At 39.5% G+C, this 72,089-nt stretch overlaps 4 protein-coding genes across 4 annotated transcripts; all 4 read left to right on the top strand.

The window, feature by feature from the left end:
- Window positions 1–12,542: 12,542 nt before the first annotated feature.
- On the top strand, window positions 12,543–15,749 carry LOC139145462 (arenicin-1-like). Its single transcript, XM_070716660.1, has 5 exons — window positions 12,543–12,812; window positions 13,196–13,333; window positions 14,156–14,272; window positions 14,577–14,727; window positions 15,127–15,749. Exons 1-5 carry the CDS (start codon window positions 12,732–12,734, stop codon window positions 15,222–15,224), a joined length of 585 nt encoding a protein of 194 aa, XP_070572761.1. The 5' UTR covers window positions 12,543–12,731; the 3' UTR covers window positions 15,225–15,749.
- Window positions 15,750–21,069: 5,320 nt separating this feature from the next.
- On the top strand, window positions 21,070–23,957 carry LOC139145461 (arenicin-1-like). The gene is made up of 5 exons (XM_070716658.1): window positions 21,070–21,425; window positions 21,699–21,836; window positions 22,535–22,651; window positions 22,956–23,106; window positions 23,547–23,957. Exons 1-5 carry the CDS (start codon window positions 21,345–21,347, stop codon window positions 23,651–23,653), a joined length of 594 nt encoding a protein of 197 aa, XP_070572759.1. The 5' UTR covers window positions 21,070–21,344; the 3' UTR covers window positions 23,654–23,957.
- Window positions 23,958–30,149: 6,192 nt separating this feature from the next.
- Window positions 30,150–33,085, top strand: LOC139145460 (arenicin-1-like). Its single transcript, XM_070716657.1, has 5 exons — window positions 30,150–30,492; window positions 30,777–30,914; window positions 31,620–31,736; window positions 32,041–32,191; window positions 32,624–33,085. Exons 1-5 carry the CDS (start codon window positions 30,412–30,414, stop codon window positions 32,725–32,727), a joined length of 591 nt encoding a protein of 196 aa, XP_070572758.1. The 5' UTR covers window positions 30,150–30,411; the 3' UTR covers window positions 32,728–33,085.
- Window positions 33,086–65,125: 32,040 nt separating this feature from the next.
- LOC139145457 (arenicin-1-like) lies at window positions 65,126–69,646 on the top strand. The gene is made up of 5 exons (XM_070716655.1): window positions 65,126–66,955; window positions 67,271–67,408; window positions 68,176–68,292; window positions 68,601–68,751; window positions 69,185–69,646. Exons 1-5 carry the CDS (start codon window positions 66,875–66,877, stop codon window positions 69,286–69,288), a joined length of 591 nt encoding a protein of 196 aa, XP_070572756.1. The 5' UTR covers window positions 65,126–66,874; the 3' UTR covers window positions 69,289–69,646.
- Window positions 69,647–72,089: the final 2,443 nt, after the last annotated feature.

Genomic DNA, 72,089 nt, shown 5'->3' with positions numbered 1-72,089 from the left:
TAAAAATAAGCAGAGTTATACAAATGCCCAGAGAAAAAAAGTGTTATTCACTGATTTCATATTCCATTTTAGCATTATTATTGACCAAACATTAGTAGCACTATTAACCCGCTCAGTCAACCCTGTGGCGTGTAATGAAAGACCAAGTCTATGATGTCAGGAGATACAGAACTGATCGAAGTGCAGTATCTATGATAGATTGCCCCCCAAAATCAAAGTAGTAGCAAACTTTCATTCTTTCCTCAGTGTTACTTAAAAGATCAACCTAAGCAGTAAAATACCAATTAAAGGCTATAATGTCTCCCAAACTGACCTTCAAAGCTGAACCTATCACAGAGTATGCCCATACGTTGACTACGGCTAACATCTCCGCACCGTGCCTGCGTAGTCACAAGTGACCGTGTGCCCCGTTCGTCGCCGTCAAACCAATTTTATTTGTTGTGTATACAAAGCAGTCTGTTTTGCAGAAATAATGAAAAAACTATTTGCGTAATTTAGTTTAGATTATTAAATACGGAAACGATCCAAATAGATAATGTGATTTAAACTAGTCTTGTGACTTTGCACCACTATTCACATATTTCTAAACATCATAACGTTCAACGGTTACCTATATTGGCTTACTTGTCTTAAACGCGTACACCATGTGACCTCCTGAAAGAACTTCAAATAATGTTTATACTTTTTTCCGGGTTCATCACCTTCCTGTGACGCAAACGAATGACGTCATGAAGGAAGTGAAAGACGAAATAGAAATGAACTGATTCATAAGGAGTGAGCCGGCATGAATATTCAATGAAACACTACTGTCTCTGTCTATGGATCAGGGCAATTTATAAGCACAGCTGACATTCCTGAGTAGCCGCATGTAATCGTGCAACCAAGCGGAGCAGCCTCGGCCCTCTGCTCGGCAACTTGTTTTCTAAAGAAAAAAGTGCGGCACAAGCAAATGACACAATCGATGACTGTGAGCCTTAACATAAATTTGTTACTGGAGAAAAACGAAATTTTTGATTCAATGTCGATGCCCGACCTACATAGCCAACTTCTCGAATTTCAGAAAGTTAACTGCAATTAGTGTTGCTACACGATACGATACGTTATTTCGTTGGCTATAGAGACAATACATACACGTTTCCAGAAGGCTAGGTGACAAAACAAGCGTCAGTATTTCTTTACTATAAGTTCGCAGACTCAGCAGAATATTCATAATGAGTCAGCAATTCTCTGTGTCATGTGATGAAGTATAATGAGAATACGACTTTGCATGTATATTACCTTGAGATTCGATACAAGCGATGAAGGACAGTATTGCTGTCAAGCAAGAATTTCAATAAATGGCAAGATAAATTCAATGTAGACAACAATATAAGAGTTGAGAAGCAGCTAGGGCGGCTCTCCACTGTCATAAAAAAGCTATCAATTTAAATGCTCTTGGCGTGTTTGCCCGCGCCACCACCGGCTCGGTTCCTCCGTCACCAATGTGTTTATGAGGGAGCGTGCCTCTTCGGTAACAGAAGTATTGCAGTCCCTGTAGTAGCTAGAACGATTGCAGATCGGGCCGCTCCGGATGAGTACCCTTGGCAAGTTTGCTTACTCGTTCTTCGGGTTCACATAAGATACCCGCTGACAGAAATAATAAATGTCATGCAAGAGTTGAGAACAGGAGTAAGGTGCGGTCAAATCTTCGGAGAAATATGAGAGAGAAATATACTGTCAATTCGATTTCGTTGAAAACCAGGACTTGTCCAGCACCGAACAGGACCTACACTCAGTGGTCCGTAGAGCCGGTCGAAGCCACACAATTTAATCCAACCGATAATTATACAAATATTTATGCGGTTACAGCTCTTAAGTGCCTGCTCTATTTCTAAAGAAGAGTTTGAGACTAAGAGGTGTACCTCACACGCGATCGAGACTGTTGGTAACGTCACGGAAAATAGGGGAAAATATTAATGAATTACATGACATCCAAATACCATGGAGTGCCTACCACTCGTAGGGCAGTACATAAAGTTTTCAAGAACTTAGTTTTATGAAAATACATGTAGGCAATTTTATTTTCCCCCTTAGAGATGACACAAAAATGGTGGCAAATTTGAATTTCAAAAATTGATAAATATTGTGTTTTTTTTCTCTTGTAAGAACATTTTGCACAGTGACTTTTGATTTTTATATCTGATATTGACAGTGAAAATGTAAAGTTTGCTTGAGAAAAGTTTGAGCAAAAGTTTGAGTCCTTCATTTCAAAGCGCGAACTACCTTCAGGTTGTTAGGAGGGGACTTCAATATGACAGAAGAATTGAGAGATTCTCCTTACACCCTGCAGAGGTATTTGTGAATGTAGCGTTAAGTAAGGAGATACAGAACTGATCGAAGTGCAGTATCTGTGATAGATTGCCCCTCAAAATCAAAGTAGTAGCAAACTTTCTTTCTTTCCTAAGTGTTACTTAAAAGATCAACTTGAGCAGTAAAATACCATTTAAGGCTATAATGTCTCCCAAACTGACCTTCAAGGCTGAACCTATCACAGAGTGTGTCAATACATTAACTATGCCTAACATCTCTGCACCGTGACTGCGTAGTCATGAGTGACCGTGTGCCCCTTTCGTCACCGTCAAACCACTTTATTTGTTGCTTATACAAAGAAGTCTGTTTCGTAGATAATAATGGAAACATTATTTGCGTAATTTTAATGGTTAAGATTATTAAATACGGAAAAGATCCAAATAGAAATAGATAATGTGATTTAATCTAGTCTAGTGACTTCGCAACACAATTCACATATGTCCAGACATCACAACCTTCAATGGTTACCTATATTGGTTTTCTCGTCTCAAACACATAAACCACATGACTTCCTGAAAGAACTTCAAATGATGTTTATCCTAAGGCTTTATTCCGGGTTCATCACCTTCCTGTTATATAAAAATGACGGCATAAATAAAGTGAAAGACAAAATAGAAATGAGCTGATTCACAGGCAGTGAGGCAGTGGGTCGTCTTGAGCATTCAATGAAATAGATCCGTCTCTGTCAATGGATCAGTGCAATCATAGCACAGCTGGCATTTCTGTGTAGCAGCACCTCATAGTGCAACCAAGCGGATCAGCCTCAGCCCTCCGTCGGCATTTTGTTTTTTGTCCAAGTTTGATTTGATGTCGATGCCCGACCTACATAGCCATCTACTCGAATTTTAAGAAAGTTAACTGCAATGTGCTGCTGCACGATACGAAACGTTATTTCGACGCTGACAGAGACTTGATGTCAACGTTTACAGGAGGCTAGAGGAAGTAACAAAAGAAGCGTCAGTGATTCTTTTCTATAAGATCGCAGACTCAGCAGAATATTCATGATTAGTCAGCAATTCTCTGCGTCACGTGATGAAGTATAACGAGAATACAGAGCATATTTTACCTTGAGATTCAATACATGTGACGTAGATTGCTGTCAAGCAAGAATTTCAATAAATGGGAAGATAGATTCAACGTAGAGAACAACAGACAAATATCAGAGCTGAGTTGCAGCTAGGGCGGCGCGGCGCTCCACTCTCATTTAAAGCTTGTATCAACTTCAGTGCTGTCAGCGTGTTTGCCAAGCGCCTTCGGCTTGGTACCTCCGTCACCGATGTATTTATGAGGGAATGTGCCTTCGGTTACAGAAGTATTCCGGCCTCTGTAATACCTAGAGCGCCGCTCCAGATGAGTACCCTTAGCAAGTTTGCCAACTCGTTCAGCGGGTTCATCATCATAAGATACCCGCTGACAGAAAGAATAAATGTCAGGCAAGAGATTAGAACTGGAGTTCAGTAAGGTGTAGTCAAAGCCTGTGAGAATAATGATTGTCTGAGACAAGAATACATTGTCAATTCGATTTCGTTGAAAACCAGGACTTGTCCAGTACTTAACAGATTTTACACTCAGTGGTCCGCAGAGCCGGTCGAAGCACCAGTGTTATATATTATACCTCAAACGTGGGAGAATGTGCCCGAGGGTAGGTGACCATTTGCCCGACGTAAGGTGGGCAAATGGAGGCTGCAGCTCCAAGGGTACATAGTCCCTTGTTTGGGCTATATTGTTTTTATTACATGCCATTCTAACACAGTTTTCACTCGAAATATTTAGGTTTATTGGCAAATCATAATCAAATGCTTTATTTCCATCTTAGACAAAAATCCGTTAAAAGTGGAAAGATTTTCATCATCGAATGGTGCATGGTACTATATATTTAAACTACTGTAATGTGGTTTATCAATTTTTTTAGCAGAATTTTCCTAAAATCGGATTTCCTATGCAAAAGATGAAATTTCAACATTTTTATATTGAAAAGTTGACTGTTTGAAAATAGTTCCGGTTCACTTTCAGTCAAGTGATGACTATGCAGCCCGCGAAGTCATCGACATCCTATGGAGCGCGCGACGTTCGATATAACATGCATGTAATAATCGAAAATACTGACTGCCCGCCTGCCCGGGGCAGGTAAAAATGACGTCGAGCTGGTAAAAATTGAATCTTCCAGCCGGTGGGCAAACAAGTTTCTCGCACCTTCCGAATTGACGTCTGCGACGAGCATCAGACACTACAGGCGGTACAGCAACATGCGTGTCCCATTGTCTACGTTTAAGGGCGTCATGAGGTTGAAAATCGGCCAGGCTACCTGCCATTGTGGCGACTCCGGCGACCAGCCAAGCTAAACACTTCAGGATCTTGTCAGAAAAATCAATCAGTGGAATAAATTGATATTAAAAAGACAACATTCAATGTTTTTTGTCAGAATATATTGCTTTTGGTTTGACTTTTCACCGTATGCTTTTCTTTTCAAAGCTTGAACTCTCGTTCATCCGAAATGGTTAAAATTTGCCGTCTGACCAACATACTCAGGCAAAACATCGAGCTGCAGGTAGGCTGCGAGTTGTTGACAGGCAGCCGGTTGGGCCTCCTTTAAAACGCAAAGCAAAAATGATACATCCCGTGTGACCCGATAAAATCTGACAAAAAAAATCGTGACATCGAAGATCTCAAAACTAGAAAATTACCCGTAGAAACTTATGGCAGGCATTGTACCCGAAATGCGAAGGAAAGACAGAAACAAAATTGAGGCAGGCAAGTGTCACTATTACAAGGCCAAAGACAGCATACCTGAGACAGATAGCCCCAGTCAAGAAAGTAAGAATGGAAGCAGTTCCGATTCAGACGTAGCAAAATGTGAGTCTTTTTTTTAGAAGTAGAGCTTTAGACTAAGATTTGTATCTCACACGTGATCAGGACTGAAAGCAACTTCATGGAAAATAGGGAAAAGCATAAACATTAATGAAATGACATCCAAACACCATGCTTCGTATACATTGTGAATGTTACATCCAAAATGCAAAAGTTTTTGGCTGTTGAGGAAAGTCATCAAGTTTCTTTTTTCTGGGGATTAATGTTTTGTCTTTCAAAATTGGACATATTTTTCCTGTGCCAACCACCACCGCTGCAGACTGAAGACAATTTTATTGAGAGGGACAGACTTGACAAGCAGGGTACTTTAAGGGAGACGCGACTCGCGGAGGTATTCGGACTGTCAAACTTTTACAGTATTCTTATGGCCTACCACTTGGTAGGAGCTCATTTTGAACCGTATGGAGTAACAGAAGTCTTAACAGGCTTAGTTTTGCGAAAATCGGGAATTTTATTTTCCACCTTGATGAGATTAGACAGGGTTGTTGGCCGATTTGAACTTCAGTTATCGGTAATATTGGGTTATTTGTTTCTTCAGTACCAAAACTTGTAAGGTGACTCCATTTTTTTATTCTTGATCGTGAAAGTGAATGATGAAAATTTGCTTGAGAAAAGTGAGGTTCAAGGCCTTTACTTTCGAGGCGCGAAATACCTTCAGGGCGTTAGGGGTTATGTAAATATGAAAGAAAAATGGACAGATTCTCATCATACCCTGAAAAGGTCCTTGTGAACGCAGCCCTAAGTAATGAAAGAGTAAAAAAGTCAAGTGTTTCTCAGTCTGTGACATTTTGTTGAGAGTGCTTGATAAGCCCCCTTTTCAATAAATCGAATTTCATTCAGGTCTCAGACAATCATTCTTCTGGTTGGATTTGACCACACCTTACTCCCGTTCTCATCTCTTGCCTGAGTTTCTGTCAGCAGCTATCTTTTGATGAACCCTGTCGGACGAGTAAAACTTGCGAGCAGAATCATAAGGAGCGGTCCTCTGCAATTGTTGTAGGTACTACAGAGACTACGATACCTCTGTTACTGAAGGCACGCTCCCTCCATACACACACCGGTAACGGGGGAACCGAGCCGAAGGCGAACACTCAGATATCATTGAAGTTACTAGCTTTTTTTATGAGAGTGGTTCGCCGCCTAGCCTGAGCGGCGACTCAACTCTGATATCGCCTGCTCTCTGCATTGAATTGCTACCTCACCTGCATTGACCCTCAGGGTAATGAATGGATTGTATGCTAACGCTTCATCACGTGACACAGAGAATTGCTGGAATATTGTGCTGACTCTGCTAACTCATGGAAATTCACTGACGCTTCTTTGGTCACCTCCTAGAAACGTTGACATCAAGTCTCTATCGCCCTCGAAATAAAGTCTCTTAAGATGAAGTGGCAGTGATTACTGTTAATATTTTAAAAATAGGGTAGTTGGCAAAGTTGGACCTCAACTTTGAATGAAAAATGCCCTTTTTTCTCTCTTCGAAATTTATGTTTAGGCTTGTAATCATTGATCGTCCATGTTGCTTTGTCGCACTTTTCCCATAAAAACAAGATGTCGACCAGAGGGCTGAGGATGCTCTGCTTGGCTGCACGATCAGGTGTGGCTATTCAGAAATGCCAGCATATAAAGTACATCCATTCATTGACAGAGAGGAAAGTGTCCCATTGGAATGTTCATGCCGGTCGACTGCTTTTAGATCGGCCTTTTTTCATTTCGTCTTGGATAATAACTTAATTCAAGTCCTTATTAGTTTACTTAACAGGAAGGTGATGAACCCGGATAAGCTACATTATTGAAATACTTTCAGGAGATCACATGATTTACTTGTTTTGAGACAACAACAAGCCGATAAGGATAACCGTTGGACGTTGTCACGGTGATGCTTATGTGAATTGTGGTACAAAGACACTAAATTTAAACCAAATTATCTAAATTCTGTCCGTGGCTAATTATCTAAAATAAATTACAGTTTTTTTCTTTATCATCTTCTCTGCAGAACAGGCTACTTTGTATACGAAACAAACAAAATTGTTTGTCTGTGACGAAAGAGGCACACGGTTTCTTGACTGGGCAGTCACGGTGGATAAATGTTAGCTGTAGTCAATGCATGGACATACTTTGTGGTACTAGGTTCATGATCAAGTAGAAGAAATGGCATCTTTGGAGTCTGCACGAAGATACGACGGGACTATATTTTATCATTAGGAACTTGACATGCCCATATTTACACAGAATGGAACAAAACAGGCGAACGGGCACAGTCAATATTTTTTTAATATTTATTTTACCTAGTATCTATCACATTTCAATCGAAAAGAGAACTCAAAAGATAGCAAAACATGCCCGTATATGATCAGCCTATGATTTAATGACAGCACATTTTGCCCAGTTCTTCCGCTACCACCTGTCTAAGGGGAAGTGGTTAGACATGGTTTGTTATTGGTTCACTCTTACTACAATCCTATCAGCACTTTATCTTTTCACCCCGCATGTAACCTGAATTTTTCTTAAAGTGTTCCTCTATTCTCCTCCTCCAGAGGAATTTATACATAGTCCTGCTTTAGCATTTTTTGTACATTTTTCCGGGTTCACAGCCTTTATTCACCTGACGCTAGATTGAATGGGCATGCATAAATTAAAAAAAAAAGAATAAACAAAGAGGTGAAAAACAGGTGACCGATATATAATGGCTAGAATCATAGGCGACATAGTGTAACAATCTTTGAACCGTTGAAGCTTTTCAATAGTATCAATGATATATGGGTTCAGAACGGGACTGTAACTCTCCGAACACCAATCGAATTTCAATGGGCATCGTGGGGAATAAAGAATGGTTCCCTGGTTGGCATATTTGTGTAGGCTCGCGAGTTCATACTTAGAGACAGAAAATAAAGAATTTGGAACATAAAGTCAAAATAAAATAGTATTTCCCTGTTTAACTACATTTAAGCCACGCATAATCTACAAGATGCCTTCAAAAATGTCTTCTCAGATAATTAATATCATAGGCATGATTTTGATTCTTGATTTGTACTTACTGAGAGTTTGAGCAAAGGTTTAAGTCTCACTGTGTGACAATTTGGAAGCGCGTACTACGTCCTTGAGGTAGTATGCGCCTTGAAAGTGAAAAACATAAACTTTTGCTCAAAATTTCCTCCAGGAATACTTTAACCATTCTCTTTCAAAATAAAGAATAAAAATTTAGGGTCACCGTGCAATTTTCGGTCCTAGAGAAACAAATTACCCAAGATTTACCGATATTTGAAATTCAAAATGGCCGCCATTCATGTGTTAACTCCAAGGAGAAAATAAAATTTTAGATTTTCGAAAAACTAAGATGGAAGTTTTCTTACACCAAGAGCTGTAAAATAAACTCCAACAAGTGGTAGACCGAATACGCAAATGAGTTAAGGCAGGGGTCCAGCAGGGGTCCAGACTGAATTTCGAACTGAATTTTATTTCTCAAAAACTACTGGTCATATTTTGATGAAATTTGGTACACATACGTAGTTTTAATAGCTCTTTCAGTGTATGTCACTTAAATTTGCATAAAAGGTGTCACGTGATTTTTATATTGACATTTTGGCGCCAAAATCGCGTATATTATTTATCGGCATATTCCAACTTGTAAACCACATTTAAACTATGTTTTTTCGGCGTATGATAATAGAATGGGTTCAGAACAATCGATCAACATCCTTTACAAAGAAAAATTCCTGAGTTAATTGCCTCAAATTTGCGCCAAATACGTACGATTTGTAGGAAAAGTCAATTCTTGGTTAAGTTTCGGCGATTTTTTAAAGAAACGCTGCCAAATCATACATGTTTAAGGTATTGTTGTAAAGATATTTTAAGCCTTAGTTTGGGGATAGCAAAAGTTCAGGAAAAAATTGTGATCTACAAGTTGGAATTTTCGAAAGAAATCTGGTCGCTTTGTGCGCGATCGGGCCATCTCGCAAGTAATCCAAAAGGTCATGACCCCGTCGCCTGTTACTGAAACAATTTGTAATTTTAAGCTGAAAGTGGCTGCACACATCATCCCTCTTGTCTTGTTTGTGCTTTTATGTGTTTTCTGTCTGTATCGGGTAAGGTTGTTAGTGAGAAAATTAACAAATTGGTTGTTATAGCCAAGGTGAGACGTGGAAGTTTGTCTCAGACCATCGTGACCTTTTGACCCCCACGTTTCCTACCAGTTCGTTCCTTAGTGGCTTATGTAAACATAGAGGTACCAAATGTATCTCCATGACATAAGCACATCTCTTCCTGAATTTTATATTGTATATATGTTGTTGATCTCTGCATTCTTCTTGCAGCGAAGCAAGAATACTCATGTTTGGATAGTTTTGTGTCCGACTCTGTTCATTAACCCTTGTCACCTCGTTCCTCATGCCGTGGACTTTGGCCTCAGGATGGCTGATGTATGGATTTCGTTTCTACCCGATGATCGGCCTTTTCTATGTGTTCGAAGTTCCACACAGTGCTTATATGGACTATCTTTTGTTGTGAACACTAGTGTGTCCTTTGTCACTTCGTTGGCTCGATGATGTTCCAGTTAGGAACTTTGTTTGTGATGTGATTTTAGAGATTTTCTGTTGTTATCTCATGTGTGGGCAGTGTTGTTTTATTAATATTCATGAGCCCTAATGCATATTCATGATAACGTTTGACGCCCATGCCTTAACCTACTTGCGTAACGGAATGATAAAAGTTCGATAGTCCGAATATCTATCCCAAGCGCAATCTACCTTAACATTGAAATGACCAGCAGTTGGACTCCCTCGGGAAACCACAAGCGTAATAAATTCAGTTTCGGTAATACATGACAGGGCACAAGCAAACCGTAGCCATTCCGATATCGCATTCTGCAATCCATAGTCATTTCTACCAAATCAGTCACTACAAAAAATGGAGCAAAAGAAAGATAAAGAGAGTCATCTAGATTATTTTTGCTGTCGTCGGTCACACGGTTGACAAAAGAAGCTGTAATTCTTCGTGTCCTCCGAGAATTGACGAATAAACTAAGACTGATATTGTCATAACACATACTCTTCTCAGGTGTACAAGATTTAGTCTTTGTGTCTTTCTGTACATAGATTCAGGTGCCACGAATAATGCACTTTTAAAGGGGTCCTTATTATGATAAGATATTGTGCATGACGAGTAATATGAGCTGACTAATTTAAGTCCAGAGGGTAATTGATTAGCTGTTCACAATTTGCCCTCAAACTATAAATTTTTCGACTTCCCTCCTGCTCTCAAACTTCATTTTTACCCACTCCCCATATATTTTGCCTGTTGTCCCTCCCCATTGAAAATTTTTGAAACCCCCCTGCCCTGTGGCGAAAACGAACGTGTCGATTTCCCCTGCCCTTGAAAAAATTTCCCCTTAAAATTTTATCATTAACCTGCAGACATGAAGCCCCCCTGCCCATTGAAAGAGAAACCTGTCAATTTTCCCCCCGTCCCTATTTTACAAGTAACTTCCCCTCTCCTCGTTTTTCCTACATCCCGGTTCCCTGGCCAATCAACTAGGACTAAACCGATATCTGGTCTGCCCGACAAAAGAATATTGAAATCTACTCCCTGCAAGCTAAAAAATGTCCCCTGCCCAAGCAAAATTAAAATTTCCCCAGCCCTCAAAAAATTGCTCCCGGAATAGCTTTTTCGATAAATAAGCTTAGTTCCGTTGCTTGCACCTGTAGATTCACGAAGTCGGGGGGCAACTGCTAAACAGCACAACGCTTACACAAGCATATCGAGGACGATCGAGGACGATCCAAACTCATGGCAGAAAGCTGTATGGGGCCTGTAGCGACATACAAACCAAGAGGCAGGTGCCATGAACTAAACTTTTTGTGCAGAAAGGTGTTTTTCTGCGCAGATTTTCAGCGGGCGGGCAAATTTAAAACCTAATCAGCGAGTGGGGAGAAGGAAATAAATATTTACTTTGGGCGGGGAAGAAATATATACTGTTAGCTGCTCGTACGGTGTTGCGTTGATCTTGGTTGCAAGGGCAATGGAGAATTTCAGAAGTGGGGAGAGGGCAGTTGGGAGCTTGTATTGTTGGGGGAGTGGGGAACGGGCAGACCATAGGGTATTGGAGGGCAGTGGGCATCAAAATTTAGTGGGAGGGTACACTTTCATGGGCAGTAACGAACAGCTCCACTTTCCCCTCCAAGTTTTAGGTCAAGGTAAAAAATAAGTTAAATCGGTATATCAGATTTCAAGACATGCTCTGTGATGATTTTGCGAAATTGATGAAATCTTCCATTTGGCGGCACCTGAAGAGGTGATGTCTCCCCTCACCCAATTAATCAGGAGACGTATCAGGTCACTGTTTTGAGATGTTAACTTACATCATTAAAACAAGGGAGCTGCTATATATCATAAAATTAATCAAGGTGACAAAATGGTAAATTTTAATCCTGATGTTCCAACTTTGAGTAATTTTTCATTCCGAGGTGTATTAAATGCTCTGCACAGCTTTGTGTAAAAGGCTAGGGCAAAGACCCTGGTGTCTAACCTGTAGACTTCGAGAAATCATGATGAGAGATTCTTTTTCACAAAGTAACTACATGTAAATATAATTCTAGGGTACTTTGAACAGAAGTGAAACTTTCAAGGGAAATTTACGCTGGCAAACTGCTGACCCTTCCTGGTGCCTGTTGGCTTGTTTGCTTTTTCTTACAGTCTGTCCGTCGAGCAAATTACATGATTGTACAGTGTATGACTTCCGGGTCCACTGGTACGAGAAAAACCACTGTCAAGAAACTGTGTGAACGCCTTTTTTTCCACAAACAGCTGTATTCTCCAATTAATTTGGGACAGGTCCTAAAATAGCAAAATCGACTCACGATACCATTTTACCCAGGTTCTTTAGAACCGCATTACTCACTTCATCCTTGCAAGCACCGTCCGCGGTAAATCAAGTACCTCTGACAAGTCCAACATGTCCATACACAAATTTATATAGGCTGTTCTTCAGTGAAGAATAACAGTTTATTCAGGCTGTGTCTGTTGTTCAAATTTGGAGTCAATGGCGAAAACCTCATCTAAGTGAAGGTCACCCAAAAGGAGGGCATTGAAATGAGAAACACGCGCACTGGCCTCACTGAATGAAGGTAGGATGAGCCCATGTTACGACTGATTGATACGATAAATAAAGGCATGAAAGTAAATTGTATGCAAGTCCGGATCTCTGGTTATATTGATTGCTTTGGAAATCCAAGATTTATGGGAGAAACACCACATCAATAATGACATCTAGGTACTAAAAAACATCAGGGCGTGTTGTCACTGACCAAAACTAATTTTCTGAAACATTTGGCGAACTTCCAAGCAGGAAAAGTATTGTCTTTAAAGAAAAATATTGTTTCCCACCATACGAAATGCATATAAGGCACGGTGTTGAGGCATAAAGTCTTCAGAATCATTTGCGCTCAGCAAAGCCGTGCAGAGACCAACTCAACTCAAACTGAGGCACGTTAACAGAAGCTGCAGACATCGGAGACAGAATGAAGTCATTGGTGATCGTTGTTGCGTACCTGGCGATCAGTGCGGTCCAGTCTGCACCCGCTGATCCCGCCGACTCGAAGGTGAGACATTTCTCTGGAATATATCCGCTTCTTATATACGGTATACTTTCGAATTCTATTTACATAAATTATGGCCAAAGGAGAGAAAAAGAATCTTGTAATTATTTAACGGTTAGCAATATCTTGTGTTTCCACATCTGTGTCAAAGCGGTTGTGCTCCCTCCTCGCCGTCCATGCAAGGGGGAGGTTGAATCGCAGCGCTTGAAGCAGACCCCATATCGAAGACAACCAGCCGCCGACTCTTTCACATCATGAATTTTCTTTCACCGAATTATTACATCTGAGTTCTACATTGGTATAATATCAGATTCAGTAGAACAAGTTGATGTAGATGTGTATTTATTTATTCATCTATCTAAACATGTGTACACCTGATATTGCAGGGCAATACGTACTCTGTCACTATAAATGATGGTGCTAAGGAAAGAGAAGAAATTGTCGTCATTGATGAAGAGAAGAATGTGGAGATTTTCAAGAGTGTGAGCTCAGACGATGCTGATATCGTTGAAGATTTTAACACGGTGAGTAATTAATTGCATTCTGTTGTTTGGCTCCCCAGTCCAAGCGAACGGCCTGTACTTCTTTAATCGTCTTGTGAGGATACATATTCTCTTCTACAACAACCTGCCAGATGAAGACGGTTAGAAAAACTATTGAGGACAATCGAAAAACAATATAAGGAGGCGAATTTTATGTTAACTTTTAAAATAAGTTTTCTACGGTCATCCAACCCAAAATGTCATTATTTCTCACGCGGTTTGGAATTTCAGGTAAACTTTATGTGCTTTAAAATTTTTCGCGATGCGATCGTGGCAGATTGCTGACCTCCAATATTTAGCCGACACGATCAAACTCACGTTCACCAGCACGATAATAGCCGCTCAACTTTAACCCCGTGATAGCATGAATACAAACAAGTAAAGATGACAATGAGCCATATCATTGTCGTTCATCTTTCATTTGAACCGGCACTCGAACGCTTATAGATCAAACTAAAATGAGCGTCTGTCAGAATTAGTGAGACAAAGGCATGCAATCTGTCGAAACACCTTTTCTGCCTGGTCTTCCTCCTCCACTTGAAACTTTTAGGAGCTTCCTAAACCTGACCCAGGAAAGTTGCCAAATTATGTCTTTTCTCGGGATGCCTTGATTCCACCCGAGACAGATGTCGTCCGATTATTGAAAGTTGTGGGATATGCTTTCTCATTTAGCTATCGATAAGAGAATTGTGGTCTGTCTGGCGCTGAAATACCTTCTGAAAATTGCGTTTTGGGTTTTAAAATGCGTTTTAAATTACAGAAATTGTAATCTTTTACAACCAAGAATTTCAATCTCATCGACAGGGACTCGAAGCTGTCATTCCGAGAGACGGCGACTCGTGCTACGTCAAGCCAATGAACGACGAAGACAACACTTCACCGGCAGATTTGAAGGCAAACATCGAGAGTGGAGACTCCAAGGTAGGTCCTATAGGGCAACGCGGAGAGAACAAGTCGATGTAATGTTGACAACATAACAATATCGATGATGTATTAGAGAAAAGGCGAGGGAAAGTGTGACAACTTCGTATCTCCCAAAAAAGTGAACATTTTCCGAGAACTGCAGCATCATGAAAACGTGATATTACCAGAAAACGTAATTTTATAGCAAACTGTTACAGCTCGACACATATACATCAACATAAAATGTACTCTATATTTGAACAGAAACATAATTTTTTCCGTGGCCTGACAGCTGACAATTCTATTATTATCTCTCTTTCAGAGCACAAATCCAGACGACGATGAAAAAGACGAGTACTATACTCTGGCCGGTAAACCAATCATAAACCGATCCGTCGTGGGCGAAACCATCTCCGAAAAATGCGAAGGGAGGAACATCTATTGGTTGACTGCTCTGTCACACGGAGATCAAAGTAAGCGTTCTGTTAAAAACTAAATTGAAGATACGTTGAGTGTGTGTTTAAGGAAACGGTGTTGTTACTCCATCACACATATCAATTTTAAAATGCAACGTGTTTAGAGAGTTCCGACCGGGGTTATTTATCCAATTTTACAATCTGATCAGTATTTTGTCAACGATCAGCGAAGAAAAAAATGACAAGTCTATCTCAACACTCGATAAATATCACAGGGGCAACGCCCCTTGTATCGCCTTGTGCATACCCACTCGATTTGTTTAAGAGTTATAGCCGAATATAGTGTTAGCTTCACAGCAGTGGAGCAAGCTAGCTCAATGTTGTATGCCATTTTCATTCGTTTTGTCGATCAAGTTGAAAGTCAATAAGTACACAAATTCTTTCTTTTCACCGCAGATCGTGACAAACGTGCCTGCTACTGGTATTTGTATTGTAGATACTACATCAGTAATGGATACTGGTGGCGAAGATGTTGGTACATCATTCTTTGTTAGTACCCGTCGCATAGCAACGCTAATGCTGGCTAACGACGCATGTGCCAGCAACGTAACAGAGATCCCTCTCTGTCTTCTTTTAAAAGTTCTTTTTTGAAATGTATTTTAGTAATCGGGAACTATAATGTGGCTATAACAAACTTCATGACAACGAAGAGCAGATTTTTAAAAATTGTTACATGTAAATGTGAACGTTACTTTGTTGAAGAGATTAGAGAGAAAGCTTTGATTCGTACAGGGGCAAGCTGGATAAATACTTTCAAGATGTTCCCATTGTTATTGTCATTTCTATTTGTTTTATTTCTTGGACCTGGTAAATTGTTTATAGGTTACTCATAATTTGACATGTTCTTATGTCACTTCATACTCACACTATAATTAGCCTTTTTATCAATATACTGAGGTCTCGATATGCTGTGTTATCATCGCCACAATCTTGATCAACCGTACGAGAAAAAGAACATCACAGGTAAAGTAACTTCTCAGTCTTGGGATCGTTAATAAAGGAACTAAATTTGAATTTCAGATTTATTGTCATCTCTTGATTTCGCTATGTGAAAATGTGTATATGCGTCTGCATTGGTATGTTCTTGGCGTAAGTGTGGGTTTTTAATGATTTTTTGTATGTCCGTAGATATCGAGCCCTTCACTTTCCTAATTCGTCCTTGTTGTTTTGAATCAGCTGCATCCAGTGACAAATGTTTCCCCTTCGCCTACTCACTCTTCTTCCTTCTTCTAATATGCGAAACTTGGCAAAAAAATCACCGTTTGCTCTCAACACGATTGGAACTAATTTGGGATAATTGGATTTTCATACTTTACATATTTCTCAAAAGTGTTAGATGCCCTAAAGCTGAATGTTTCAATATCGCAAATTACTCACAAAAACAAGACTTAGTGTGTAATATAAAAAGAAAAGCAGATGAGGTTACATTAATTGTAGATTTAATCAGCAGTACTTCACCATCCAATTATCCCAAATTAGTTCAAATCGTGTTTCTAAATTCCTAAACTTCTCTGAGCTCATCCACAGTAGGTACCTGTCTCCTCCGGTTGACGTTTAATTGCTTTCCCGCTCCGATTATACGAGACGAAAATACCCGTCCGCTTACTGAGAACTAGAGGTCACTTTACCTTGAATAGCTTCATATATTTCTACCTTGCCGGGGCAGTGATAAACAACGACTAGCAATGCAGTGCACAGTGCAACTGCATTCGGACCCAACGTAAACTTATGACGTCAGAAATGTATGTGCTTGACTGCAAGAGATGAGAACAGGTGTAAAATGCTTGTTTAAGGTAATATGCACCTCGAAAGTGAAAGACTTAAACTTTTGCTTTAACTTTCCTAAAGGGTCTTTCAATCATTCTCTTTCAAAATCAAACATAAAAATAGGGGGTCACCGTGCAAATTTTGGTACTAGAGAAACAAATAACCCAAGATTTACCGATATTATAAATTCAAAATGGCCGCCATCCCTGTGTTAACTCTAGGGCGAAAAATAAAAATTTTCGAATTTCAAAAAACTAAGCCAGTGACAAGTTTTCTTTCACCAAGAGCTTTAAAATGAACCCCAACATGTGGTATATCAGAAGAGAACTGTAAAAGTTTAAGAGTCCGAATGTCTGTCCCCGAGGTGCGTTCTACCTTAAGACAACTATGATTCACTCGTCGAATGTTTAAATATCAACAGCAAGAGGAAAGGTGGACAGACAGACAGTCGACGGCAGGCGCATGTTAGCTATGAACTTATTGAATAAAGACTTTTTGTTCAAATGTATGATACTGTGAAGTATAGGCGACGCATTTGAGAACACGAGCGACTCCTTTGACTTATTTGGTCTTCAAACCACCCATTTTTTAGAATTCTTCTCAGTTTCACCGTATTTCTAGTGAACTATATGCATGTGTGTTGGTGAAAGTTTCAGGTGATGTCATTTTGACATTTGCTTGCTAGCAATTAGCCACTCTTAACATTTTCATTTACATCTCCATCTTTCGCAATGTTAACCTCCTAATGAAATCTCTCATAAGTCTACTGATTAGCAAAATTAGTTGTGTTGACTAATTAATTACAAGATGTGTATATGTTAGATTTTCGACTTGTACGTTACTTAAAAGAAATGACTCGACGATGGGAATAGGAAAGGACAAAATACAGTTACAGAAAAATCGAATATCAGGTGGCATTAGACGTTAACAATGAGGATCTTGATTAACCTAATGTACTGCAATTGGAAAAGGACAATCAACAATTTTTTCTCCTTGGTTAATAATGACCATTTCCCTGTGTCATTCCCAGACTGTAAGATCCGTCGCTCGAGGGCGCTTTCTACGCGGCTCCCCCTTTTCGTAGAGACAGGTTCCACAGTACAATAAATTACCCACAATGCTGGTTGACTTGTACCAACGACATTAGTTTTCTTATAACTTTTAAGGATGTACGATCGGAAAAATATAAGCGTACTGCGCCGATTTCCACGCAGAAATGTATCCATAGTAATCACGCGCGCATAGTGACGTTCCGAACGTTTTTGCGTTGTACAAAATGTCGTCTGCAGGTAAAGGAAAATCGCGTCGAGAAAATGTTCAGCGTGCCCTCAAAACGCGCTGGAAGGTACGAGAATTCAGCAAAGAGATAAAAAAAATGCAACATGATCGTAGCCTGTACAGCATAAGTCAGGAGTGTGACGTCTGATTCGCTATACAAGAGCAGGTCGTGGTTATAATTCCAATGATAGTGTCGCTAGTAGACCTACCGGAGAATGGAAGAATGGCCGTTGCATTGTCGATTTGAGTGAACTGGCCGAAAATCTTGACACTTGTGTCAGTTGCGGGCTTGCCTTTACGATTGTCATCGTGTATTGGAGAAACGCCAAGTTCACGGCCTCGGCTCCTGGCTCCACGTAGTGTGTGACAACTTAGCCTACTTTGCCTGCAGGCTGCAGGGAAGTCAACCTAATCCCCACCGATAAGCGTCACGGCAATAAATATTACGCGATTTTTTGTATGCTGTATTAATATATAGACTCTAAAAGTAGAAGAACCTAAAAGTCTTTGCTTCGTTCTGTCATTTTCCTCTCATTTAAGTTTATAGGTAGGCTTGAATCATGACCATGCCTGGACAAGGCCACTGCAGGTAGCCACTGCAGGTCAGCTGCATTTGAAGAGCGCCCTCGCGCGACGAACCCGGGAGAGCATGGTTTATCGCCAGAACCTGTAAATCCTAGTTAGATTTTGCAAAATTGTGAAAAATCGAGCTCGGTGACCTACTAAACAAAATGTGGTTTTGAAAAATTCACAAAAAGAGCTATTATTTGGCAAAGTTTGAGAAAATTGACATTAGTAGAAACTATCAATAATTAATAAATTACCCTCTCCCATTCCTAAAATTTTGGGCATATTTGTTGCAATTTTGGTTAAAAAATAAATATCGTGACTTTTTAGCTCAATTTTAATGTAAGTAAAATCTTCAAAGTAGCTTAGGTTTATAATTTCTTTATTCTTTAACAGTGTAAATGTTAAAAATGCAATCATGATATTAATATGAAAATGATGACCTGTTTTATTGATTTTTAGTGATTTTGTGAAAAACCGTGAATTTTTAATGTCATTTTGTAAAAAAACAAGCGCGGTGACCCCATGTTTTTTTCCCAGTTTTGGACTATTCACATATGTAGGTATTCAAAAATCCCCATTTGAAAAAATTGACATTACTTTTACTTTTTCCGATCGTACATCCTTTTAAGTTCTATATAAAAGCAATAATGTGAAGTCTCACCATAATTGATTAATTATATTTATTGAAAGTACGTTGAAATATTGTAGTATAAATTTCAAAGAAACCGTCAGTTAACCATAAAAGTCACATTCTGCAGGTACTACAAATGTCAGATTTTTGGGAAGCAAATTATGACCAACTGAAGGGGTCATTCTCTGAAAAAAGCTAGCAAGTAAATTTTTTTTGTTCATTCTATTTGGAAAAAATCAATATCCTTTTGTTTCATAAAACAGGCAACTAGTCTCCCTACTTTTCATCAAATTATTCAGTATGGCTGAGGACACAATCAGTGGAAAATTTACCAAAATGCTATCTTCTCTCTCAATCAAGCACAATTTTCTTAATCCTTTAAAATGGGAATGAGAAGAAAGGTGTCCTTAAAAGTACGTTTTCAGAATTTTTACAACTAGTTCAGGAATTCGTCAACACATGGGAGACATGGTAGACTTCACAGGGGAATCCACGTTGGTACAAATCATGATGTATTATGGGAAATCTCTAGTACTGTGAGTTCTTTCAGACTATGTCATCTCACACCTACAAGTTTCTTCACTTACTCTTATTCATTTAACCAGAGCCTTTATTGCTGATCGGGTAGACGGTGTTATCATTAATTGTCTCGTGAAAAAATGGAAACTGTCACCGCTTGAGGTCGCTATCGGAGAAATTTTTCTGTGATTCATATTTGTTGAATTTATCGTCATTTCCTTGTGTAATTTGATAAATAAAAGTCCATGACCTAGTCCAATGTTTTGATGTTGCTTAGTTGCTCGATGTGGAAAATGTGCTTGTTTCTTTCATCTGGGAGGCCCTTCAGATATTTTAAATCAAGAACAACCCGTTGTAAAAACAGGGGTTTTTTTTATCCAAGAGCAGTTCAACTTTGTTCATCTAGTAATTTTTTAGTGTGATGTTTTAGTGTACAGTTTTTGGGGCATCACTCCGCAGTAGTTTGATTGGTTGTAATTTGTTTCTATTTGTTTCTATACCGTTTTGTTGCAATTTTGGTGTTTTTATTATATTATTTGCTGTATAGTGGGATTGTGTGAGTGTATTTGTTTAACAACATCAAGTCACAATCCTTATCGACTCGATTTGGTAATAATAAAGTACTTATAATAATAATAATAATAGTATGCTATGCACAGCTTTGTGTGAGAGGCTTGGGCAAGAACCCCGGTGTCTAACCTGTACACTTCGAGAAATTGTGATCAGACATTCCTTCCACAAAGTAACATGTAGATATGATTGTAAGGTACTTTGAACAGAACTGTAACTTTCAGGGAAAATGTGCGCTGTTTGCAACTATCCTCCCGCTATATCAAACGATATCCCCCCTTTCAATCTCCTAAACTGAAAACTCCGCTATATAGTCCTCTCCTAACTAAGGGAAGCATCTCTCTGCAGTCCCACACCCACATATTCTCACCACTGCCTCGCCGGCTAACTATGGCAAACAGCTGACCCATCCTTCCATGTTCGCTTGCTTGATTTTTCTAACAAACTGTCCCCTGAGCAAATTGCATGTATGACGTCCGAGTCCACAGATACGAGAAAAATTCCTGTCCCAAGAAACCGTGGAAACGCCCTTTTACACGAACAGCTGTATTCTCCAATAATTCGGGACAGCCCCTAAAATAGTCAAATCGACTCACATTCTAAAGACCACTTACCCAGGTGCAGTGAAACTGTATCACTCCCTTGATCCTAGCAAGGATCGTACGCAGTAAATCCAATAGCTCTAACAAACTTAACATATCCATACACAAATTTTCCCGTTAAGAATAACAGTTCATTCGGTCAAATTTGAAAAGAGACAGGATGCGTCTGTTATTCAAATTCGATACAAATGGCGAAAATCTCATCTAAGTCACGGACACGCCAAAAGAAGGGCATTGAAATGAGCATCAAGGGCCTCACTGAATGAAGGTAGGAGGATCCCACCTGCCGAACGATTGTTACGATAAATAAAGGCATGAAAGTAAATTGTATACCTATGCAAGCCCGGATCTCCGGTTATATTGATTGCTGGGAAGTTTGGGGAAAGTCCATGATTTATAGGTGATGTATATCAATAATGGCATCTAGGTGCTACAAAAACATCAACTCGTGTTGTTAGTGACCAAAAACTTTATTTTCTGAAACATTTGGCGCACTTCCAAGTAGGAAAAGTATTGTCGTTAAAGAGAGGTATTGTTTCCCGCCATACTAAATGTATATAAGGCATGGTGTTGAGGCATAGAGTCTTCAGAATCATCTGCGCTCAGCATAGCCGTGAAGAAACCAGCTCAACTCAAACCGAGGCACGTTGACAGAACCTGTAGACATCGGAGACAGAATGAAGTCATTGGTGATCGTTGTTGCGTACCTGGCGATCAGTGCGGTCCAGTCTGCACCCGCTGATCCCGCCGAGTCGAAGGTGAGACATTTCTCTAGAATATATCCGCTTCTCATGTGGTATACTTTCGTAGACTTCTATTTATATAAATGATGGCCAAAGGAGAAAAAATTCATGTATTGACGGGTAGTGGACAACCCGCCGACTGTTCTTTCACGTGAATTTTGTTTCACCGAAGTATTACATCTTCAGTTCCACATTGGTATAAGATTAGCATCAGTTGAAGAAGTTGATTTAGATATGCATATATTTATTTATTCATATATACATATGTCTGTACACCTGATATTGCAGGCCAATACGTATTCTGTCACTGTGAATGATGGAGGTACGGAAAGAGAAGAAACTATCGTCATTGATGAAGAGAAGAATGTGGAGATTTTTAAGAGTGTGAACTCAGACGATGCTGACGTCGTTGAAGATTTTAACACGGTGAGTAATTTATTGCATTCTATTGTTTACCCCCCCGTCCAAGTGAATCGCCTTGACTTCCTAAATCGTGTAGTAAATATACGTACTCTCTAGAAAAACCCTGCCAGATGAAGAAGGTTAGAAAAAAAATTGTTGTTTTTGTTTAAGATTGTTTTCTAAGGTCTTTCAACCCATCATGTAACGATTTCTCACGCTTTTTCGAATTTCAGTTGAACTCTCTATGTGTTGCAAAGTTTTACGTGAAGCGAATGTGGGAGATTGCTGACCTCCGATATTTAGCCAACACGAACCAAATCAAGTTCACCAGCACTATAATTGCATCTAAACTTTTATCCCGTGATAGCACGAATGCAAACGAGTAGACATGACAAACAGCAATACTTTTGCTGTTCATCTTAAGATATTTCCATTCTGATCGGCACTCGCAAGCATATCGACAAATGTGTGAAATCTGTCCAAAAAACTTCTTTAAACTCGAGGAAAATTACCAAATTCTCTCAGGATGCATTAATTCCACTCATTATGGCTGGTGTCGTTCGATTGTTAAAGGTTGTGACAAATGTTGCCACATTTAGCAATCGATTAGAGAATCGTGGTTTGTCTATCGCTTATAACTAATTTAAGAAGAATAGCGAAATGACTTTTATAATCACAATAATTGTAGTCCGTGCAACCAAAGAAATTAATCTCATCAACAGGGCCTTGAAGCTTTCATTCCGAGAGACGGGGACTCGTGTTACGTCAAGCCAATGAACGGCGATGAAAACACTTCACCTGCGGATTTGAAGGCAGATATCGAAAGTGGAGACTCCAAGGTAAGTAGGAGGGCTGACCAAATAAGCAAGCCGATGGCAGAGTGACATCATCACAATATCGATGATGTACAAGGGAAAACCTGGGAGAAAGTGTGACAGTTCTTACTTCCTTGAAAAAGTTAACGTTTTCCTAGTCACATTATTAAAACGTTATATTGGCAGAAAACGTAATCTTATAGCTTACTCGTACAGATCGACACATGTGTAATAAGTATGTCAACATAAAACGTTGTCTACATTTAAACGGAAACATAATTTTTCCACGACCCAATGGCTGACAATTCTATTCTTATCTCTCTTTCAGAGCACAAATCCAGACGACGATGAAAAAGACGAGTACTATACTCTGGCTGGTAAACCAATCATAAACCGATCCGTCGTGGGCGAAACCATCTCCGAAAAATGCGAGGGCAGGAACATCTATTGGTTGACTGCTCTGTCACACGGAGATCAAGGTAGGTGTACGGTTGTAATAAGCTGAATTGAAAATCCCGCGTGTGCTTATTTTTTAAGAAAAGTGTTGTTACTCCATAACACACCAGACAACTGTAAAAATGCGACATGTTGAGAGCGTTTCTTCCAAATTTTACAATCAGATCGATCAGTATTAGTCAACGATCAGCGAAGACAGAATCGGCGAGTTTATTTGACCACAACACTCGACAAAAATCACAAGGACAATGCCTCTGGTATCGCCTTGTGCATATCCCACACATCTTTGTTCAGGAGTTAAAGCCAAATGCAGTGTTAGCAGGACAGCAGTGGAGTAATTAAGCTCAAATAGAATGTTGTACGCCATTTTACGTTCAAGAGGAGGTAACTTCTATTGTTAGTCACTCAAGTTTAAATTCAATAAATGCATATAATAAAAAAACATTCTCTCTATTCACCGCAGATCGTGACAAACGTGCCTGCTATTGGTTCAGGTATTGTACATACACCTACCTAGGCTCAGGGTATTGGTTGCGAAGATGTCGGTACATCATCCGTTGTTATCGCTAACGACGCAGGTGCCAGCAACGTTGCCGAGATATGTCTCTTTGTACCGTTTCAAAAGTTATTTCTTTCATGTATTTTACTACTCAGGAAATTAAATTTGGCAATAAAGAACTTCATTGAAAACGAAGAAAGGAAATGAAAAATGTTAAATGTGAGCGTTATTTCGTTGAAGAGATCAGTGAGAAAGCTTTAGATATTTACAGTGACAAGCTGTATAAATACTCATGATGATCCCGTTCCTGTTGTCATTTTCTATTTGTTTCTTGGACCTGGTAAATTGTTTATTAAACATAAATGATGCACATAATTTGACGTGTTCTGATGTCATAATTTTCCTCTACGGCGAAGAGTGAATCTTCACTCTATCACTTCGTACTCAAAATGAGCCTTTTTAATATATATTCATTAAACTGAGGCCTCGATTTCTGATTGCGTATAGTCGCCATAGTCTTAATCAACTGTATCAGAAAACAAACTTCAAACTTAAAGTCACTTCTCAGTCTTGAGGTCGCTATTAAAGGAACTCTATTGGCCTCTCAGATTTATTGTCACCTCTTCATTTCTCTATGTGGAAATGTGTGCATGCGTCTGCCTTGGTATGTTACTGGCGTGACTATGGTTTTTTAGATTAGTGCCTATGTTTGTAAATGTCCACCCTTCACTTTCGTAATTCGTCCACTTTGTTTTGCATCTGCTGCATCCAGTGACAAATGTTTCCCCTTCGCCTACTTACCCTTCTTCCTTCTTCTAAAAGTTGGAAACTGGCCAAAAATCACAGTTTGCTCTCCTCCAATTTACAAATGTTCTTAACTTCAATTACCCATAGGGCTTCTGTTCATAATACAGATGAACATGCGCCCTCCCCATCCCCAACCGCTCTCTGAGCTCATCCACGGGTACCTGCCAAATGAAAGAATGAAATGTCTCCTCCCGTTGACGTTTAATTGCTCCCCCGCCCCTTTCTCGGTACGATTATAAAGAAGAAAATACCCCTCCGCTCACTAAGAATAATACCGCACTTTAACTTGAACAGCTTCAAATATATCTATCCTGTTAACTGCTCCTGATAAACGACTAGTGCAGTGCAGAATGCAACTGCATTCAGACAGAACGTAAACTTAAGATGACGTCAGAAGTGTATGTACATACGCCCTGACAACAAGAGATGAGAACAGGTGTTAAATTTCAGTGTAGGGCATGAGTTTTATTAGGTTACCGGTATGTTGAAAACCTAACCCGGCTACCTTTTGTTTAAATAGCACTCTAGACCTCGGTCGCCTCGGCGGTTTTGCTCATCGCATGTCTATCTTTGCCGCCATAGACGTGTTCGTTACCATTGCTTCAACGAGGTGAGCGAGGTCTGGAAAGCGAGAATATACATTTGGAGATGCACAACACTCAATGTCGTGCAGAGCAAGTCGAGGCAAAACCACTTATTAGAGCATATGCCGCAAAAAAGGTGGTTCAAGCTCGTGATCGTCAGCTTGTTTAGCCATTCTAAGTTTTCAAAACATATAAGATCTGCCGAAAATGTTGCCGCAATGACGGGGTTCACGACATCCATTTGCCAGACGCTAGTTTCAATGGACATGCGGCAATACAAGCAACTGAAAGATCTTCATGTAAAGAAATTCGCCGACGGGTTCATTCTTGGACAATCATGGAGGGAAAATCCAACAAATTCGTATTTCTTCTAGACTCGTCTAACTCCACTTGCAGAACAGTTTTTGTAACATTTGTTTCAGATGTTGAATGGGTCTGTTGTTCAGGGTTCATGAAACTAATAAATGTCCCATCGATATAGAGCTCGAGATCCCTGTATTAAGAAGAAAGTATGACACTATATGCCCTGGTAAACTTTATATTAACGCATTTTGTATTTTGAGAACTTGAGACCGCCCCCCCCTCTCTCTCTCTCTCTCTCTCTCTCTCTCTCCTCTCTCTCTCTCTCTCTAAATCTTTTTTGTGTAAAATCTACCTTCCCTCAAGCCTTTGAGTTTGTAAGTTGACTTAGTATAAAATATACATCTCTAAGTAAAAACTGAACTAAAAAAAAAAACCGAAAGAAGATCAAAACTCTTTATGTCGAACGTGCGGAGGACAAATAATCTCAAAAAGGTCACACGTCTTTGAGTTCTGTCTTTGTCATTTGTCTGTGGAGTATAACCGCTTCCTTTTCACCTTCACTGTGCTTTTTATGGCAACCCACGTAAACATTTACGCACATTTTATGAAAACACAAGTTTTAGTGCTGGAAATTTTTGTCAAGTTGTAAAATTCAGCCCGCACTACAAAAAATTGTGTTGGGAAAGCTTGCCATGGCTTAATTACTGGTGTTGTAATCTCTCCAGAACGACAAAACAATGATCGCTAATGCTAATGGCATTATTAATTTACAATAATGCAAGTCACAGACATCATGTATCACCATGCATTCATCAGTATTGTTATTCCGATGGTGTTACTGCAAATAGTTTAATCTTTACTCGATCGGTCAATGTGTGGACCAAACGAAAAGAAGTCTTTCTGTACACTAAAGCAGTGGGGCAATTCTGATGTCCAGTCGTTTTGCAATTCCTCTCCTAACATACGATGTCCAACTTTTATGTTAACAGCCTTGGTATCAAACTAGTAGACCTCTACAACTAGTAATCGGAGGTGTGTTTTGCATATCAATATACTATACTGAGGTATTTCGAACACAGTCGAAATTTTATTGGGAAATTTAAGTTGTTTGCAACTCTTCATGCAACTATCCTTTTCTCATTCACCGGTTTAACTCTACCCAAATTGAGATCGAAAAAATCCCGCCAGTCAGGTACTCTCCTAACTTAAGTAAGTTTCGCACTGCCCTGACCTATCAACAAAATTCACCACCTTTCCCCGCCAAACTAAGGCAAACAACAGAATTCAAGTATCTGCTGGCCCGCTGTTGTTTACAAATTTGCCCGCAGAATAGAAGACTATTGCATTATCGCCCGTCAATGATGAGAACATCCCGCCTAGAAATTGTATATTCTCCACAAATAACTTTTTAAGGGCTCTTGAGTTCTTAATTCAATAAAGTGGGAAAGTCCCTAAAAACCCTGTCGGACCGGATCAACGTTCTAAACCACACCACGCCCTTCGCCTTGTCTGTTACAATCCGCCGTCAACGGAGCAAGCGGTTGAGTTATCTGTGAATCGCCGTGAAGAAAGAATAATTGCATCGGCATGGTTATTGCTGAGAGAAAATGTTCGACAGCAATCTGTGGACGATGAAGACAGGCGAGATTACTAAAATCAACGGGATGTGCAAAAAGAAGCAAAATATATGAAACAACCGATAAAAAACAAAACCAAACAACCAGACAAGTATCAGTACAAAAAGACATATTAAGACTCTACATGAAGTGACTTTAGATCTTGCACGGTACACGTGAAGACTTTTCCTTCCTTAGAGAACCAGTATTATTAACAGAAAGGACGGAGAGAATAAGAGGGCGACGTCAAAAGTGCCAATGGATGGGAATGGGTTGCCGTAACTGAGTTTTTATAACCAAAATGGGGGCTTATCGTTCCATTTTAACAAATCAGACACAAATTTTACATTGGAGGGAATCAGAAAGACGTAAATGAAATAGATATGAAAATACATTCGTCACGCATGACACAGATTTCGTTGATTCCGATCATGCCAATATGTCAATGAATAATAAGTAAAATTTCGACTGACGTCGTCATTGACTCGGAAAACTGATAAGGAGAGACGCTGTTTATTAACACTTACGTCATGACATACTCCCCCTGGGCTAACCTGACAGTTGTCCGTATGCACTTGAAAATTATTTTTTTTTCATAAAATAAAGTGAAAGAGTAAATTCAACTACGTGTCAGAAGTTTGGTAATTCCCCTCACAGCGCATCGCATTCACAGTGACAATGTTATGTGCAGCTCCTTAATCTGTCTATCTTGGAAGGCGTCGCTATACAATAATAGGAAATTCAGTCAGAAAAGTTGTTCTCTAACGGTAGCATTGCCGGTAGCATTACGCGCACTGCTTTCGTCTATCAAAGCTTGAATTCAAGTTTTTTCCTCTGTTGTTTTTTTTCTATCTGTACAGATCTATTACAATAATGTGTACGCACGCTAAAGAAACCAGTCTCTTTGTGAATTGTTTAAGGCGTTTGACCCAAGGGTTCCACAAACAAAGGTCAGTGTAATGATCTCGAACAAGCCGGGCCGAAATGAATGGCGCATACAAAATCGGACGAGCCCTCCTGCCAACTGGTGCTTATGGTGTATACATGAAATGTATGACATCGTGAGAGTGTATACGTATTCATTGTGTGTAAACCCAGATCCGTGATCTCTTGTTGGGGAAGGGAAAGGTTCGTACTTTGCCCAGCTATGCAATTTACACCACACCAGTCACGACTTCCAATAAAAAAACACATCTTACAATGTACTTTTCCTGAAATATTTTGCAAGTTTCCCAGCATTCAAGCTGTTTTTACTTAATTTTTTACCACGCTGGATAAAATTTAATGTAAAGTCAAGGTGCTAATTCTCTAATTTTTCATCAGTATGATTCACCTACACGCCTTTTTAAAAGTTTTGAAAATGTCGATTGTTTGGTGAGTTTTGCTTCTTCGACATGAGACACATTGTCAAAAATGAGTAATATTTAGTCTTCTGTGTGTGTGTATATATATATATATATATATATATATATATATATATATATATATATATATATATATATATATATATATATATATATATATATATATATATATATATATATATATATATATATATATATATATATTCAATGCTTCTGTCTGATGATTGCTGGATGCATGTAACTTAAATAACGCATGTCATTACTTTGTACTATATTGTGTTATTATTCTGGTATGTATGTATGTATGTATGTATGTATGTATGTATGTATGTATGTATGTATGTATGTATGTATGTATGTATGTATGTATGTATGTATGTATGTATGTATGTATGTATGTATGTATGTATGTATGTATGTACACCAAGTCACAATCCTTATCGACTCGATTTGGTAATAACAAAGTAATAATAATAGTAATAAAATGCTATGCACAGCTTTGTGTAAGAGGCTTGGGCAAGGACCCCCGGTGTCTAACCTGTACACTTCGAGAAATCGTGATCAGACATTCCTTCTACAAAGTAACATGTAGATATAATTGTAAGGTACTTTGAACAGAACTAAAACTTTCAGGGAAAATGTGCGCTGTTTGCAAAAACGGCTAGTTTCAATCGGGTTCGAACCCACAACATACGACATCAGTCGCCTAGCAGAGAGGCCACAGAGAGAACCGCTCGGCTAAATCTCCAATCCCCCCAAAAAATGTGGTTCAATAGCCGGCTAAGTTGTTACATTTTTCTGACTGAGACCGCTCCACACCTTCTATAGTTCCTGAAGCACTCACGCACGCATGCTCACCATCACACATCGCACATACAAACTTTATCAAAGCGAAGAAACGAATTCATCGCTTTAACTTGGCGAACGATAACCTCGGGGACAATTCTGTCCACCAGCAGAGTTACCTACCCAGGGTAGAAAATACGGCTAGTTTTTCAATCGGGTTCGAACCCACAACATACGGCATCAGTCGCCTAGCGGAGAGGCCACAGAGAGAACCGCTCGGCTAAATCTCCACTCCCAAAAAAGAGTGGTTCAATAGCCGGCTAAGTTGTTATGCAACTATCCCCCCCCGCTATATCAAATGATATTCCCCTTTCAGTCTCCTAAACTGAAAACTCCCGCTATATAGTCCTCTCCTAACTAAGGGAAGCATCTCTCTGCAGTCCCACATCCACATATTCTCACCATTGCCTCGCCGGCTAACTATGACAAACAGCTGATCCATCCTAGTGCCTGTTCGCTTGCTTGATTTTTCTAACAAACTGTCCGCTGAGCAAATTACATGTATGACATCCGAGTCCACAGATACGAGAAATTTCCTGTCCCAAGAAACCGTGGAAACGCCTTTTTACACGAACAGCTGTTTTCTGCAATAATTCGGGACAGTCCCTAAAATAGTCAAATCGACTCACATTCTAAAGACCACTTTACCCAGGTGCAGTGAAACTGTATCACTCCCTTCATCTAGCAAGGATCGTACGCAGTAAATCCAATAGCTCTAACAAGCTTAATATATCCATACACAAATTTTCCCGTTAAGAATAACAGTTTATTCGGTGAAATTTAAAGAGAGACAGGATGTGTCTGTTTTACAAATTTGAAGTCAATGGCGAAAACCTCATCTAAGTCAAGGACACGCCAAAAGAAGGGCATTGAAATGAGCATCAAGGGCCTCACTGAAAGAAGGTAGGAGGATCCCACCTGCCGAACGATTGTTACGATGAATAAAGGCATGAAAGTAAATTGTATACGTATGCAAGCCCGGATCTCCGGTTATATTGATTGCTGGGAAGTTTGGGGAAAGTCCATGATTTATAGGTGATATATATCAATAATGGCATCTAGGTGCTACAAAAACATCAACTCGTGTTGTTAGTGACCAAAAACTTTATTTTCTGAAACATTTGGCGCACTTCCAAGTAGGAAAAGTATTGTCGTTAAAGAGAAGTATTGTTTCCCGCCATACGAAATGTATATAAGGCACGGTGTTGAGGCATTAAGTCTTCAGAATCATTTGCGCTCAGCATAGCCGTGAAGAGACCAGCATAACTCAAACTGAGGCACGTTGACAGCTGCAGACATCGGAGAAAGAATGAAGTCATTGGTGATCGTTGTTGCGTACCTGGCGATCAGTGCGGTCCAGTCTGCACCCGCTGATCCCGCCGAGTCGAAGGTGAGACATTTCTCTGGAATATATCCGCTTCTCATGTGGTATACTTTCGTAGACTTCTATTTACATAAATGATGACCAAAGGAGAAAAAAGTCATGTAATTATTTGACGGGTATAGTGGGCAACCCGCCGACTGTTCTTTTACATCATGAATTTTGTTTCACCGAAGTATTACATCTTCAGTTCTACATTGGTATAAGATTAGCATCAGTTGAACAAGTTGATTTAGATGTGCATATATTTTATTTATCAATATATACATATGTCTGTACACCTGATATTGCAGGCCAATACGTACTCTGTCACTGTGAATGATGGAGGTACGGAAAGAGAAGAAACTATCGTCATTGATGAAGAGAAGAATGTGGAGATTTTCAAGAGTGTGAACTCAGACGATGCTGACGTCGTTGAAGATTTTAACACGGTGAGTAATTTATTGCATTCTATTGTTTAACCCCCCCCCCCAAGTCCAAGTGAATCGCCTTGACTTCCTAAATCGTGTAGTAAATATACGTACTCTCTAGAAAAACCCTGCCAGATGAAGAAGGTTAGAAAAAAAATTATGTTGTTTTTGTTTAAGATTGCTTTCTAAGGTTTTTCAACCCATCATGTAACTATTTCTCACGCTTTTTCGAATTTCAGTTGAACTCTATGTGTTGTTCAAAGTTTACATGATGCGAATGTGGGCGATTGCTGACCTCCGATATTTAGCCAACATGAACCAACTCAAGTTCACCAGCACTATAATTGCATCTAAACTTTTACCCCGTGATAGCACGAATGCAAACTAGTAGACATGACAAAATGCAATACTATTGCTGTTCATCTTAAGATATTTCCATTCTGATCGGCAATCGCAAGCATATCGACAAATGTATGAAATCTGTCAAAAACCTTCTTTAAACTCGAGGAAAATTACCAAATTCTCTCAGGATGCATTGATTCCACTCATTATGGCTGGTGTCGTCCGATTGTTAAAGGTTGTGACATATGTTTCCACATTTAGCTATCGATTAGAGAATCGTGGTTTGGTTATCACTTACAACTAATTTAAGAAGAATAGCGAAATGACTTAAATAATCAAAATAATTGTAGTCCTTGCAACCAAAAAAATTAATCTCATCAACAGGGCCTTGAAGCTTTCATTCCGAGAGACGGGGACTCGTGTTATGTCAAGCCAATGAACGGCGATGAAAACACTTCACCTGCGGATTTGAAGGCAGATATCGAAAGTGGCGACTCCAAGGTAAGTAGGAGGGCTGACCAAATGAGCAAGCCGATGGCAGAGTGACATCATCATAATATCGATGATGTACAAGGGAAAACCTGGGAGAAAGTGTGACAGTTCTTACTTCCTTGAAAAAAGTTAACGTATTCCTATCACATTATTAAAACGTTATATTACCAGAAAACTTAATCTTATAGCTTACTCGTACAGATCGACACATGTGTAATAAGTATGTCAACATAAAACGTTGTCTACATTTAAACAGAAACATAATTTTTCCGCGACCCAATGGCTGACAATTCTATTCTTATCTCTCTTTCAGAGCACAAATCCAGACGACGATGAAAAAGACGAGTACTACACTCTGGCTGGTAAACCAATCATAAACCGATCCGTCGTGGGCGAAACCATCTCCGAAAAATGCGAGGGCAGGAACATCTATTGGTTGACTGCTCTGTCACACGGAGATCAAGGTAGGTGTACGGTTGTAATAAGCTGAATTGAAAATCCCGCGTGTGCTTATTTTTAAGAAAAGTGTTGTTACTCCATAACACACCAGACAACTGTAAAAATGCGACATGTTGAGAGCGTTTCTTCCAAATTTTACAATCAGATCGATCAGTATTAGTCAACGATCAGCGAAGACAGAATCGGCGAGTTTATTTGACAACAACACTCGACAAAAATCACAAGGACAATGCCTCTGGTATCGCCTTGTGCATGTCCCACACATCTTTGTTCAGGAGTTAAAGCCAAATGCAGTGTTAGCAGGACAGGAGTGGAGCAATTAAGCTCAATGTTGTATTCCATTTTACGTTCAACATGAGGTAACTTCTATTTTTAGTCACTCAAGTTTAAATTCAATAAATGCATATAATAAAAAACATTCTCTTTATTCACCGCAGATCGTGACAAACGTGCCTGCTATTGGTTCAGGTATTGTACATACACCTACCTAGGCTCAGGGTATTGGTGGCGAAGATGTCGGTACATCATCCGTTGTTATTAGTAACCATCGCATAGCGACGTTGACATTCGCTAACGACGCAGGTGCCAGCAACGTTGCCGAGATATGTCTCTTTGTACTTTTAAAAGTTATTTCTTTAATGTATTTTACTATTCAGGAAATTAAATTTGGCAATAAAGAACTTCATTGAAAACGAAGAAAGGAAATGAAAAATGTTAAATGTGAGCGTTATTTCGTTGAAGAGATAAGTGAGAAAGCTTTAGATATTTACAGTGACAAGCTGTATAAATAATGACGTTCCCGTTGTTATTGTCATTTTCTATTTGTTTCTGTAAGAGAAAACATACTTCTCACTTCTCAGTGTTGAGGTCGCTATTAAAGGAAATCTATTGGACTCTCAGATTTATTGTCATCTCTTCATTTCTCTATGTGAAAATGTGTATATGCGTCTGCCTTGATATGTTACTTGCGTGATTATGGTTTTTCAGATTAGTGCCTATGTTTGTAAATGTCCAACCCTTCACTTTCGTAATTCGTTCACTTTGTTTTGCATCTGCTGCATCCAGTAACAAATGTTTCCCCTTCGCCCACTTACCCTTCTTCCTTCTTCTAAAAGTTGGAAACTGGCCAAAAATCACAGTTTGCTCTCCTCCAATTTACAAAATTTCCTAACTTCAATTACCTATAGGGCTTCTGTTCATCCCCTCAATACACATGAACATAAGCCCTCCCCTCCCCATCAGCTCTCTGAGCTCATCCATAGGTACCTGCCGAATGAAAGAATAAAATGTCTCCTCCGGATGACGTTTAATTGCTCCCCGCCCCTTTCTCAGTCCGATTATACGAGAAGAAAAACCCCTCCGCTCACGTAAGAACCAGACCGCAATTTAACTTGAGCAGCTTCATGTATATCTATCCTGATAACTGCTCCTGATAAATGACTAGTGCAGTGCAGAGTACAACTGCATTCAGACAGAAAGTAAACTTATGATGACGTCAGAAGTGTATGTACATAAGCCCTGACAATAAGAGATGAGAACAGGTGTTAAATTTCAGTTTAGGACAAGAGTTTTTTTAGGTTACCGGTATGTTGAAAGCAACCCGGCTACCTTTTGTTTAAATAGCACTCTAGACCTCGGTCGCCTCGGCGGCTTTGCTCATAGCATGTCTGTCTTTGCCGCCATAGACGTGATCGTTTATCATTGCTTTTAATATAATAGGGAGGTGAGCGAGGTCTTGAAAGCGAGAATATACACTTGGAGATGCACTACATTCAATGGCGCGCACAGCAAGTCTAGGAAAAACCACTTATTAGAGCATCTGCTGCAAAAAATGTGGTTAAGCTCGTGAACGTATGCTTGTTTAGCCATTCTAAGTTTTCAAAACATATCAGATCTGTCGAAAATGTTGCCTCAATGACGGGGTTCGCGACATCCATTTGCCTGACGCTAGTTTGAATGGACATGCAGCAATACAAGCAACTGGACGTAATCGGTCAATGTATAGACCCAACGAAAAGAAATCTGTCTGTAAAATACAGCAGCGGGGTAATTCTGATGTCCAGTCGTTTTGCAATTCCTCTCCTAACATACGATGTCCAACTTTTATGTTAACAGCCTTGGTATCAAACTAGTAGACCCTACAACTAGTGATCGGAGGTGTGTTTTGCATAACAATATACTATACTGAGGTATTTCGAACAATTCACTACCTTTCCCCGCCAAACTATGGCAAACGACAGAATCGAAGTATCTGCTGACCCGCTGTTGTTTACAAATTTGCCCGCAGAATAGAAGAATATTGCATTATCGCCCGTCAATGATGAGAACACCGCGCCAAGAAACTGTCTTTTCTTCACGAATTAGCTTTTTTGGAGAGGTCTTGACTTTTTAACTCAATAAAGAACACGATTGGAACTAAATTGGGATAATTGGATTGGCACAATTTCTCAAAAATTTAAGGAATTTGTTAAATATTACACCATATTTACTAACCATCTTTAAAATTTTACTCAAAATTTGCGATGTTGTGCTCATGTTATGAGTAAGAATCATTGCATGACTGCATCTAATACAATATTGTTCAATACTTATGAACAATATTTATATTTGAATGAAAATATGTGAACTTGTCTATACTTTCTTTGGTACTGAAATACTAGTTTTAATCTCGATTTGTTACTTTTCCCCAGCCAAAATGAAGTTTTTCGATCGATTCAAGGTTTATTTAGTCAGGGTCATTTCAAAAGTGCCCTGACTACATTTTATGTTTATTAAGCCCCAAATTGACGAAAAAGTAAGGGACATTTTAAAAGTGCCCCGACTCAAAGTCATTAATTAGACACATTTTATGCATTTTGTGTCGTTTTTTTATGACATTTACACAAAAATCCCACCTTTTAATACAAATGAATACGATTTAAGGGATATACAATAATTGACGTGTTTTTGTTGTTTTGTTCGATGAAAACAATATTTTAATTTTTACAGTATTCTATTTTTGTGAAATTTAAGCTGTAAAAATTTCGATTTCATCAAACTTTCGTTATACTTACTCTCATCCAATTATCCCAATTTAGTTTCAATCGTGTTAAAGTGGGACAGTCCCTAAAAAGCCCCGGACCGGGTTTACGTTCTAAATCGCACCACGTCCTTCGCCTTGGCTGTCACCATCCGTAGTCAACGAAGCAAGCGGTTGATTTGTGAATCACCGTGAAGAAAGAATAATTGCATCGGCTCGGCTATTTCTAACAGAAAATGTTCGACAGCCATCTGTGGCCGATGGAAACAGACGAGATTACTAAAATCAACGGAACGTGCAAAAAGAAGCAAAATATATGAAACGAAACAATAAAAAACAAAACAAAACAAAACAACAAGACAAGTATCAGTACAAAAACATTTTAAGACTGTACATAAAGCGATTTTAGATCTTGCACGGTACACGTGACGACTTTTCCTTCGGTAGAGAACCAGTATTATGAACAGAAAGGGACGGGGAGAATCAGAGTCAAAAGTGCGTACGGGAATTGGTTACTGTAACTGAGTTTTCATAACCAAAATGGGGGCTTATCCTTTTACTTTTAACAAATCAGACACATATTTCACATTGGAAGGAGTCAGAAAGAAGCAAATGAAATAGATATAGGAATACATTTGTTAAGGATGACACAGATTTCGTTGATTCCGATAATGCCAATATGTGAATGAATAATAAGTAAAATTTCGGCATACGTCGTCACGGACTCACAGCACTAACAAAGATGCTGTTTATTAATGCTTATGTTATGACATACTTCCCCGGCTACGATGACGTTTATCCGTATGCACAAGAAAATTATGAATTTATTTCATAACATGTATTGAGGGAGTATATTGAGGTACGTCTCAGAAGTTCGATAATTTCCTTCGCAGCGCATCACATTCACAGTGGCAAAACCTAGTATTGTGTGCAGTTCTTTAACCTGTCTATCTTGGATGGCGACACTATACCAATGAAAGGGAATTCACTCACAGAAGGTACTCCAACGGTAGCATTGTCGGTAGTATCCAGTCTTGAATACAAGGTTTTTCTACGGGTTTTTATATGTCTGTACAGATCTATGTCAAGAATGTGTAGGCACGCTGAAGAAGCCAGTCCCTTTGTGATTCATTTTAGGGGGTTTGACCCATGGTCTTCCACAAACAAAGATCAATATAATGATCGCGAACAACCCTGGCCGAAATGAATGGCGCATACAAGACCGGCCGAGCCCTCCTGCCGACTGATGCTTATGGTGTACACATGAAATGTATGACATCATGAGAGTGCATTTATTGTGCGTGAACCCGGATTCTTGGTTTCTTGTTTATGAAGGTAAAGGTTCGTACTTTGCCCAGCTATGCAATTTACACCACACCAGTCATGACTTCTAATGATATCTCACAATGTATTTTCCTGAAATATTTTGCAAGTTTCCCAGCATTTAAAGTTGTTTTTGCTTAATCTTTCCCCGGCTCGATGAAACGTATGTTAAGGCAGTGTGCTAATTTTCTAATCTTTCGTCAGTATGATTTACCTACACACTTTTTTAAAATGTTGATTGTTTGCTGAGTTTTGCTTCATCGACATGATGCAATTGTCAAGAATGAGTAACATTTAGTCTTCTGTGCATATATGTGCATATATAAAGATAGATAGATAGATAGATAGATAGATAGATAGATAGATAGATAGATAGATAGATAGATAGATGTTTAAATATCAAATGTTTAAATATCGACAGGAAGAGGAAAGGTGGACAGACAGACAGTCGACGGCAGGCGCATGTTAGCCATGAACTTATGGAAGCATTAATTTAGTTATCAATACAGACTGTTTAACTTTTGTTCCAATGTAGCACGAACGACTCCTCTGACTTATTTGGTCTTCACACAACACGTTTCGGAATTCATCACAGTTTCGTCGTATTTTTTGTGAATTGTATACATGTGTGTTGAAAGTTTCGGGTGATGCCATTTTGACATTTGCTTGCTAGAAATTAGCCACTCCTTGATCTCGTTTTGCAGGAGGGCAAACAAAATAAATGTGGTTGTCGGAGGTCAAAACTGACATCGTCTCCCAAGACTTATCTTCAAAATGAACCATGATGTCCATTCGCTTCCTTCATTCGAAGCACAGCGACAAAGCTTAATGAGCGTATCTCCGAGTAAGCGAAACACAGACTATCCGTACAGTGGCTATGCCTGTTTAGGACGATCTATTTGAAATGCTTAGGAACTTCTAAGCTGAAGGAAAATTACGATATTCGCTCCCGCAAGGGACAGTCGACCATTGACGGCAGAGGCATGTTTTCTCAAGTAGCCATCGGTTTTGCCATCGGATTTTTAAACTAATTTTCAGAAGAATTACGTAATTAGTTTTATAATGACAGAAATTTTAGTCTTTATATCAACAAAAAAATCTCATCGACACAGACTTGAAGCTATCATTCAAAGAGAGGGGGCCTCGTGTTACGTCAAGCAATGAATGGCGAAGACAGCTATGGAGTAACAGTCACACATTACTGACGACGTAGTGGAGTAAATGATTAAAATGAAGGTCAATTCCGTGGAAAAGGAGTCTGAGGGTGATAAGTTCTAAACTTCCCTAAAAGTTGATGTTTTAGCATTGTTGATTCGTTATACAACTGGACAACTTTATTTTATAGCTTACTTTTCCAAACCAACATAAATTATACCATATATATTTGTATGTATAATAAGTTTCAAGACTCGGACTGTTTCTTAACAACAAAATTAGTTTGCAGGTCCAATTCATGACAATCTCATTCCAATTTACCTTTCAGAGCACAAATTCAGGCGACAATGAAAAGATGAGTACTATACTTTGGATCGTTAATCAATCATAAACCGATCCGCCATGTGCGAAACCGTCTCTGATGGAGGAACAGCTACTGGTCTACTGCTCTGTCACACGGAGATCAAGGTAGATATGTGAGAGTCAAATATATACTCCATTTTCAAGAAAATACTGACGTCGTTGCGAATGACACTCGCCAACGTTTAAAGTAGGGCGTGTTGAAAGCGTTGTCCCAATGCCTCATCAACTGTTTCACTGAGAGCATTGCATATTTACCTACGATCAGCACAGAAAACTAAATTGCGAGGCTCAGCATTGTTAACTAAGTAGATACCTGTCAAACGATTTATTCTTTTTCTTACTCACATGTTTTGACTAAAATATTGGTATTCCCAGATTCTTTTTCAGCGTAGCATTCCAAGTAGCGTCAGGGCAAGGTCACTATGCAGGATCACAGTGTGCTCGGTGCCAGTGGACTGTGTAGCTGGCAGTTCGGTGTTCGTCAGAGGGGCGCGCACCAACGATATTTTTCCTATGTAGTCTGCCAGCTTCACGTACAGTGCTTTGTGTTGCTAAGGTGCCATACCACTGACTCTATTCACTCTGTGTCAAGCTAGGTGAACTCAATGAGAGCACTGACAATTTATTCATCGCAGATCGCGACAAACGTAGCAGTTACTGGTATAGGGTTTGTACGTACAAATATCTAGGAGCAGGATATCGGCTGAGAAGATGTTGCTATGTCATTCGTTGTCATTAACGAATGTTTAACAATGCTAAAGCACATATGACACCACATCACTGAATCGGGTACCAGAAAGGTCATTACATGCATGTCCCATCACAAGGTTCTTTCCGGAGTTAGATTTTTGATTTGTACGTTACTCAACAGAAATTCTTCAACGATGGGAATAGGAAAGTACAATGAGGACCTTGATTAGACTGGTGTACTGCAAGGACAATTAACACTTTTTTCCTCCTCGGTGAATAATGACCATTTCCCTGTGTCATTCCCAGACTGAAAGATCCGTCGCTCGAGAGCGCTCTCCAAGCTCCCCCTCTTCGTAAAGAGCGCCGTCGGGCGACTGAACTTTCAGTCTATATTATCTCACATCCACAAGTTTCTCACATATTCGTATTCATTTAACCAGAGCTTTTATAACTGATCGAGAATATGGTGTTATCATCAATTGCCCCGTGGAGAAATGACAATTGTCACCGCTTGAGGTCGCTATTGGACAAATTCTTTTGTGATTTTATATTTGAATTTACTGTCATTTCGTGCGGTACTTTGATAAATAAAGTACCGTGACCTAGTCGAATGTTTCGATGTTGCTTAGTTGCTCGATGTGGAAAAATGTGCTTGTGTGTGCTTGTGTGTCTACATTAATTTCGTGAGCCCTGGCGTGTATGTAATATGTGATCATTTATGCGCGTGTTGTCTCTGAGCTTGTAGCCAAGCATTGCCTGAAATAAGGCGTTTAAAGTTGCTCCTCTCTCTATTCGCGCTTACTTTGATTTTTCATTAACAAAATAGAGGACCGCCCTTCATTCTCTCGGCCAAAGAATGCAACACCTTAAGATTGTGAAGTTGCGATACAATGTGTTTTCCCAGGAAGTAAGTAAACCATCATTATCAGTTAACTTTGTGATGCAAGTGAACGACATTCAGCGATAAACTGACTGCCAAAACTTTGAGTAAGTCTGCTTTTTGCACTAAAATTGGTGAAACTGCGTCTTACAATAATATTATGTTAGATTTTCTCTCCTCAAATTTACTTTTTTTTACCAAATGCTTACTGGGTGCTTGCTACTGTCTGTAATTACCCCCCTTTCAAGTTAACCCGATGTCTCATAGTTTGTCAGTATGCAGACCACAATCAGGAATACCTGCCTTTTGATACCCATACGTCATACGGTACGGAAGTCTGCATTTCACCGTTTAAAACTTAGATGACGGTTAACAATAAACATCTAAATGGCGTCAAAGTGGCAGTTTTCCATTCGACCGAGGTGTAATGTTACGGATCTCTTAATGTTTTTGATAGCAAATTCACATGTCAGATCAAACACTCTTTAGGAGCTTGAGAAGACAGCTTGTACGAAAGTGTACGTGTATTCGTATTGAAATTACCAGACTATTTAGAGCTTAGGGCAACTAAATTAAATTACCGGGTATTGCGATCAATAAATGTTTTTCATTATACAAGCCTTACCTGTATCGTATATGTGCCTATTACTATAGCATAGTATTTCAAAGAAAACAGTCCACTCGCTTAATAAAGGGAAAGCAACAAGAACTTTTGAGAGAAAGAACTTTGTTACTGCAAAAACGCGCACAGCATGATCTGGAACAGTTCGCATTAAACATTTAGAGCGGGAAGTTCATTCTCTCGGTATCGAGGACGACACCACAAATCACGTGCAACAACCTATCGTCTCTTCACCACTTCTGTCTGACTCATCAGCCAGTTTAAGTACCGACTATGCAACAGAGCATTACAAATTCGTTAGGTCACATGACTACTAATGTTTCACATCTGATTGCCACTCCACCTCTTACTAATACCTCGGCTAACTCGTGCGCACCCGCAACAATCAGTGATGAGGACAACGGTCAGAAGATCACTATAGAAACTTTACATCATGATACAACTGCCAACTATGCAACCGACGCCCCACTAGCTCAGGTGCCTGATTCGGCCTTCACAGTAAGAGTATCTCATAGGCCTGCCACTGTACAAGGACACGCTCATTAGTCCTAATCATTTTGTTCATCCATCATCAACACAAGGCAAGTCAGGCAAATCCCCTACAGACATTCAGGCTCCTGGTACAGTCGATGGGCCTGGAGTTCGTTGGCCTCACTTACGCCTACCTCGAGAAAAAGGAGGAAAGGTACCAAAGTTTGCCAGTCTAACAATGGCGCAATTAGTCAGAGGTGAACTGGAAATCATCAATTCTGCATATCTGCCCATGGTATATACAGAACGCAGACACATATTATTACATCTGCAATAATGCGGCTTTTATACAAAACAATTGGCTGGATGTTCTGAATTTAAATGGCACTGTTCTAGAGAAGATACAGTGTAGGGAATTCGAGTGGAAAAATTCTTTCGATCAGTTTGAGAAAGAAATACTCTCCCCAGACACCCCGAAATCAGTAAAACAAGTAAACAACAACATAGCAAAGAAGGACACTGACAAGGAAAGTGACATTTGCTACAAAGCAAATTTCCAGACCTGTGAGTGGAGAGATAAATGCTTTAGACATCACATTTGTTACAGATGTCACAAATTTAAGAATACCGTAGAACCATACAGTGGAAAAGATTGTCAGAGTAACAACAGCAGAAAACTATGGCACCAGAGGCAGTTGCCGTGGACTGATCAGAATACAAACCCACTTCACCTGATCACTCCTCATAACCTGTAAGCACAAGTGATTTTTGTCCAACAATTTCTAGTCTTGGTCTCCCGTCAGCACAACCGCTTTCGGATTTTCAATCAGGGTCTACAGTTTCTTCAATTTCCATATTTGCAGGCTCACTCGATTTCAGATACTCGGGACACCTGGTCCCTTACCTCAACACATTCTGCACCTCTCACCTATGGCCAGATCACCAACAGCTATATTGTTTTCAAGCCATATCCAACACATGGGTCAATAGACCATATTCCGAACCGCGCGAGACATTCCGAGATATCGCGAGAATATGTGGTTCGCAGTGGACGTGTTCTCGCAACACAGGACAAACTGCGTAAAACAGGACAAGTCACTAATTATGTTAAACACTGCGTAAAATATATGAAGTTGCAATCTTGCTCAGTTCTGCACTTTTTCTACTTCCATACAAAGTTGACTTGTATTACTAAGCTGGAATCCTGTTTCTACGGGCATGTATTAAAGTCTCGCGAGATCCGCAATCAGCGGAAACATCGTCTATTGATTGGTCCTCTTCATGTCAGACTAACTCAGAAGTCCATAACTTTACACAGACAGTACTTGTCGAAAAAAGTAGTTTTCACTTCAGTCTCAGGCTTGATGATGCCAAGACTTGAATACTTTTGTATGACACATAAACAGGTGCATATGTCAGGATCACCCAATTATCGCCTTTGTTGTTACCCTGTGCCTACAAAACTGTATCTGCCATTGTGGCGATCACTACTTCAAAACTACCATGACTTTATTATTTGTGATTATCACCAGTTTGGATGGTCAGTTGGTTATAGCAGAGACACTGTACCAGTCTTCGAAATTTGCAATCATGCTTCGGTGTACCAATTTGTAGAGGACATAGGACATTTCATCACAACAGAAGTAGCAGCTGATGCCACTGCAGGACCTTTCACAAGTAACCCACTACTGCCCAGTCAGTTGGTTTTGTCACCACTTCAGACCGTTCCCAGGAAGGATTCGTTTCACCGTAGGGTGGTTACGGATTTGAGTTTCCCGACAAATTTTGCAATTAATGACGGGATTTCGCCAGACTTCTATGATGGATATTACATTAAACTAACTTACTCATCAAGGAGGCACATGACAAAGCGGTACCACCCTTCAACAAGAATGGTATTTTTAAGCACAGAATTTAATAGAGTAACAATGACTATGTCTATCCAAGCTCAGAAATTAACTATGCTTATCATAGAGTTAGATGACTGGCATAATAACACTTTTGTGTCTAAACGCCAGTTTCAATCATTTTTTGGAAAATTACACGCAGTGTCAGCCTGTGTGCGCACAGGCAGGGTGTTTTTATAACGTATGCTTCAAACATTTCGAGCTCAATACAACTCGCCACGTATCTACTTATAGATGCTCAGTTCTTTGCAGATTTGGTTTGGTGGCGTACATTCATACCACTGTACAATGGTGTCTAAGTTATTCCACATCATAGATGGAGCTTCCTGATGCCTTTTCTCCACAGATGCCTGCACACAGGTTGCGGGGTTTGTTTACAACGGCTTGTATTTTCATTCCATTTTCCCTTCAGGTATACTGCAACAACATACACATTAACGCACTTGAACTTTTAACAGAACTTGTAGCATGCCGCTTATGGGTTCAGTTATGGCAAGGCCTCCGCATTCAATTATATTGTGATAACATGTCCACTTTTAATGTCATCAATACAGGGCCTTCTAGAGATGCTCAAATGCTACAGTACCTGGGAGAGCTGTGGCTTGTCATGTCACTTACAGTTTCGAACTTCGAGCAGTGCATCTTTCAGGTCAAGACAATCGCATTGCTGATCATTTAAGAAGATGGCACATCTCGGTGTCTCATGCAGATGCATTCCACCTGTTGACAGAAGGCGTTTCTACCACGTGGGTGGATGCTCCAGTGTCACTGTTCACAGATTTGCATTTTTCTTTACAACGTTTTAGTCTATTGGAACTTTTCATGGTATTGTAATTTTGTTTTTCACTTATATTCTCAATACAGGATGGTCTGTCCTTCAGCATGAAACTTCAGCACTTTATGCATCTGCTTATGCTGCAGGAACAATACATAATTTAAAGACCCAGTAGAGAACATTTCTCTTATTTTGCAACCATTTTGGGCTGACACCAGTCCCAGCCACACCGCTATAATTTCTGCATACCTTACATTTTTGTCCCGTTCTATTACATCAGTACGTCGATCAGGAATTATTTAAATGGTGACAGTAAATTACATCTGTTAATTTTACCAACCGTATTTGTGACGATTGAAGGTCAGCCTTTGATATTCAACTAGTTCGGCCAAACTTCGTCAAGGCACTAGTCGCTGAACCCTGACCCAGTATTTGCAAGCGGACAAAGGAACAATGGCTGACTGGAGGAGAATCACCTTTAGTTCCACAGTTGACCTTGATAATAGCCCTCACTACTGTCGTTTACTAGAGCGACAGAATAATGCTTTTCATTCAGTGTTTAAGCATTTGAAGCAGACAGTAGCTCGTCTCTAAGCAACAGCAGAAATTTGGTCAACGACACTGTTGGATTGTTAAATTGTTAGGAACTTTCACCTTTAGCTTTATCGACCGGACCTTAAGAGAACCAGTGGTGGGTAGTGTTGAAAGACATTTATCCAAACGACTGCTGCGCGGATCATCATGATCTTTACCCCCGAATTCGTTCAAATGTTGACTCGATAGGTCATCAAGGGAAAAACTTCTAGCTTCGGTGTCAAGCAGAATTCAGTTTTTTTATCGTTATCACTGATGGACTTGTTCGCTAAATGGTTAGTAATTGAATATTTTCTCGTTGCCGGTTTTATATTCACCCGGTCCAGCAATTGTGAATAGGGAGGGCGTTGTCCTTTCTGTTCACCCGAGTGTCATTTAGCAAGACTGAGTACAATGAAAGCACACTCCAAAGACCTTATTTATTCACTGGTCGTGAAAGCGTGTCTGCTTCAGGTGTGTAGCGGTGTTCATATATCAATTTAGGTGGAATATATTGACCGCGATGAAGGAGTACGTCATTCGTTGTCCGTAACCAGTGCACATGTAACGCTCACTGACTCAACGCATATTAAACACCAGCGCCATCAACGTTGCACAGTTATATCTTTAGGTACTTTTGTCTGACGCTTTTCTTTGAAATGCTATTTTACATACAGATAAATGAAATCGTGGAGATAATTGACTTGTTTTAGGAAAAACACGGTTTGAGATGTGATAGTGTTATGAAAACTTTGATAATCTTTTTATAGGACAAAGACTGGTCAATTTTTAAATATACTACAAACACTTTCCCTCTTCAGTGAAAAATTACTTTGTCGCTGTTCCACTCCACACAGGGAATTGGAAGAAACCGTAATTTCCATGATTCATTTAACCTCTGCCTTGGTTGCTATACGAGTAGCTCGGGTTATCACTATCTCAAACCTGATCTATGAAATCAGTGTTAAAAAAATTCATCCTCAAAGTGTTGAAACGAAATAGCGCTGAGATTATTTCGGAAACATAATTCGTCTTGTTCACGACAGCATAGATATATAGGTGTCGGTGAATATATATGACATACCAGTGTTCTGACTGTTTTCCACAATCAGCACGGAAGACGTATTACATCGTGTCAAACATTTCAGCAGCTGTCCTGTTAATACTGATATTTTTAAATTAACATACTTCCAGTAAACTAAACACTACAGTACGTATGTATACCGATATATATGCAGCGAAATCTCTGAAGATGTTAACAGCAATGCAGATGAATCGACTAGGATATCCGGGATACATAAATGGCATTTATTAAGGAAACCTGTCAGTGTGAGTGGGGAATCGTCCTCAAAGGATTCATCGACCATGAAAAAGTTTTTGCCAATTATTACCAACAATCACATTTTGACAACTTGTGGTAAACATACAAGCATGCCCACCGCGCATACATCTCCAGGTTTGTATTGAAGACCCTTGATTCCAAATCAGTCCAAAAAATTGAGGCGCACATGAAAAGCGTACTTCAAGTTGCCATTTTGAACACGATAATATAAGTACAAGATGGCGGCGCTAATGTTGACATTCAGCGAGGTTCAATCAGTATTTTTAGACGCGGAGGGTAGTCGTTTATCCACGTCTTGATTCTCTGCGCGGTAGAAAGACAAACTTCTACAAAAATACTTTGAATTAATTGCGGCTAATACCATCCAAACTCATATATTCTTTTCACAATATTGAAGTAAAAAAAGTTATCCAGCATCCAAACTGAACTTAGAGGAAATATGATCAATATCATGAATCAATCAAATGGATGGACGGACGGACGGACGGACGGAGAGACGGACAGACAGACAGACAGACATGGATAGATAGATAGATAGATAGATAGATAGATAGATAGAGATAGATAGATAAATAGATAGATAGAAACATAGGTAGGAAGGGAGATTTTTTTAACCTGGAAATGTAATTTTGGCAATGAATTCACATCAGTTTTGAGTTCCGAACCGATGCTGATGATTCCTAAGTTCATTAGTTATGACGAGAAAGTATGTCGTTTTCTCTTGACATGAAACAATGACATACGTTTGATGCTACCCTAGACTGCTCATTTTTGTGAAATGCCTGATACAAAGTTACGCGGATTTGATAGCTGCTAGCCTTTTGAAAGGGTGTACCCTAGCCAGCCTTTTGATGACTACGCAAACGTTAACGACTTGCTTCTTCCCTCTTAGCAATCAAAGGTGTGACCCCTTGACCTGTCTTTGTGGTGAAGCAACATCTCCCGGTGTAATTACGAGGCTTAATGGCCGCTACTTTCTCATGCCAAAGACCTCCCGGGAGGTGCAGGCTGTCAACCAAGCACCGATATTGACAGAAGCCAAAGGCACTATTCTACAGGTATGCTTATGGTCGTTACTCGTTGTCTTTTGAGAAAACAAAAAAATGGGGCCAGGGACAATGCCGACAATTTTACTTTTCAGATGGGGGGGGGGGGGTTTACTGAAATAGATGATTTAGAGGGCTACAGGAAATCCACACGAATTCCACATATCTTCTCGCGGCATGCTGAAATACACGGTACTCAACTAATCGACACAACCACTATGTCACAATGTCCAATGATATTGACAATTGAATTGAAGTCCGGACTAGTATTCAATTTCATTGATATAGAAAACATTTCATGTTTTACATAATGCAATGTGTTTGCCCGGCCAATAATTTCCATTTCACCATGTTTCGAGGACAAGTGACAGAACCATTCCTAATTCCTTGAACCGATGTACCAAAAATTACTGCTACTTTTCCTTTAGCGGTGGAAAATTTTAAATTGGTTTCTCTGATAGCTTGCATCAGAGAAAGGTATGTTCAAATAGTACACTTCATTCGAAATTACAGGGCTGTCTGAGAAAGTGGCGTCGCGCCACATCTATATTTCTGTGTTTTGTCAATAATACGCAATCAGGGTATTCGGGGAAAAATAGGCAGAAATCGTAAAATTTTCATTAAATATGTTTTTAAAAAAGTATTCGTCCGCTGGTAACAGCCTGATGTCCGTCCCGGTAAGAGTCAAGAAAATTACCGTGTAAACTTCATCGCCCAGAATCCTTAATGTCAGTCAACAGAAACAAAATGGCTACAAATGCATAACGGTCAAAGAAAAAGTCCTATTCGTACGTGTTAAGAAAGCAACATGCACTCAGATATTTCATAGTACATTGATACAATGACATAGTTTACATAGGGGAATATGACAAGATATTTTTCGTTCTCATCAGATGTATCTCGAGGGGAAACGATTTTCTTTGCTGTGACAGGTTTTCAAATAAAAGGTGTTTTTTCATGATGAAAATGATAGTTAACAAAATTCAGATTTTTTCACAGCTGTGTTTTTATTGCTTCAAAGATGACAGAATAGTTCCCCTCATAAACTGCGCATACTAGATTTCTCAGGAGATGAAATTGGAACCGAGGAAAGGGCCCGTTTTTTCTTTGCTCCTGTCCGTCGATGGTTTTTTGTGAGGTCGTGATATCCTTTCTCGATGCGACTGGAAGTGATGGTTTCTTTCACATTGTTTCTTTGACCTGTCATTAACAATTTCTCAGAGAAAAACCAACTTGAAGATGGAAAAATCATATTCATTACCTTGGAAGCTGGTAGAAGCCCAGGTTTTAAAGTGTGGTTTCAAAGAACTGAAATGTGGGGGGGGGGGTTCCATAAAATTTTTGTCATCTTAAAAGGGCGGGGGCTCATCAATTTTTTGGTGCAATGGCTGACTGTTGCGCAGGAAGAATTTGCTGGCCAGCCCCGGCCATAATAACTGAACGCTCCCTAAAGATCTCTGTATGTCTCGATCGTGTGGAATTGCGATAAATCAAGCTTCGACTCCTCATTCTGCACCGCATAACCTTATGTCCGCATTCTGCATGGCATAATGGCATGTCCTCCGACATTTTGCATCGCATAATGGCATGTCCGATTTTGCATCTCATAATGGCATGTCCGCATCTTGTATCGCGTGTCTTCATTGCGCATGATCAAATGTAATTTCGCATTGAATTTTCTTATGGTCAAATTCTCTCATTCTTCATGTAAGAATGTCAAGTCTTCATGTCAAAATAATCGCATTTTGCATCTCATCATATCATATCGTAATTAGGAATAGCTTAGCCTTCTTATGAATGCCAAGTCTTCATGTCCAAATGATCGCATTTCGCACCTCATCAAGTCATGTCGTAATTACGAATGTCAAGTCTTCAAGTTTAGATGATCGCATTTTGCATCTTATCATGTCATGTCGTAATTACGAAAGGCATGTCGTAATTACAAATGACATAGCTTAATTTTTGCAGGGGTTCAACGCAATATAGGGTTACTCCAATTTTTTCAATCTTGATTGTTAAAGTGAATGTTGAAAATTTGCTTGGGAAACGTTTTTAAGCAAAAGTTTAAGTCCTTCATTTTCGAGGCTCAGACTACCCTTCAGGATGTTAGGGGTTACGTAAATATGAGAGATTCTCCTTATACCCTGAAGAGGTCTTCGTGAAAGCAGTCTTGAGTAATGAAGAGTAAGATTGTCAAAAGTAAAGAGTAGGCATTTAAGAGCTTCAACCGCATAAATGTTTGTGGTCGACCGGCTCTGCGAACCACCGCGCGTAGTGAATCTCAGTCTGTGATATCCTGTTGGGTCCAGGAAATGGTTTTCAACGATGTCGAATTTCATCCTGGTCTCAGACAATCATTCTTGTCAGAGTAGGTTTGACCACACCTCACTCCCGTTCTCATCTCTTGCCTGACCTTTATTCTTTCTGTCAGCGGGTATCTTGTGATAAACCCGTCAGACGAGTACAAACTTCGAATTCCTAGCGGTCCTCTGCAATCGTTGTATGTACTACAGAGATTGCAATACCTCTGTTACTAAAGGCACGTTCCCTATGTACACACACCGGTGACGGGGGAGCCGAGCTGAAGGCAAACACTCAGACATCATTGAAGGTACAAGCTTTTTTATGAGAGTGGTACGCCGCCTGAGCGGCGACTCAACTCTGATATCGCCTTCTCTCTGCATTGAATTGCTCTTCCGGAATGTCCTACCTCACCTGCATTGGCTGCATTGTTATGCTTACGCTTCATCGCGTGACAGAGAATTGGTGGTATATTCTGCTGACTATGCTAAAATATGGAAATTCACTGACGCTTCTTTTGTCACCTCCTGGAAATGTTGACGTCAAGTCTCTATCGCCCTTGAACTAAAATCTCTTAAGATGAAGTGGCAGTGATTACTGTTATATTTTGAAAATTAGGTAGCCGGCAAAGTCGGACACCAACTTTGAATCAAAAATGTTTTTTTCCTCTACGAAATGTATGTTAAGGCTTGTAATCATTGATCCTTCATGTTTTTTCCATAAAAAACAAGATGTCGACCAGAGGGCTGAGGATGCTCTGCTTGGTTGTCCGATCAGGTGCGGCTAATCACGAATGCCAGCACTCTAGCACGTAAATTACACCCATTCATTGACAGAGAGGAAAGTGTCCCATTGGAATGTTCATGCCGGTCCACTGCTTTTGGATCGGCTTATTTCTATTTCGTCATGGATCATAACAGTGTAACTTAATTCAAGTCCTTATTAGTTTACTTAACAGGAAGGTGATGAACCCGGATAAGCATACATTATTGAAATACTTTCAGGAGATCACATGATTTACTTGTTTTGAGACAACAACAAGCCGATAAGGATAACCGTTGGACGTTGTCACGGTGATGCTTATGTGAATTGTGGTACAAAGACACTAAATTTAAACCAAATTATCTAAATTCTGTCCGTGGCTAATAATCCAAAATAAATTACGGTTATTTCTTTAAATTAACATCTTATCAGCAAAACAGGCTGCTGTGTAAACGAAACAAACAAAATTGTTTTGTCTGTGACGAAAGAGGCACGCGGTTTCCTGACTGTGCAGTCACGGTGGATAAATATTATCTATAGTCAATGCATGGACATACTATGTGGTAGGTTCTTGATCAAGCATAAGCAATGGCATCTTTGGAGTCTACGCTAAGATACGACGGGACCATATTCTATTATGGAAACCTGACATGCCCGTATTTACACAGAGGAGAACAAAACAGGCGAACGGGCACAGTCAACATTTTTTTATTTATTTTACCTAGTATCTATCACATTTCAATCGAAAAGAGAACTCAAAAGATAGCAAAACATGCCCTTATGATAAGCCTATGATTTTAGAGACAGCATATTTTGCAGAGTTTTTCCGTTGCTACCACTTGTCTGAGGGGAAGTGGTCAGACATGGTTTCAATGCTTTGAAAGTTGAACATCGTCATAGCGGACTGAAAACTGCAAAATTTGTCCGAAAATCGAATTCTAGTACACAAGTGCACTTTTACTCTCACTTCAAGCAAAGTGCATTTACATAAATTATCAAACTTATATAAATCTACATATATAGCTGATTTTTAGAGAAAACTTGTTAAGAGTTTGACCAACAGACTACCAAAAATGTGATTTAATTTTTTGGCGAAACAATATATCGGTCACATCTTACTTTCTAAACGTTCACGAAAACATAGTGACCCTAAAGGCATGCATGACATTTCATAACCCTTCAAAAATACTTGGGCGAAAAGTGGAGACCCACCCCAAAACCAACAGCCCTCCCCTTGTAATTTCTGTCCAATCCATAAATGTATGTGTAAGGATTCAACGAATGCGCTACTGTATACGCACGTTTATTTCTTAAATTTTATTTTTGTGTGTCATTTAATTTGTTTGTTTATTGGTCCACAGTGATATTCCAATCAGCAGCATTATTTTTTTCACCACGCATGTCCCAAACGTACTCTGAATTTTTCTTCAAGTGTCCCCTCTGTTCTCCTCCTCCAGAGAGGGATTTATAAATGTAGCCCTGCTTTAGTATTTTTTGTACATTTTCCTGGTTCACGGTCTTTATTCATCTTACGCAAGATTTAATGGGCGTGCATAAAATAAAAAAGAATAAACAATTGGACGCGTATGGGAGACCATAAGCATAATAAAGTCGGTTTTGGTAACATGACCTGTAGCTCTGGTTTTGCCGTCCGACCCAAATACACCTCGAGCTACAATACTGCAGCTAAGTTTCGGGCTACTCTCATTCGAGGCCTCGTTTGCAAATACACCGAGGCACTGTAGATATCAAGTCATGTCAAAATTACGAATGTCAAGTCTTCATGTCTAAACATTCGCATTTTGCATCTCATCATGCCATATCTTAATTAGGAATGACACAGCAACATGCTGCTTTTAGCGTTTCTTGATTGTAAAAGTTGAAAATTGCTTTAGAAACGTTTTAAAGCAAAAGTTTAAATCCTTCATTTTCGAGGCTCGAACTACTGTTCATGATGTTAGGGGTTACGTAAATATGAGAGATTCTCCTTATACCCTGAAGAGGTCTTCGTGAAAGCAATCTTGAGTAATGAAGAGTAAAATAGTCAAAATTAAAGAGCAGGCATTTATGAGCTTTAACCGCATAAATTTTTGTGGTCGACCGGCTCTGCGAACCACCGTGCATAAGATCTCTGCCTGTGATATCCTGTTGAGTGCTAGATAAGCCCTGGTTTTCAAAGAAATCGAATTTCATTCTGGTTCTCAGACAATCATTCTTGTCAGAGTGATTTGACCACACCTCACTCCGTTCTCATCTCTTGCCTGACCTTTATTCTTTCTGTCAGCGGGTATCTTGTGATGACCCGTCGGACGAGTACAAACTTTGAATTCCTAGCGGTCCTCTGCTATCGTTGTAGGTACTACAGAGACTGCAATACCTCTGTTCTGACACAGAGAATTGTTGGAATATTCTGCTGACTTTGCTAACTTATGGAAATTCACTGACGCTTCATTTGTCACCTCCTGGAAACGTTGACATCAAGTCTCTATCGCCCTCGAAGTAAGTCTCTTAACATGAAGTGACAGTGATTGGTGTTAATATTTTTTAAAATCAGGGTAGTTGGCAAAGTCGGACCTCAACTTTGAATGAAAAATGTCATTTTTTCTATCTAAGAAATTTATGTTAAGGCTTGTAATCATTGATCGTTCATGTTGCTTTTGTCGCACTTTTTCCATAAAAACAAGATGTCGACCAGAGGGCTGAGGATGCTCTGCTTGGCTGCACGATCAGGTGCTGCTATTCAGAAATGCAGCACATAAAGTACACCCATTGATTGACAGAGAGGAAAGTGTCCCATTGGAATGTTCATGCCGGTCGACTGCTTTTAGATCGGCTTATTTCTATTTCGTGTTGGATCATAATTTAATTCAGGTCATTATTAGTTTACATAACAGGCAGGTGATGAACCCGGTAAAACTAACATTATTGAAATCTTCTCTGCAAAACAGGCTGCTTTGTATACGAAACAAACAAAATTGTTTGTCTGTGACGAAAGAGGCACACGGTTTTTTAACTGTGCAGTCACAGTGGATAAATGTTAGCCATAGCCAAAGCATGGACATACTTTGTGGTAGGTTCATGATCATGTATAAGAAATGGCATCTTTGGAGTCTGCGCTAAGATACGACGGGACTATATTTATCATGGGGAAACTTGACATGCCCGTATTTACACAAGTGGAACAAAACAGGCGAACGGGCACAGTCAATATTTTTTTATTTATTTTACCTAGTATCTATTACATTTCAATCGAAAAGAGAACTCAAAAGATAGCAAAACATGGCCGTATGATAAGCCTATGATTTTAAAGACAGCACATTTTGCAGAGTAATTCCGCTGCTACCACCTGTCTGAGGGAAGTGGGTCAGACATGGTTTCAATGCTTTGCAAGTTGAACATCGTCATAGCGGACTGAAAACTGCAAAAATTTGTCAAAATATCACATTTCTTGTACACACGTGAAATTTTACCCTTATTTCATGCAAAGTGCATTTAAGATTATGAAACATATATAAATGTACAGATATAGCTGATTTTTAGGGAAACTTGTTAAGAGTTTGACCGACAGACTACCCAAAATGTGATTTGATTTTTTGGCGAAACAATATATCGGTCACATCTTACTTTCTAAACGTTGCGCAAAAATAATACCCCAAAGAAATTTCATAACCCTTCAAAAATACTTGGGCGAAAGTGGAGACCTACCACCCCAAAATAACACCAGCCCTCCCCTTGTTAATTCTGTCCAGTCCGTAAATGTATGTGTACGGATGCAATGATTACGCTTATTCCCTTAAATTTTATTTTTGTGTGTCATTTAATTTGTTTGTTTATTGGTCCACAGTGATATTCCAATCAGCAGCATTATTTTTTTCACCACGCATGTCCCAAACGTACTCTGAATTTTTCTTCAAGTGTCCCCTCTGTTCTCCTCCTCCAGAGAGGGATTTATAAATGTAGCCCTGCTTTAGTATTTTTTGTACATTTTCCTGGTTCACGGTCTTTATTCATCTTACGCAAGATTTAATGGGCGTGCATAAAATAAAAAAGAATAAACAATTGGACGCGTATGGGAGACCATAAGCATAATAAAGTCGGTTTTGGTAACATGACCTGTAGCTCTGGTTTTGCCGTCCGACCCAAATACACCTCGAGCTACAGTACTGCAGCTAAGTTTCGGGCTACTCTCATTCGAGGCCTCGTTTGCAAATACACCGAGGCATTGTAGATATAAGGTGACTCCCCAGTTTACTGGAAAAGGAAGCCTAATTCAAAGCTTCGACTCCTCATTCTGCATCGCATAACCTTATGTCCGCATTCTGCATCGCATAATGGCATGTCCGCATATTGCATGGCATAATGGCATGTCTGCATTTTGCATCGCTTAATGGCATGTCCGCACGTTGCTGTATCGTGCGTCTTCATTGCGCATGATCAAATGTAATTTCGCATTAAATATTCTTATGGTCAAATTCTCTCATTCTTCATGTAAGAATGTCAAGTCTTCATGTCCAAATGATCGCATTTTGCATCTCATCATGTCATGTCGTAATTATGAATGGACAGCCTTATTATGAATGCCAAGTCTTCATGTCCAAATGATCGCATTTTGCGCCTCATCATGTCATGTCGTAATTACGAATGTCAAGTCTTCATATCAAAATGATCGCATTTTGCATCTCATCATGTCATGTCGTAATTAGGAATGGCACAGCTTTATTATGAATGCCAAGTCTTCTTGTCCAAATGATCGCATTTTGCACCTCATCATGTCATGTCGTAGTTAGGAATGGCACAGCCTTATTATGAATGCCAAGTCTTCTTGTCCAAATGATCGCATTTTACACCTCATCATGTCATGTCGTAGTTACGAATGTCAAGTCTTCATGTCCAAATGATTCGCATTTTGCATCTCATCATGTCATGTCGTAATTACGAATGTCAAGTCTTCTTGTCCAATTGATCGCATTTTACACCTCATCATGTCATGTCGTAGTTACGAATGTCAAGTCTTCATGTCCAAATGATCGCATTTTGCATCTCATCATGTCATGTCGTAATTAGGAATGGCACAGCCTTATTATGAATGCCAAGTCTTCATGTCCAAATGATCGCATTTTACACCTCATCATGTCATGTCGTCATTAGGAATGGCACAGCTTTATTATGAATGCCAAGTCTTCATGTCCAAATGATCGCATTTTGCACCTCATCATGTCATATTGTAATTACGATAGGCATGTCTTAATTACAAATGACATTGCGTAATTATGGCAGGGATTCAACGCCATATTAGGTGACTCCATTTTGTTATTCTTGATTGTAAAAGTGAATGTTGAAAATTTGCTTTAGAAACGTTTTAGAAAAAGTTTAAGTCCTTCATTTTCGAGACTCGATCTACTGTTCATGATGTTAGGGGTTACGTAAATATGAGAGATTCTCGTTATACCCTGAAGAGGTCTTCGTGAAAGCAATCTTGAGTAATGAAGAGTAAAATAGTCAAAATTAAAGAGCAGGCATTTATGAGCTTTAACCGCATAAATTTTTGTGGTCGACCGGCTCTGCGAACCACCGTGCATAAGATCTCTGCCTGTGATATCCTGTTGAGTGCTAGATAAGCCCTGGTTTTCAAAAAAATCGAATTTCATTCTGGTCTCAGACAATCATTCTTATCAGAGTTTGATCACACCTCACTCCCGTTCTCATCTCTTGCCTGACCTTTATTCTTTCTGTCAGCGGGTATCTTGTGATGAACCCGTCGGACGAGTACAAACTTTGAATTCCTAGCGGTCCTCTGCAATCGTTGTATGTACTACAGAGATTGCAATACTTCTGTTACTGAAGGAACGCTCCCTCCATACACACACCGGTGACGGGGGAGCCGAGCTGAAGGCAAACATTCAGACATCATTGAAGTTACTAGCTTTTTTATGAAAGTGGTACGCCGCCTGAGCGGCGACTCAACTCTGATATCGGATCGCCTGCTCTTTGCATTGAATTGCTCTTCCGGAATGTCCTACCTCACCTGCATTGGCTGCATTGTTATGCTTACGCTTCATCGCGTGGCACAGAGAATTGCTGAAATATTCTGCTGACTCTGCTAACTTGTGGAAATTCACTGACGCTTCTTTTGTCACCTCCCGGAAACGTTGACATCAAGTCTCTATCGCCCTCGAAATAAAGTCTCTTAAGTTTGTATGCACCTCGAAAGTGAAAGACTTAAACTTTTGCTCTAACTTTCCTCAAGGAATCTTTCAATCATTCTCTTTCAAAATCAAGAATAAAAATAGGGGGTCACCGTGCAAATTTTGGTACTAGAGAAACAAATTACCCAAGATTTACCGATATTAAAAATTCAAAATGGCCGCCATCCCTGTGTTAACTCTATGGAGAAAAATAAAAATTTTCGAATTTCGAAAAACTAAGCCGGTGAAAAGTTTTCTTTCACCAAGAGCTTTAAAATGAACCCCAATATGTGGTATATCAGAAGAGAATTGTAAAAGTTTGAGAGTCCGAATGTCTGTGCCCGAGGTGCGTTCTACCTTAAGACGAAGTGGCAGTGATTACTGTTAATATTTTATAATTTGGTAGCCGGCAAAGTCGGACATCAACTTTGAATCAAGAAATCTCTTTTTCCTCTAAGAAATGTATGTTAAGGCTTGTAATCATTGATCCTTCATGTTTTTCCATAAAAAAACAAGATGTCGACCAGAGGGCTGAGTCTGCTCTGCTTGGTTGTCCGATCAGGTGCGGCTAATCACGAATGCCAGCACTCTAGCACGTAAATTACACCCATTCACTGACAGAGACAAAAATGTCCCATTAGAATGTTCACATGCCGGTCCACTGCTTTTGGATCGCTCATTTTTATTTCGTCTTGGATAATAACTTAATTCAAGTCGTTATTAGTTTACTTAACAGGAAGGTGATGAACCCGGATAAGCTTACATTATTGAAATACTTTCAGGAGATTACATGAGTAACTTGTTTCGAGACAACAACAAGCCGATATGGATAATCGTTGAACGTTGTCACGGTGATGTTTATGTGATTTGTGGTACAAAGCCGCTAGATTTGAACCAAATTATCTATTTGGATTCTGTCCGTGTCTAATAATCTAGAATAAATTGCGGTTTTTTTATCATCTTCTCTGCAAAACAAGCTGCTGTGTATACTAAACAAACAAAATGGCACACAGTTTACTCACTGTGCAGTCACGGTGGATAAATAATAAGTCAATGCATGGACAAACTCTGTGGTAGGTCCCTGATAAAGTATAAGTAATGGCATCTTTGGAGTCTGCGCTAAGACCTGACATGCCCGTATTTACACAGAGTGGAACAAAACAGGCGAAAGGGCAAAGGTAATATTTTTTTATTTATTTTACTTATTCAATCGAAAAGAGAACAAAAAAGACAGCTAAACATGCCCGTATGATAAGCCTATGATTTTAAAGACAGCACATTTTGCGGATGTTTGTCGCTGCTACCACCTGTCTGAGGGGAAGTGGTCAGACATGGTTTCAATACTTTGCAAGTTGAACATCGTCATAGCGGACTGAAAACTGCAAAATTTGTCCCAAAATCAAATTTCTTGTACACACGTGCACTTTTACCCTTACTTCAAGCAAAGTGCATTTACATAAATTATCAAACATATATAAATGTACAGATATAGCTGATTTTTAGGGAAAACTTGTTTAGAGTTTGACCGACAGACTTCCATGCAATGCGATTTTTCTTTTGGCGAAACAATACATCGGTCACATCTTACCTTCTAAACGTTGCGAAAAATTAGTGACCCTAAAGGCATGCGTGAAATTTCATAACCCTTCAAAAATGCTTGGGCGAAAAGTGGAGACCCATCCCCAAAAAACACCAGCCCTCCCTTTGTAATTTCTCGCCGGTCCGTAAATGTATTTTACGGATGCAATGATTACGCTACTATATACCCACTTTATTCCCTTAAATAAATTTTATTTATTTTGTGTGTCATTTAATTTGTTTGTCATTGGTCCATTGCAATATTCCAATCAACAGCATTAAGTAGTAATTTGGCTACGGTTAGACCTGTAGCTCTGGTTTTTCCGTCCGACCCAAATACACCTCGAGCTACAATACTGCAGCTAAGTTTCGGGCTACTCTCATTCGAGGCCGTGTTTGCAAATACACCGAGGCATTGTAGATATAAGGTGATCCCCAGTTTACTGGAAAAGGTTACCTATTTCAAAGCTTCGACTCCTCATCTTGCATCGCATAAACTCATGTCCGCATTCTGCATGGCATAACGGCATCATGTCCTCATTCTGCATGGCATAATGGCATAACCGCATTCTGCATCGCTTAATGTCATGTCCGCATGTTGCTGTATCGCGCGTCTTCATTGCGCATGATCAAATGTAATTTCAAATTAAATATTCTTATGGTCAAATTCTCTCATTCTTCATGTAAGAATGTCAAGTCTTCATGTCCAAATGATCGCATTTTGCATCTCATCATGTCATGTCGTAATTAGGAATGGCACAGCCTTATTATGAATGCCAAGTCTTCATGTCCAAATGATCGCAATTTGCACCTCATCAAGTCATGTCCTAATTACGAATGTCAAGTCTTCATGTCCAAACCATGATTCGCATTTTGCATCTCATCATGTCATATCTTAATTAGCAATGAAACAGCCTTATTATGAATGCCAAGTCTTAATGTCCAAATGATCGCATTTTGCACCTCATCATGCCATGTTGTAATTACGATAGGCATGTCTTAATTACAAATGATCGCATTTTGCACCCCATCATGTCATATTGTAATTACGATAGGCATGTCTTAATTACAAATGACATTGCTTAATTATGGTAGGGATTCAACGCCATATTAGGTGACTCCATTTTGTTATTCTTGATTGTAAAAGTTGGAAATTTGCTTTAGAAACGTTTTAGCAAAAGTTTAAATCCTTCGTTTTCGAGGCTCGAACTACTGTTCAGGGCGTTAGGGGTTACGTAAATATGAGAGATTCTCCTTATACCCTGAAGAGGTCTTCGTGAAAGCAATCTTGAGTAATGAAGAGTAAAATAGTCAAAATTAAAGAGCAGGCATTTATGAGCTTTAACCGCATAAATTTTTGTGGTCGACCGGCTCTGCGAACCACCGTGCATAAGATCTCTGCCTGTGATATCCTGTTGAGTGCTAGATAAGCCCTGGTTTTCAAAAAAATCGAATTTCATTCTGGTCTCAGACAATCATTCTTGTCAGAGTAGGTTTGACCACACCTCACTCCCGTTCTCATCTCTTGCCTGACCTTTATTCTTTCTGTCAGCGGGTATCTTGTGATAAACCCGTCAGACGAGTACAAACTTCGAATTCCTAGCGGTCCTCTGCAATCGTTGTATGTACTACAGAGATTGCAATACTTATGTTACTGAAGGCACGTTCTGTCCATACACACACCGGTAACGGGGGGAACCAAGCTGAAGGCAAACACTCAGACATCATTAAAAGTACTAGCTTTTTTATGAGAATGGTACACCGCCTGAGCGGCAACTCAACTCTGATATCGGATCGCCTGCTCTTTGCACTGAATTACTCTTCCGGACTGTCCTACCTCACCTGCATTGGCCGCATGTATGCTTACGCTTCATCGCGTGGCACAGAGAATTGGTGGTATATTCTGCTGACTATGCTAAAATATGGAAATTCACTGACGCTTCTTTTGTCACCTCCTGGAAATGTTGACGTCAAGTCTCTATCGCCCTCGAAATAAAGTCTCTTAAGTTTGTATGCACCTCGAAAGTGAAAGACTTAAACTTTTGCTCAAACTTTCCTCAAGGAATCTTTCAATCATTCTCTTTCAAAATCAAGAATAAAAACAGGGGGTCACCATGCAAATTTTGGTACTAGAGAAACAAATTACCCAAGATTTACCGATATTAAAAATTCAAAATGGCCGCCATCCCTGTGTTAACTCTATGGAGAAAAATAAAAATTTTCGAATTTCGAAAAACTAAGCCGATGAAAAGTTTTCTTTCACCAAGAGCTTTAAAATGAACCCACATATGTGGTATATCAGAAAGAGAATTGTGAAAGTTTGAGAGTCCGAATGTCTGTGCCCGAGGTGCGTTCTACCTTAAGACGAAGTGGCAGTGATTACTGTTAATATTTTTATAATTTGGTAGCCGGCAAAGTCGGACATCAACTTTGAATCAAGAAATCTCTTTTTCCTCTAAGAAATGTATGTTAAGGCTTGTAATCATTGATCCTTCATGTTTTTCCATAAAAAACAAGATGTCGACCAGAGGGCTGAGTCTGCTCTGCTTGGTTGTCCGATCAGGTGCGGCTAATCACGAATGCCAGCACTCTAGCACGTAAATTACACCCATTCACTGACAGAGACAAAAATGTCCCATTAGAATGTTCACATGCCGGTCCACTGCTTTTGGATCGGCTCATTTTTATTTCGTCTTGGATAATAACTTAATTCAAGTCATTATTAGTTTACTTAACAGGAAGGTGATGAACCCGGATAAGCTTACATTATTGAAATACTTTCAGGAGATCACATGAGTTACTTGTTTCGAGACAACAACAAGCCGATAAGGATAATCGTTGAACGTTGTCACGGTGATGTTTATGTGAATTGTGGTACAAAGCCGCTAGATTTAAACCAAATTATCTATTTGGATTCTGTCCGTGTCTAATAATCTAGAATAAATTGCGGGGTTTTTTATCATCTTCTCATCTTCTCTGCAAAACAAGCTGCTGTGTATACGAAACAAACAAAATGGTTTGTCTGTGACGAAATAGGCACACGGTTTCCTTACTGTGCAGTCACGGTGGATAAATATTAGTCAATGCATGGACAAACTCTGTGGTAGGTCCCTGATAAAGTATAAGTAATGGCATCTTTGGAGTCTGCGCTAAGACCTGACATGCCCGTATTTACACAGAGTGGAACAAAACAGGCGAAAGGGCAAAGTCAATATTTTTTATTTATTTTACCTATTCAATCGAAAAGAGAACAAAAAAGACAGCTAAACATGCCCGTATGATAAGCCTATGATTTTAAAGACAGCACATTTTGCGGAGTTATTTCGCTGCTACCACCTGTCTGAGGGGAAGTGGTCAGACATGGTTTCAATTCTTTGCAAGCTGAACATCGTCATAGCGGACTGAAAACTGCAAAATTTGTCCAAAAATCAAATTTCTTGTACACACGTGCACTTTTACCCTTACTTCAAGCAAAGTGCATTTACATAAATTATAAAACATATATAAATGTACAGATATAGCTGAATTTTAGTGAAAACTTGTTAAGAGTTTGACCGACAGACTTTCATGCATTGTGATTTGATTTTTTGGCGAAACAATATATCGGTCACATCTTACCTTCTAAACGTTGCGAAAAATTAGTGACCCTAAAGGCATGCGTGAAATTTCATAACCCTTCAAATATGCTTGGGCGAAAAGTGGAGACCCACCCCCAAAACACCAGCCCCCACCCTTGTAATTTCTGGCCGGTCTGTAAATGTATTGTACGGATGCAATTATTACACTACTATATACCCACTTTATTCCCTTAAATTTTTTTGTGTGTGTCATTTAATTTGTTTTTATTGGTCCACTGTGATATTCCAATCAACAGCATTATTTTTTCACCCCGCATGTCCCCCAACGTACCCTGAATTTGTCTCCAAGTGTCCCCTCTATTCTCCTCCTCCAGAGGATTTATAAATGTAGCCCGGCTTTAGTATTTTTTGTACATTTTTCCGGGTTCACGGCGTTTATTCACCTGACGCTGGATTGACTGAGCATGCATAAAATAAAAAGAATAAACAAAGCGGTGAAAAGTAAGACGAAAGTGCAAAGTTGTTTTTGGCGCACCTTGTCAAAAAACGGGTGACGGATATACAATGGTTTAGAATGATAGGCGACAGAGTGTACAATCATTGAACCGTCAGCTTTCAAATAGTGTCAAGGACTTACGGGTTGAGAAAGGGTCTGTGACTCTCCGAACACTAATCGAATTTCAATTGGCATCGTGGGAAATGAACAATGTTCGCTTGAATTGGCATATTTGTGTACGCTGGCGAGTTTCATACTTAGGGACAGAATATAAAGAATTTTAAACATAATATTTCCCTGTTTAATTACATTTAAGGCACGCACAATCTACAAGGTGCCTTCCAAAATGTCTTCTCAGATAATTAATATCCTTGGCATGATTTTGATTCTTGATTTTCGCTTACGAAAAGATTGAGCAAACGTTTACGGTATCACTGAGTGACATCGTACTTCGCCCGTAACACTTTCACTGCGTAATGAATTTTTATAAGTGCATTCCTGTGCGTAGTTTTCTATGAAATATGGCCTTATAGATATTGATTTACATGCATGAGCTGTATCTTTGTAATTATAGAGTATTCGGGACAATTTTTTCAGTGAGTATTGCAATATGACAGAGCATCATAAAAATGCACAAAAGTCATGTGAACACCTGAAGTCACGTGATCACGGCGGCCATATTGGATTTTACAAAAAAAAATGCAAAAATGTTGCATTTTTGTTATTTCAATATATAAATGCATTTTTTTCAGCGTAACACTTTAAAAATTACCACTTACGTTTTATCAACTCTAATTCAGTAGGAGGAACACATACGCTAAAACATATTCCACGTAAATGAGATTAATATGCATATTTATTACAAGTTCATCTTCGAACAACAGGTATCATCTGACATTCAAAAGAGAGCATATATCTATATAAGCTTATATACTGGCAGCCAGTCCGATGTGTATAGTCATGATAGATTGGTGTCGTACAACATCAACAGGATACCCATCAACGTTTGGGATGTCAGTCACCGGTCCTTTGTCGCACTTTCTCTCAGCATGCTCAGCTGGCCTACCTGTCCATGTCTTGCTTGCGATCTCTGTGTTTGCTCAACTGGTTGGGAACATATTCAAGTTTGGTATTAGAGTTGTAATTTGAAATTTGACTTCCGCTATCTCGTCGAGTTCAGTTTCAAGACAGTGACAATTCCACTATTAGTGTCTAGAAAAACATGCTCAAGGGCTTAGTCGGTGTTAAACTGTGCCCCGATCGCCATTTTTAAATACCCTCTGAGAGAAAACAACAACCGATCACACGATCCTTACAAATCACGGCCGAGAAATGACCGAATATGGCGGCATTTGTTTACAAATTTGGCGCGCATGCTCATTTAGGTTTGACCTCTACCTCGTATACTACGCTAGGCTTGAGGAAATAGTCAACAAACATGATGTAGATCAAACAAAGCCAACGTATATCGAACGCATATAAACGCGTACGTTCTTGGCGCGTTTACGCGCCTCCCGCAGTCTGGCCGTTGGCGCAGAATGCGCCCTCCCGCGGTGAAAGTGTTAAGGTAACATGCACCTCGAAAGTGAAAGACTTAAACTTTTTCTCTAACTTTCCTTAATGAATCTTTCAATCATTCTCTTTCAAAATCAAGAATAAAAATAGGGGGTCACCGTGCAAATTTTGGTACTAGAGAAACAAATTACCCAAGCTTTACCGATATTAGAAATTCAATTCAAAATGGTTATTTGTGTTAATGTGTTAACTCTATAGATTTATGGTGAAAAGTTTCTTACACCAACAGCTTTTAAATGAACCCCCACAAGTGACATGATAGATCGGAAAAGAATGATAAAAGTTTGATAGTCCGAGTATCTGTCCCCGAGGCACATTCTACCTTAAGGTAGTATGCGCCTCGAAAGTAAAAGACTTAAACTTTCGCTCAAATTTTCCTAAGAGATCTTTCAACCATTCACCTTCAAAATCAAGAATAAAAATCGGGCATCATCGTGCAAATTTTGATACTAAAGAAACAAATTACTCAAGATTTACCGATATTTGAAATTCAAAATGGCCGCCATTCCTGTGTTTACTCTATGGAGAAAAGTAAATTTTATATTTTCAAAAAAAAAACTAAAACAGTGAAAGTTTTTCTCACTGAAAGAGCTTCAAAATGAACCCCAACAAGTGGTAGATCAGAAAGAATTTTAAAAAATCTGACTGTCCAAATATATGTCCCCGATAGACTTCCATGCATTGTGATTGTATATTTTTGCGAAACAATGTACCGGTTACATCTTACCTTCTAAACGTTTGCGAAAGCATAGTGACCAAAAGGCATCCGTGAAATTTCATGACCCTTCAAATATGCTCGGGCGAAAAGTAGACACCCTACCCCAAAACACCAGGCCCCCCCCCCTTGTAATTTCTGTCCAGTCCTTAAATATATGTGTACGCATGCAATAAATACGCTACTATATATTGTGTGTCATTTAATTTGTTTTTTATTGGTCCAGTGCGATATTCCAATCAGCAGCATTATCCCCCCCACATCTCCCCCAACGTACCCTGAATTTGTCTTCAAGTGTCCCCTCTGTTCTCCTCCTCCAGAGAGATTTATAAATGTAGCCCTGCTTTAGAATTTTTTGTACATTTTTCCAGGTTCACAGCGTTTATATATTCACCTTACGCAAGATTTAATGGGCATGCATAAAATAAAAAAGAATAAACAATTGGACTCCTATGGGAGACCAAAAGCATAATAAAGTCTGTTTCGGTAACATGACAGGGCACAAGCAAACCATAGCCATTCTGATAAAGACGACCATGAGACGAATTTTGCTGCATTTGGTCACACGGTGCACCCAGAAGCTGTAATTCTTCAAGTCCTCCCAGAATTGAAGAATAAACAATTCCTAACAATGACATTTTCATAACACATACTCTTCTCAGGTGTACAAGATTTAATCTTGATTTCTTTCTGTAAAGTAATCAAAATTAGATTTACAAATCGAGGGAGACAACTGCTAAATATCTCAACACAAACACAAGCATCTCGAGGACGAGTTCCATTTCAAACTCAAATTCACGGTAGGGGCCTCTTCCAAACACAAGCCAAGAGGTGACAAGAAGTGATGTCTCCCCGTCGCCATTAATCGGGACACATACCAGGTCACTGGGTTGAGATGTTAACGTCATAAAAAAGGAGCTGCTCCTATTTATCATAAGTCCAATCAAGGTGATAAAATGGTAGATTTAATCCTGAATTTCCAACTTTGTATAATTTTCCATTCCGTATACTAGGATGTTGCAGGGTTGGTTGATCGGTGTACAAATAATAATCTCGAGTTGAATATCACAAAGATCAAAGAAATGATAGTAGATTTTCGCAGGAAGAAAACTACTATACTATGGAACCCCTCGTCATAAACGATCAAATTGTAGAACAGATTGATTTCTTCACTTTTCTTGGCTCAATGTTTTTCTGGAGACAACTCAAGAAATTTGGACTGAGCCGGAAAGCTTTGACACGCTTTTACAGAGCAGTTATTGAGAGTGTTCTTACTTTTTCAAGTACTGTTTGCTATGGTAACTCAACTCAACAAGATAAAATAGCCTTCAAAAAGTAGTTCAGACAACTTCGAAACTCATCGGTTGCGAGTAACCATCTGTGGAATTTATTTACCTTCATCGCCTTGCCAGCAAATCCTGCAAAATCATTGCTGATAGACCAATCCAGCTCACTGTCTTTTCCAGCTTCTTCCATCTGGGAAGCGCTTCAGATATTGTAAATCAAGAACATACCGTTTTAAAAACAGTTTTTATCCACTTTGTTGATCTAGTAATTCTTTTATGTGATGTTTCAGCGTGCAGTTTTCGGGGCATCACTCCGCAGCAGTTTGATTGTTTGTAAATATATTCTTTACTGTTTTGTTGCAATTTTGGTGTTTTTATTGTATTGTTTGCTGTTTAGTGGAATTGTGTGCGTGTGTTTCTTTAACACACCAAGTTACAATCCTTAGCGACTCGATTTGGTTAAAGAAAAGTAATAATAATAATAAATGGTATGCACAGCTTTGCGTGAAAGGCTTTGGCAAGGACCCCCCGTGTCTAACCTGTACACTTCGAGAAATCGTGATCAGAGATTCCTTCCACAAAGTAACATGTAGATATAATTCTAAGGTACTTTGAACAGAACTAAAACTTTCAAGGGAAATCTACGCTGTTTGCAACTATCTTCCGGTATATAAAATGCTATCCCCTTTTCTGTCTCCTAAACCAAAAACCCTCGCCATAAGTCCTCTCCTAACTAAAGGGAGCATCTCTCTGCAGTCCCACACCAACGTATTCTCACAATTAACACACCGGCTAACTATGGCAAACAGCTGACCCATCCTGGAGCCGCTTCGCTTGCTTGGTTTTTCTAAAAAAAACGTCCGCTGAGCAAATTACATGTATGACTTCCGAGTCCACAGATACGAAAAAAATCCCTGTACCAAGAAACCGTGTAAACGCCTTTTTTCCACGAACTTCTGTATTCTTCAAACAATTTGGGACAGTCCCTAAAATAGCCAAAGCGACTCACATTCTAAAGACCACTTTACCCAGGTGCTGTAAAAATGTATCACTCCCTTCATCCTAGCAAGGACCGTCCGCAGTAAATACAGTACCTCTGACAAGCTTAAGGTAGTATGCACCTCGAAAGTGAAAGACTTAAACTTTTGCTCAAACTTTCCTTAAGGAATCTTTCAACCATTCTCTTTCAAAATAAAAAATAAAAATCGGGGGTCACCGTGCAAATTTTGGTACTAGATAAACAAATAACCCAAGATTTACCGATATTTGAAATTCAAAATGGCCGCCACCCTGTGGTTAACTCTATGGAGAAAAATAAAAAAAATCGAATTTCGAAAAACTAAGCCGGTGAAAAGTTTTCGTTCACCAAGAGCTTTAAATGAACCCCCACATGTGGTATATCAGAAGAGAATTGTAAAAGTTTGAGAGTCCGAAGGTCTGTCCCCGAGGTGCGTTCTACCTTAACATGTCCATGTGAAAATTTTCCCGTGAAGAATAACAGTTTATTCGGTCGAATTTAAAGAGAGAGACGGAAAGTGTCTCTTATTCAAATTTGAAGTCAATGGCGAACACCTCATCTAAGTCAAGGACACGCCAAAAGAAGGGCATTGAAATGAGCATCAAGGGCCTCACTGAATGAAGGTAGGAGGATCCCACCTGCCGAACGATTGTTACGATAAATAAAGGCATGAAAGTAGATTGTATACGTATGCAAGCCCGGATCTCCGGTTATATAATTGATTGCTAGGGAAAGTCCAAGATTTATAGGTGATACACGTCATCACTAATGACATCAAGGTGCTACAAAAACATCAAGGGGTGTTGTTAGTGACCAAAAATGTATTTTCTGAAACATTTGGCGCACTTCCAAGCAGGAAAAGTATTGTCGTTAAAGAGAAGTATTGTTTCCCACGATACGAAATGTATATAAGGCACGGTGTTGAGGCATTAAGTCTTCAGAATCATTTGCGCTCAGCATAGCCGTGCAGAGACCAACTCAACTCAAACTGAGACCAGTTAACAGAAGCTGCAGACATCGGAGACAGAATGAAGTCATTGGTGATCGTTGTTGCGTACCTGGCGATCAGTGCGGTACAGTCTGCACCCGCTGATCCCGCCGAGTCGAAGGTGAGACATTTCTCTGGAATATATGCTGGAATATATCCGCTTCTCATACTGTATACTTTCGTTTTCTATTTACATGAAATGGTGGCCAAAGGAGAAGAAAAGAATCTTATAATTATTTAACTGTTAGCAATATCTGTGTTTTCACATCTGGAAAACCCGCCGAGGGTTCTTTCACATCATGAATTTTGTTTCACCGAAGTATTACATCTTGAGTCCTACGTTGGTATAAGATTAATATCAGTTGAACAAGTTGATTTAGATGTGCATATATTTATTTATTCATATATACATATGTCTGTACACCTGATATTGCAGGCCAATACGTATTCTGTCACTGTGAATGACGGAGGTACGGAAAGAGAAGAAACTATCGTCATTGATGAAGAGAAGAATGTGGAGATTTTCAAGAGTGTGAACTCAGACGATGCTGACGTCGTTGAAGATTTTAACACAGTGAGTAATTTATTGTTTCTATTGTTTACCCATAAGTGCAAGCGTACCGCCTGAACAATTTAAATCATCTTGTGAATATACGTACTGTCTACAAAAACCTGCCAGATGAAGAAGGTTAGAATAAAACAATTCAGGACAGATGAAAAACAACATCAGGAGACAAATTTTATGTTTCTTTGTTTAAGATCGTTTTCTAAGTTCATTCAACCCATCATGTCTCTATTTCTCACGCATTTTTGATTTTCAGTTGAACTTTCTGTGTTGTTCAAAGTTTTACGTGATGAGACTGTTGGAGATTGTTAACCTCCGATGTTTAGCCACCACGATCAAACTTCAACAGCAACAATAGCTGCTCAACGTTTACCCAGTGATAGTACAAATGCAAAAAAGTAGACATTACTAAGAGCTATTGCTGTTCATCTTACAATATTTTCATTCCAATCGGCACTCACAAGAATATCGATAAAATGAATGTTTACTGTCAGAATTAGACATCAGCGTGACATCTGTTAAAAACTTTCTTTGCCAGGCTTTTTTTCACTTGAAACGTTTAGGAGCTTCCTAATCTCGAGGAAAATTAAAATTACCAAATTGGTTGATGTCGTCCGATTGTTGAAGATTATGGCATATCGTTGTCACATTTATCCATCAATTAAAGAATCGTGTGGTTTGTCTATCGCTTAATTAATTTCAGAAGAATAGCCCAATGATTGTTATGATTACAGACTTGTAGTCTTTACAGCCAAAAATTCAAATCTCGTCTTCAGGGCCTTGAAGCTTTCATTCCGAGAGACGGAGACTCGTGTTACGTCAAGCCAATGGACGCCGAAGAAAACACTTCACCGGCGGATTTGAAGGCAGATATCGAAAGTGGCGACTCCAAGGTAAGTAGGAGGGCTGAGCGAAGACTAAGCAGATGGCAGAGTGACGACATCACGATATCGATGACGTACACGGGAAAACCCGAGTGAGGGTGTAACAGGTTCTAACCTCCCTCAAAAAGTGAACGTTTCCCTAACACTACACCATTACTAAAACGTTACATTACCAGAAAACGCAATCTTATAGTTTACTCGTACAGATCGACACAGTTGTAATAAGTACTCAACATAAAACGTTGTCTATATATGAACAGAAAGATAATTTTTCCGCGACCCAATAGGTGACAATTTCATTCTTATCTTTGTTTCAGAGCACAAATCCAGACGACGATGAAAAAGACGAGTACTATACTCTGGCTGGTAAACCAATCATAAACCGATCCGTCGTGGGCGAAACCATTTCCGAAAAATGCGAGGGCAGGAACATCTATTGGTTGACTGCTCTGTCACACGGAGATCAAGGTGGGTGTACGGTTGTAATAAGCTGAATTGAAAATCCCGCGTGTGCTTATTTTTTAAGAAAAGTGTTGTTACTCCATAACACACCAGACAACTGTAAAAATGCGACATGTTGAGAGCGTTTCTTCCAAATTTTACAATCAGATCGATCAGTATTAGTCAACGATCAGCGAAGACAGAATCGGCGAGTTTATTTGACAACAACACTCGACAAAAATCACAAGGACAATGCCTCTGGTATCGCCTTGTGCATGTCCCACACATCTTTGTTCAGGAGTTAAAGCCAAATGCAGTGTTAGCAGGACAGGAGTGGAGCAATTAAGCTCAATGTTGTATTCCATTTTACGTTCAACATGAGGTAACTCCTATTTTTAGTCACTCAAGTTTAAATTCAATAAATGCATATAATAAAAAACATTCTCTTTATTCACCGCAGATCGTGACAAACGTGCCTGCTATTGGTTCAGGTATTGTACATACACCTACCTAGGCTCAGGGTATTGGTGGCGAAGATGTCGGTACATCATCCGTTGTTATTAGTAACCAACACATAGCGACGTTGACATTCGCTAACGACGCATGTGCCAGCAACGTTGCCGAGATATGTCTCTTTGTACTTTCAAAAGTTATTTCTTTAATGTATTTTACTACTCAGGAAAAGAAATTTGGCGATAATGAACTTCATTGAAAACGAAGAAAGGAAATGAAAACTGTTAAATGTGAGCGTAATTTCGTTGAAGAGATAAGTGAGAAAGCTTTAGATTTTTACAGTGACAAGCTGTATAAATAATGACGTTCCCGTTGTTATTGTCATTTTCTATTTGTTTCTGTAAGAGAAAACATACTTCTCACTTCTCAGTGTTGAGGTCGCTATTAAAGGAAATCTATTGGACTCTCAGATTTATTGTCATCTCTTCATTTCTCTATGTGAAAATGTGTATATGCGTCTGCCTTGATATGTTACTTGCGTGATTATGGTTTTTCAGATTAGTGCCTATGTTTGTAAATGTCCAACCCTTCACTTTCGTAATTCGTTCATTTTGTTTTGAATCTGCTGCATCCAGTGACAAATGTTTCCCCTTCGCCTACTCGCCCTTCTTCCTTCTTCCAACATGGGAAACTGGCCAAAAATCACAGTTTGCTCTCCTCTAATTTACAAAACTTCAATTACCTATAGGGCTTCTGTCCATCCCCTCAATACATATGAACATACGCCCTGCCCTCCCCGTCAGCTCTCTGAACTCATCCATAGGTACCTGCCGAATGAAAGAATAAAATGTCTCCTCCAGTTGACGTTTAATTGCTTCTCAGCCCCTTTCTCAGTCCGATTATACGAGAAGAAAAACCCCTCCGCTCACGTAAGAACCAGACCGCAATTTAACTTGAGCAGCTTCATATATATCTATCCTGATAACTGCATTCAGACAGAAAGTAAACTTACGATGACGTCAGAAGTGTATGTACATAAGCCCTGACAATAAGAGATGAGAACAGGTGTTAAATTTCAGTTTAGGACAAGAGTTCTTTTAGGTTACCGGTATGTTGAAAACCAACCCGGCTACCTTTTGTTTAAATAGCACTCTAGACCTCGGTCGCCTCGGCGGCTTTGCTCATAGCATGTCTGTCTTTGCCGCCATAGACGTGATCGTTTATCATTGCTTTTAATATAATAGGGAGGTGAGCGAGGTCTTGAAAGCGAGAATATACACTTGGAGATGCACTACATTCAATGGCGCGCACAGCAAGTCTAGGAAAAACCACTTATTAGAGCATCTGCTGCAAAAAATGTGGTTAAGCTCGTGAACGTATGCTTGTTTAGCCATTCTAAGTTTTCAAAACATATCAGATCTGTCGAAAATGTTGCCTCAATGACGGGGTTCGCGACATCCATTTGCCTGACGCTAGTTTGAATGGACATGCAGCAATACAAGCAACTGGACGTAATCGGTCAATGTATAGACCCAACGAAAAGAAATCTGTCTGTAAAATACAGCAGCGGGGTAATTCTGATGTCCAGTCGTTTTGCAATTCCTCTCCTAACATACGATGTCCAACTTTTATGTTAACAGCCTTGGTATCAAACTAGTAGACCTCTACAACTAGTGATCGGAGGTGTGTTGTGCATGGCAATATACTATACTGAGATATTTCGAACAATTTACTACCTTTCCCCGCCAAACTAAGGCAAACGACAGAATCGATTGCTGGCCCGCCGTTGTTTACAAATTTGCCCGCAGAATAGAAGACAAGTATCAGTACAAAAACATTTTAAGACTGTACATAAAGTGATTTAGATCTTGCAGGGTACACTCGACGACTTTTCCTTCCGTACAGAACCAGTATTATTAACAAAAAGGACAGAGAGAATAAGAGGGTGGCGTCAAAAGTGCCAATGAGCGGGAATGGGTTGCCGTAACTGAGTTTTAAAACCAAAATTTGGGCTTATCCTTTTACTTTTAAAAAATCAGACATACATTTCACATTGGAAGGAGTCAGAAAGAAGCAAATGAAATAGAGTTGTTGATCCCGATAATGACGATATGTGAATGAATAATAAGTAAAATTTCGGCTTACGTCGTCATGGACTCACATAACTGACAAAGATGCTGTTTATTAACGCTTGTGTTATATCACACTTCCCCGGTTACGTTGACATTTATCCGTATGCACAAGGAAATTATGAATTTATTTCATAACATATATATTGAGGGAGTATATTAAGGTACGTGTCAGAAGTTCGATAATTCCCTTCACAGCGCATCACATATACAGGGACGGTGGCAAAACATTGCATTGTGTGCAGTTCTTCAATTAACCTGTCTATCTTCGATGGCGACACTATACCCATGAAAGGGAATTCACTCACAGAAGGTGTACTCTAACGGTAGCATAGTCGATAGTATCCAATCTTGAATACATGGTTTTTCTACGGGTTTTTATATGTCTGTACAGATCTATGTCAAGAATGTGTATGCACGCTGAAGAAGCCAGTCCCCTTGTGAGTTATTTTAGAGCGTGTGACCCATGGTCTTCCACAAACAAAGGTCAATATAATGATCGAGAACAACCCTGGCCGAAATGAATGGCGCATACAAGACCGGCCGAGCCCTCCTGCCGACTGATGCTTATGGTGTACACATGAAATGTATGACATCATGAGAGTGCATTTATTGTGCGTGAACCCGGATTCTTGGTTTCTTGTTTATGAAGGTAAAGGTTCGTACTTTGCCCAGCTATGCAATTTACACCACACCAGTCATGACTTCTAATGATATCTCACAATGTATTTTCCTGAAATATTTTGCAAGTTTCCCAGCATTTAAAGTTGTTTATGCTTAATC

This window comes from Ptychodera flava, chromosome 12, assembly GCF_041260155.1.
Source record: "Ptychodera flava strain L36383 chromosome 12, AS_Pfla_20210202, whole genome shotgun sequence".
NCBI lineage: Eukaryota > Metazoa > Hemichordata > Enteropneusta > Ptychoderidae > Ptychodera > Ptychodera flava.
This window is presented reverse-complemented; position numbering and strand designations above follow the sequence as displayed.

Coding starts and splice junctions, on each gene's coding strand:
- LOC139145457 (XM_070716655.1), top strand. CDS start 66,875: ATGAAGTCATTGGTGATCGTTGTTGCGTACCTGGCGATCAGTGCGGTA. Junction 68,293..68,600: donor TCGAAAGTGGCGACTCCAAG/GTAAGTAGGAGG, acceptor TCTTTGTTTCAG/AGCACAAATCCAGACGACGA. Junction 68,752..69,184: donor TCTGTCACACGGAGATCAAG/GTGGGTGTACGG, acceptor TATTCACCGCAG/ATCGTGACAAACGTGCCTGC.
- LOC139145462 (XM_070716660.1), top strand. CDS start 12,732: ATGAAGTCATTGGTGATCGTTGTTGCGTACCTGGCGATCAGTGCGGTC. Junction 12,813..13,195: donor CTGATCCCGCCGACTCGAAG/GTGAGACATTTC, acceptor CTGATATTGCAG/GGCAATACGTACTCTGTCAC. Junction 14,728..15,126: donor TCTGTCACACGGAGATCAAA/GTAAGCGTTCTG, acceptor TTTTCACCGCAG/ATCGTGACAAACGTGCCTGC.
- LOC139145461 (XM_070716658.1), top strand. CDS start 21,345: ATGAAGTCATTGGTGATCGTTGTTGCGTACCTGGCGATCAGTGCGGTC. Junction 21,426..21,698: donor CTGATCCCGCCGAGTCGAAG/GTGAGACATTTC, acceptor CTGATATTGCAG/GCCAATACGTATTCTGTCAC. Junction 21,837..22,534: donor TCGTTGAAGATTTTAACACG/GTGAGTAATTTA, acceptor TCTCATCAACAG/GGCCTTGAAGCTTTCATTCC.
- LOC139145460 (XM_070716657.1), top strand. CDS start 30,412: ATGAAGTCATTGGTGATCGTTGTTGCGTACCTGGCGATCAGTGCGGTC. Junction 30,493..30,776: donor CTGATCCCGCCGAGTCGAAG/GTGAGACATTTC, acceptor CTGATATTGCAG/GCCAATACGTACTCTGTCAC. Junction 32,192..32,623: donor TCTGTCACACGGAGATCAAG/GTAGGTGTACGG, acceptor TATTCACCGCAG/ATCGTGACAAACGTGCCTGC.